We start from the raw sequence: 72089 nt of genomic DNA on the forward strand, positions 1-72089 counted from the left end.
CGGACAATTGGGTCAACTCCTTTACTTGTCAGCCGGTACACCAAAAGGTCGTCCGACTAAGTAAAGGGGGGGCAGCTGTAGACCCCTAAAATTGTCCGGGTCAGAAATAAAGCTTGAAGACTCTCGAAGACCAAAGGAAAGTCAGCCGGAAGGACTCCTGGAAGACCCTGGAAGACCCTAAGATGACAATCTGCAGGTTTAGAGGTCTTAGAGTAGCAAAAAAATAAGAAAGTGGAGGGAATGAAGCCCAATACGGCCTCCCAAAAGTTCAGTACGGCCGTATTGAACATTTTAAACTACAATACGGCCGCACTGAACTCAATACGGCCGTATTGAAGTTCCTGAACATCAATACGGCTGCACTGAACTCAATACGGCTGCACTGAACTTCAATACGGCTGCACTGAACTCAATACGGCCGTATTGAGGTTTTTTGAACTTCAATACGGCCGTACTGAATTCAATACGGCCGTATTGTAGTTCAAAACTTCAATACGGACCGTATTGACCCCCAGAGGCCGTATTGCGCCTCATCCCTATAAATATGACGTCAATTGGACGTCATTCTACACTTTTTTACTGAGTTTTAACCCTCTTCTTGAGTATTCTGGGTTTTTTTGAGCAGTGCTCTGCCTAGAAATCACTCGGAGAGTTGATCCGACGAAGTTCTTGAGTCACGAGCCATTTGCTTGAGTCTCGAACCTAGTCGAAGGGAAATCCTCCGGATTTCCATAGTTAAAATTTTATAGGAGCGAGCGAGCGGTCTTGTAGAGGGAGGGAACGCCAAAACGCTTCCCAATTTCTGTCAAGATATATAAGAAAGCACGCTTCAAAGGTTTATCTCTTTAAAGTCCCTTCTTTTACCGCTTTCTGTGTGTACATATTTAAACTGTCATCATGTAGATAGTTAATTTATAATTGCTTAGAATAAATAGGGGTAATTTAATAATTTCGCACTATTATTTTTAAATAATCTGTCATAGGGAACCCGAAAGGGGCGCTGTGGGGTGCTAACACCTTCCCCACGCGTAACCGACTCCCTTACCCGACTCTGGTTGTAATGGCCGAAGTCGATTTTTGAATCGATTGCCTTAAACCTATTTTTCCAATGTTTTGAGTAAAACATTGGTGGCGACTCCATGAACCCTTCCTTTTTATGAAAACCGCTAATCCATGGAGGGTCCCGCTTGGGATTAACATGGATTGGTGAGCCTTTTAATAAAATTGCTCGTTTGACAAGGTCTCAGTTTGAGAATAAGTCATTCTAGCAATCCATATTTTTAAACAAATAAAAGAGTCCAACCATCCTTCGCGAATGCCGAAAGCCCGTTTCGGGCCGGTGGCGACAAGGGAATCCAAATGCGCCCGAGCAACATGATCGTCCGAGCTTTCGACGGCTCTAAAAGAGAAGTGGTGGGAGAAATTAATCTTCCAATCCAAATTGGACCCACCATCTTTAATGTCGAATTTCAAGTGATGGACATTACTCCCGCGTACAGCTGTCTCCTCGGCCGACCTTGGATTCATGATGCGAAAGCTGTTCCCTCTACGCTCCACCAGAAAGTCAAATTCATAGTGGGTGACAAGCTGGTGACCGTACAAGCTGAAGATGACATACTCATCCGCAAGCCATCTGCCATACCTTACGTGGATGCAGCGGAGGAAGCTCTAGAGACCGCCTTCCAAGCATTGGAGATCGCCAATGTCGAAATGTTTCCCCGAGAAATGAAGAAGGTAGCCTACATGCTCACCAAGAACGGATACTTGCCTGGACAAGGACTTGGCAGGATTCCCAAGGAACTCCCGAGCTACCCATTATTAAGGATAATCCGGGGAAACAAGGGTTAGGATACAACCCTAATAAAGATCAAAGGACGAAGAGGAACCAAGATCCTTCTCGACGTTCTTTAAGCCAGATCTTTAGGAAGGTCGGTTCACAAGCGTCAAGGTCGGTCGTGGTCATCAAGTGCTCTTCTCCTTCCGATAGGGATGTATAGACCTGATGACTGTTAGAGATTACTCCTCGGGGACAGCCCGACCCCCGAGCCTCAATAGGGCACATGTTTCCGCTATAATTATAATAAAATCGTTCTTTATTATTTCTTATTACTTCTTTTCTTGCTTGTAATAAATTTCTAGACCACATTATTTTTAACCCTGTTTGAATAAGCATGAATGAGGTTAAAATCGTCTTAATAACAATAAACCCGCATCATTTTTATGTGGAAGTGTGTGTGACAACTTGGAGCACCTTTCCTTGGCCTCGACAAGTGCCATCATGGATAAAAAAGAAATCCTTTAAGGAAAAAATCCTAAAAACAAAAAAAAGCTCGACAGGAAACCCAAAAAGGGGGGATGCGCAAAAATAAGAGCAAAGAACCCGCTAGGAATCCCACAAAAGGGTGACCTAGGCAAAAGTTAGGGTTGCAAAAACGAACAAAAACAAAGGTCCGCTAAGACGCCACAAAGGGGTGTTTTAGGCAAAAATAAGGACAATCAAAAAAGCAAAAGAAATCCATGATGGTACCATGAGCTGAATTCAAAAAGAAAGGTTCAAGGGAAGCTATCTAAGTTGTCGAATCACAACGTCAATAACAAGACTTTCTTAACTTCATAAGTGTTTAATCAAACAAGCCTAAACACATGAGCCTACCTTGGCCAGCCATTCTTACAAAAACCGTTTTCAAAACAATAATAATTCCCTCTAAAACACAAACTTTTGAACAAAAATATCTTTCCTTTCTTTTCTCTTGTCCCAAACGATTTTAGAATAATCTAGTGGAAACATGGAGATATAGTGGTCAATAGGAAGGTTGATACATCTTCTAAAGGAAGGGAACGATCATTGGGTTGATGACACCAATCTCGATATAACACGCATCGTTCCTCGGTTACAGAAATCGGCAGCGCATAGCCCGTCTAGAGGAACGGCAAAAATCCAAGCAAAGAAACGCATCGGTTAATTCTTTTGAAAAATAAATCAAATAGAATTAGGTGCATCATACCGCATACATGCATACAGATGATAGGTGTACTGGAAGATCACTTATTCTCTGTTTATTCAAAAAAAAAAAAAAAAAAAAAAGAACTTCAGAAAAAACAATGCGCCCGTTCCATGTTCAGTACGCTCGTACTAAAATTCGGGTTATGAACAAATTTTCAACTCAATACGGGCGTACTGAAATGAATACGGCCGTATTGGCCATAACGTCCACCACATTAGTTGCACATTCAAAGACCTTATCATGAGGCAGTCGCATAAAATAGAAAATAGGAAAAATTTCTTGTGTATGACAGCAGCCAACAGAAAAAGCCGAAATCGACAAAAAGGCAAAAATTCAAAAAATCCAACAATCATACAGAATAACTGAGCCTGGAGAGGCTTGCCGAAATAATACTCCCCAGAGACATCTCAGCTTGCACTCTTGGGCCGAATTCCCAGTGAAAGCTATCAGAGCAAGATCAGCAAGATTCCCCAATGGAAGCGTGATCATCCAAACAAAATATCCGAGTCAAAGGACTTAGACTTCCTCAGTGGAAGATAGCTTTCCAACTCGAGCGACGAGTGAAGCTAAGCCTGAAGAGGCTTTCTAAATAATACTCTGGGATACATAAGATCCTCAATCCCCATTCGCCTACTCAGAGGCATTCCTTCAAAAAGAGAAAATCCGAAATGATCAATAACCATTCCCCAAGCGGAATTCGGTATTCAGCCAAACACCGAACGTCAAAATAATCTGCCTAACAGAAGAGGCCAACCAAGATCATCACAACAGCATCCCCCAGCGGATAACAGCCTACGCAGAGGCAACAAAACCAGAAAATCAAAAGAGTCACTCGAATAAGGATAACCGGGATACTCCACCAACGTCGAAAGGACGTCAGCCAATCATAAGGCATCGCTCACCTCAGAAAGAGCATCTTTGTGTCTGCATCCCCAAGGAATCAGAATTTCCCCAGTGGGCACCAACTACGCAATGGAAAGTTGGGACACAAGAACCTATGAGTAACTGCACATCCCCTAGACGGATCCCTGCGTTATCCAGCACTCAGCGGCACCAAAATCAAAAACAACTGTCGAAGCAGCATCGTGGACTGTGGAGACAAAATCATCACAACAGAATCCCCCGGCGGATAACAGCCTACGCAGAGGCAACAAAACCAGAAATTCAAAAGAGTCACCCGAATAAGGATAACCGGGATACTCCACCAACGTCGAAATTATGTCAGCCAATCATAAGGCATCGCTCACCTCAGAAAGAGCATCTTTGTGTCTGCATCCCCAAGGAATCAGAATTTCCCCAGTGGGCACCAACTACGCAATGGAAAGTTGGGACACAAGAACCTATGAGTAACTGCACATCCCCTAGACGGATCCCTGCGTTATCCAGCCCTCAGCGGCACCAAAATCAAAAACAACCGTCGAAGCAGCATCGTGGACTGTGGAGACAAAATCATCACAACAGAATCCCCCAGCGGATAACAGCCTACGCAGAGGCAACAAAACCAGAAAATCAAAAGAGTCACCCGAATAAGGATAACCGGGATACTCCACCAACGTCGAAAGGACGTCAGCCAATCATAAGGCATCGCTCACCTCCGAAAGAGCATCTTTGTGTCTGCATCCCCAAGGAATCAGAATTTCCCCAGTGGGCACCAACTACACAATGGAAAGTTGGGACACAAGAACCTATGAGTAACTGCACATCCCCTAGACGGATCCCTGCGCTATCCAGCCCTCAGCGGCACCAAAATCAAAAACAACCGTCGAAGCAGCATCGTGGACTGTGGAGACAAAATCATCACAAATCCCTGGAGAGGGCAAACTCACGCTACCAAAGTGACCAGAAGCACGGAGGTATGCAACCCTGGGGAGGGCAAACCGCAGACCCTGGAGAGGGCAAACTCACGCTACCGAGGTCGTCAGAAACACCGAGGTATGCACGAGCCTGGAGAGGCGACGAGTAATACTCAGCTACCCCGTCGTCAGAAACACGGAGGTATGCAGCTACCGAGGTTGTCAGAAACACCGAGGTATGCACGAGCCTGGAAAGGTGACGACTAATACTCAGCTACCCCGTCGTCAGAAACACGGAGGTATGCAGCTACCAAGGTTGTCAGAAACACCGAGGTATGCACGAGCCTGGAGAGGCGACGACTAATACTCAGCTACCGACGTCGTCAGAAACACGGAGGTATGCAGCTGCCAACGTCGTCAGAAACACGGAGGCATGCAGACCCTGGAGAGGGCAAACTCACGCTACCAAGGTTGTCAGAAACACCGAGGTATGCACGAGCCTGGAGAGGCGACGACTAATACTCAGCTACCCCGTCGTCAGAAACATGGAGGTATGCAGCTACCGATGTTGTCAGAAACGCTGAGGTATGCACGAGCCTGGAGAGGCGACGACTAATACTCAGCTACCCCGTCGTCAGAAACACGGAGGTATGCAGCTACCGAGGTTGTCAGAAACACCAAGGTATGCACGAGCCTGGAGAGGCGACGACCAATACTCAGCTACCGACATCGTCAGAAACACGGAGGTATGTAACTGCCAACGTCGTCAGAAACACGGAGGCATGCAGACCCTGGAGAGGGCAAACTCACGCTACCGAGGTTGTCAGAAACACCGAGGTATGCACGAGCCTGGAGAGGCGACGACTAATACTCAACCTGGAGAGGCCACTCAACAATTTTCCCACCGGAAGACACTACAAGTCGGAAGGATGGCTTACTCCCCGGACAATTGGGTCAACTCCTTTACTTGTCAACCGGTACACCAAAAAGTCGTTCGACTAAGTAAAGGGGGGGCAGCTGTAGACCCCTAAAATTGTCCGGGTCGGATATAAGACTCAAAGACTCTCGAAGACCGAAGGAAAGTCAGCCGGAAGGACTGCTGGAAGACCCTAGGATGATTCTTTGTAGGTCTAGAAGTCTTAGAGTAGCTTAGAATAAGGGTGTGCGAGGATTGGAGCTCAATACACCCTCCCAGAGGTTCAGTACGGCCGTACTGAGCCATTTGAACTGCAATACGGCCGTAGTGAACTCAATACGGCCGTACTGAAGTTTTTGAACTTCAGTACGGCCGTACCAAATTCAATACGGCCGTACTGTAGTTCAAAAACCCAGTACGGGCCGTATTGACCTCCCAGGCCGTATTGCGCCTCAATCCTATAAATAGGACGTCATTTACACGTCATTACACACTTTTTACACACTTCTGGACCGTCGTGTTGAGTATTCTTGGGTTTTTGAGCTATTCTCTGCCCTAGAAGTCTCTCCGAGAGCCAATCCGACGAAGTTCTTGAGTCATGAGCCATTAGCTTGAGACTCGAACAAGTCGAAGGGAAATCTCTTTGATTTCCATAGTAAAAATTATCTTTAGGGAAAGGAGCGAGTGGACGTGTAGTGGGAAGGAGCGCCAAAAAGCCTCCTAAACTTTGTTTTGAATATATAAAAGCCCGCTTCGAAGGTTTCTTTCCAAATCCCTTCTTTTACCGCTTTTATTTATTGCTTTTTGATTGTTGCATTGCATGTTTAGAGTTTTCATCAAGTAAATATTTTACTCATAATCGTTTCTAATAAATAGGGGTAATTTAGTAACTTTACACTATTATTTATGAAATAATCCGTCATAGGGAACCCGAAAGGGGCGTTGTGGGGTGCTAACACCTTCCTCGCACGTAACCGACTCCCTTACCCGACTCTGGTTGTAATGGCCAAAGTTGATTTGTGAAAATCAATTGCCTTATATCTTTTTCCAATGTTTTGAGTAAAACATTGGTGGCGACTCCAAGAACCCCTTCTTTTTGCGAAAACCACTAATCCATGGAGGGTCCCGCTTGGGATTAACATGGATTGGTGAGAGCCATTTAAACAAAATTGTTAGCTCGATGAGGTCTCAGTTTGAGAATAAGTCGTTCTAACAATCCATCATCTTTCAAAACTTAAAAAGAGTCCGACCATCGTCGCGAATGCCAACGTCCGTTTCGGCGGGTGGCGACACTAAGGAGAAGAACATTCATCACTTCTCCCTACTTCTTCCATCAAGGGCGGAGCTTGCGGAGATGGCAGCGGGGAAGGCGGCCGTGGAGGGGAGGCTCGCGGAGGTCGAATGCTCCGTCGTGGCAGAGCATAAGAGGGGTTTTCATAAGGCTGCCCGTCAGGCACGGCTCCTTGCTCCCGGGTTTGACTTCTCCTCCATGCATGTGGAGAAGGTGGTCCGCTTTGGGAGGCTGGTTTAGGAGGACGATGTCAATGACAACTCTAGTGAGAATGCCTCCGCCTAGGCTGCCTTTGTAATAACTTAGTTGTTTTTGTTTCTTTTTCTCGGATTTATGTATTGCACCTTGAGAACCACTACTAGAAAAATTAATATTTGTGACGAATTTTGTGACGGAAAAAATAGCATCGCTAATAGTGACGCATTTTGTGAGGGAATTTTAAGTTTTGTGATTTATTGACTTTTGTGACGGATTTTGTGATGGAATATATTCCGTCTCTAAAAATCCGTCACAAATTTCGTCACTAAATATAAAAAAATATATTTGTGACGGATTTTGTGACGGAAAAATTTTCGTCTTTAAAAATCCGTCACAAATTTCATCACAAAATAAAAAAAATTGCTTGTGACGGATTTTGTGACGGAAAAAACTTCATCTCTAAAAAATCCGTCACAAATTTTGTCACTAAATAAAAAAAATTTAGTGACGGATTATTCCCTCTCAGAATTCCATCACAAATAGGTTAAAATATTTTGTGAAAAAATTTGTGACGAATTGTTCCCTCTCAAAATATTAAATTTTATTTATGAAACTTTTATATATAAGAATTATGCATTATTAACGAAAATATGTTAAATTTTTAAAAAAAAATATTTTATTTCATTAAAAGTCTGAAAAAATTATGAAATTCATTTAATTAAATAAAAAAAATTATCAATTTTGAGCATAAGAAATTAAGATATTTATTAAAAATATTTAAAAAAAAACTTGTGAAATTAAGAAAAAAAGAGTATTAATTTAATTTTGGCTTAATTACATTTTGATCCCTCATGTATTGTAATTGTGCAATTTTGATCCCTAAAGTTTTAATTGGATAATTTTAGTCCCTAAAGAATTGTAATTGTGCAATTTTAGTCCTTTAATTTTTAATTGAACAATTTTAGTCCCTCAAATATCATAATTGTGCAATTTGAATCTCTCCCATTAAAAATTTAATAATTTTAAAGTTTTAATATATATATAGATAATAATTTAAAATTATACAATTATTTGCTTATTTAAGTTAACATATACTATAATTTTTATTAATGTAACAAATGATATATATTTATTATTACTAAATAAATAAAATTTATATATTATTAATAATTTAATATTGCTAATAAATTAATATCAATAATATTTTTAGTATATTTATAGATAAATTGATAATTTGATAAATATAACTTAGTATATATTAATATATTTTTAAAAAAATATAAATATAGTAGATAAGATATGTATATTTATAATTAATATATTTATATTTTTGTAAAAGTATATTAATATATAATAAGTTATATTTATCAAATTATTAGTTTATCTATAAATATACTAATAATATTATTGATACTAATTTATCAATAATATTTTAAAAATAATAATATATATATATTTTATTTATTTATTAATAATAAATATATATCATTTGTGTAACAGCCTCTACCCCACATACCATAACACAAATAACAAAAATTGAATAACATAATTTTTTCATAATTGAAATACCAAACATGTTTAATTCAAATCAAAACTCATGTATTTGTGGAATTAAATAGATATTCATACATCTCATGCAACAAGGAATACAACAGAAGCAAAATATAAACTTGCATTGTTTGTTTGTTTCTCTCAGGATTCTCTTAAGAACTCACAGAGCACTTTAATCCATACAATAAATATCTTACTCATATAATTGTCTCTTACAATTACAAATGCATTCCCTTAGGTTTCTCATAGGAACCCATAGAGATATTAAAATTATACATTTATATTTAAATATAAGAAAAACAACAAAAGAAGCATGTATATCCAGAACGGCTCGTTCTGGTATCACATTTTAAGGTACAAAAGCCATGGCTGGAACGGCCTGTTCCCAAAGTGGAACGGGCCGTTCTGCATTGGCGTAGTGATCATAAATTTATGTGTTAGAACAGCCCGTTCCGCTTTAGTTTTAATAGGCTATTTTAGTAGTTTAGAACGACCCGTTCCACTTTGGGAACGGGCCGTTCTGTATTTGCGTATTGATCATAAATTTATGTGTTAGAATGCTCGTTCCGCTTTAGTTTTAATAGGTTATTTTAGTAGTTTAGAACGGCCCGTTCCACTTTGGGAACGGGCCATTCTGTATTTGCGTATTGATCATAAATTTATGTGTTAGAACACCCGTTCCGCTTTAGTTTTAATAGGCTATTTTAGTAGTCCAGAACGGCCCGTTCCAATTTGAGAACAGCCCGTTCTGGGCTACTTAAAAATCAAAAAATTACAAAAATCAATTTTCATAAATATTCATTATTAAAATACTAATAATTATTAAAAACCTTTAAAACATTCTATAAAACTCATTAAAATAACTATAAGAAGATAATGTCCACAAATATAAAATAAATAATAATTAACTAATTTAGTTGTTTATTGAAAAATGTCTTTCTAATTTCATAATTTTTAATTTTAAAATTTAAATTTTTAGTTAAAAATTAAAAATTTCTTATTTTTCGTTAATAAAATGATATCCTTTAATTTCTTAATTTTTATGCTTAAAAGCAAACTTATAAATTAATTTAATTTAGATTTATGAAAGAAATAAGCTCAACCTAAAAAATGGAGATATTTTATTTTGCATGAAAGTTGTTAATATGACAGGTATTACTCGATCTTGTGTTTTCAAGTATCCTAATATTGTGAAAAATATGAGTTAGAATTGATTTCAATGAATAAATATTAGAACTATATATTCATATGTATCACAAAGAAAAAGGAAGGGAAATAGCATATGAATTAATTGACATTGTAATAACTACCCACTGTCAACGATAGAATAAAACACCATCAAATTAGCCTCAATAATTATCAATAATATTATAAAAATAATAATATATAAATTTTATTTATTTAGTAATATATATGTATGTATGTATATATAGTAAAATTATTATATTTTTGATGAGAGAGACTAAAATCACACAATTATGATATTTGATAGACTAAAATTGTTCAATTAAAAATTGAAGGACTAAAATTGCACAATTGCAATCTAAAATTACCCAATTAAAATCTTAGGGATCAAAATTGCACAATTGCAATACTTGAAAGATCAAAAATACAATTAAGCCTATAATTTTTTAGCTAAAAAAGTTAAAAATGAATGTGTAATTAAATAACTTTAAAATATTTATTTTTTAATTTAATAATTTAATTATAATATAATAAATTTAAAAAATTCTTATAAATTAAAGTAAAGAAATTAGAAGTGTCAATTTATTTTTGTAAGTTATTGATTTCTTATTTTTTAGTTTAGTTGTTTATTGAAAAATGTCTTTCTAATTTCATAATTTCATAATTTTAAAGTGTAAATTTTTAGTTAAAAAATTAAAAGTTTCTTATTTTATGTTAATAAAATAATATCTTTTAATTTCTTTATTTTTATGTTTAAAAACAAACTTATAAATTAATGTAATTTAGATTTAAAAGTGACAAGGATAATTTACAAGTTTTTAATTATTTTTTTAACTTTAATTGCTCTAAATGAAGGAAAAGAAGTAAGAAAACAATAAATCTTAAAACCCTTCATTGAGTCATATCTAACAAATTATGAGAAACAATCATACACTCTAGTGAATCAATTTTTATCAATACCATAGTACTTGGCTCAACCATGGCTTTGACAGTAACACATGGTCGTTATGAATTCATTAACAAGAACATGGAGAGGTTGAGAACCTTATATCGAAGATTTAATTCGAATGAAAATGGAAAGTACTACTACTATGATGAATTGGAATGCATATTTGATAAACCCTAAACACTTTGATTTTGAAATGCAAGAATTGCTTTGCTCCATCCTCTTTCAACCGTCAATAGTTTATCTGTTTTAAATTATGTCATATTTTTATTATAAAAACTAATAATACTGTAAAATTGGATAACTAGCAAAACTACTACATGGTGGTTATTTTTTAATAAAGTGGAGATCAAAACCCTTGTATTTCTTTTATCTTTAGTTAAGTTATAAATAAATTTAAATTTATTTTTTTAAAAAATTAGTAAACATGATTTAGATTAAAAAAATGACTAAACGTAATAATTTATTGTAGATTTTTTTTATAATTTTTTGTGTGGAAAAAACTCAAATGAAAATAATTTTCCAAATAAAATATTAAAAATAACATAAATTTAGTTATTTATATTTTTGTAATGAAAAAACCCATAAAAATTATATAAATTTCAAAATTCAAAATTAGGCTAATTTTAAAATTGAATTTATAATAAAATATGATTATATATTAAAATTTTTAAAAATTAATTTAGAAATTATTGAAACGACAATTTATATTTATGTTATTTTATATAAAAAAATGAATTTGATAAATAGAAATATCTTAAATAATATTTGAATTAAACTTAAATAATATTTGAATTCATATTATATATATATATATATATATATATATATATATATATTCTTCTCAACCTAACCTATGATTTTCTATATTTTTTTATTCTAAAGTGAATGGAAAATATAAAATAAATATCATTAATCATTAATAAAAAGTTAATTATGAATAATTTTTTTATCAGTAGTTAATTTGAATATTATTATTACATATGGGTATTACGTATGTTAGTAATTAAGGACTATGATTACTTAATTTTCCATTTAAAGAAATGACCGTTGTTATTCATAGGTTTCTTTCGATGTTTTAATTTATTGGTATTTTTGGAAAATTCAAATAATAATAAGAATACAAAATAAAAATGAAACAACCGCCAAAGTTGTGAATCTGAGTAGGTTAAAGGAGTGAAAAGCAAAATAAAATAAAAAGTGGTGTGGTCTCATCCTTTACAAAACCTAAATTCTGCACACCACCCTTCTATTCTCTGCGTATCCAAACGCCTGCATTTTCTTTTCTCTCGGAGCCTTCGAGAATCATTGTAAGTGCTGAAACCGCTACTCTCAACTCTCTCTTTTACTCGCGTTAGGGTTTCCGCATTTTCTTTTCTTTCCGCTTTTCAATTTAATTCTTCTTTCGAAAAGAAATTCCAAATGTGAGTAGCGGCGTTTTCGCTGCTCCTTAGAGTTGCATTCTCTTTCTTCACTTCTTTATGTTCTGCGTTTTGTTCTGCGTTTTGTTCTGTTGCGTTGTCTTTAGAATTTAATTCTCTTTTCTTTGTGCTCTGCGTTTTGTTCTGTTGCGTTGTTTTTCTTCACTTCTTTATGTGATGGATGGGTGGATTTGATTGTTTTCGTTTCGATTGGAGTATTTGTTTTGTACAGCTGCTGCATGGTTCAATATTTTTAAGGCATTGGAAGTTACGGAGCTTAATTTTAGGGCTTGTATAAATAATGATTGGATTTTTATTAAAATGTGAGCTTAATTTTTATACTTTTGATTTTTATTCTTTAAAAGTGATTTTTATTAAATTCTCCACGTCTGTACTGGTGAGTAAGAACATTAATTTGGATTACTGCTCATTGCAGCTTCTTAATGCTTTGTTGTTTTCCATGACATGGTGCATATGCTTCTAATTGGAAAAGCCTCCCATTTCTTGTCTGAGATAAATTTTAAACAAAAAGTAGGCTCTTATGGAGTTTTATTTACTAACTTACTACGACTATTACAACTAGACCTGTACATGTTCAACCTGTATGCTTGGCTCTGTTTTGGGATTAGGCATCTCATTGAGCCTGTTGCTTCAGACTTTGCCAAAAATGCTCAGCTGCAGCAAGAAGCCAAGAATAAGTAATATAATTTATTAGTATATAACTAATTCATACCTGTTTACTTCATCTTCTAACATAGTTCTTCAGTGTTATGTTTTCTAATAATTTATTGAGTGTGTGGGATGCTCAATAATGTGTTTATAACAATCTTCATAAAAGAAGAAAACGACCTCCGTAGAACACCTTTTTTTAATTTTTAGTTTAGTTCATTTTACCTTCTTACTTTGTTATGTGTTCATGGAGAAGATTATCGGAAAAGACCAAAGTTTGACTTAATAACCTTGCTTAACTTGGTGAATTATTCCTTTTACTTTTACTGCTACAGGATTATAAGCAGCAGAGGCCCTCACAAGAGCTTGTTGCCAAAGACCTGCATGGTGTGGAGTGGAAATTTCGTCACATTTACAGAGGTAATGCAATTAGAAAAACAAGGTGTGAAGTGTGACTTCAATCTTCATATATTGACTAAGGCCCCCATTTGGTTTACATTGAGAATCAATTTATCACACTGTACCATGTTCCAAGATAAAATCTGTGGCTAAAATTAATTTAGATAGACATCTAAATCATGTTCAACTGTTCAAAGTCAATTCTACCAAAAACTAAAGCAAACAGACACTAATTGGTACACAAAATCGATGTGGTAATATGTCAGGTCAGCCAAGAAGCCATCTACTCACTACTGGTTGGAGTATTTTTGTGAGCCAAAAGAATCTTGTTTCTGGTGATGCAGTGCTCTTTCTAAGGTATATATCTATAAACTGTTAGTTTATGTATGGAAAAAGTTTTAGCTACTCTCGAAGCTTGTTTTTCTTTTTTGAAATACATCTTTGTCACCTCAGCTGTGATTCATGATTGTCTCCTATTTTAACCAAGTTTTTAATATATATATATATATATATATATATATATATATATATATATATATAAAGAGAGAGAGAGAGAGATTAAAATCTCTTGCTGCACCCAAGAATCCTTGGCGTGTGTGTGTGTTGAACTGGACGTTTTAATTGACATTAATTCTTATATTGTTGACTAGGAGGAGCAACCTCTAAAGCTCCTAAACGTGGATCAGTCTCACGTACAATTATTAATTATTAATAATGGTCTTCCAATAATTTAGTTATTAATTATTAATTATTAATAATTATTAATTATTAGTTATAATAATTTAGTTATTATATATATATATATATATATATATATATATATATATATATATATATATATATATATATATATATATACTATGCCTCTATGTAAACGACTAATATATTTTTTATTTTGTCTAATGCTTGTTGGTTAGATTGGATGGTGGGTTGCTATGTTGTTACTTGTTAGTGCATGAGTTTTTAATTTTTTTAATTTTGTTTATTGTGTTGGTCAGTTGCTCTAATTTTGATTTGATAAATGTTTGAAAATTTTAATGTCTATGTTTATGAAAATTTTATATATAATATATTTTTACCTATTTATAATATCTTTTTTTGAAGCATAACTTTTATATGTTGTCAATTAATTTTAATCTTTTAATGCAAAGCCATGCAGATTTGATTCGTGCTTCACAGGAAGAGTCTTGGTTGGTTCGTGAGCAACTGAAGCAATTTATGGAGATGTTTTCTCAATCTTCTCGTCCTCCCCAACCTCCTCCTACACGTGATGCTGACATTGTACAATCTGATGATAATGAGTTAGATGATGATCATGATATAGATGTTTAGGGATGCATTATCTTTTACTATTATGTTATAATTTGTTATGTTTAAGTTTTACTATAGTACTTATCATACATTAGGGATCAGCTACAGTCATAAACTGTTATATTTGATGTTATTTGTATATATGGTATGTTTGACTTTCTTATATTCGTGTTTAGTTACATGTTTTTATAGAATTGAGAAAATTTTCTTAATTATTTATTTTGTTAATTTTTCAAACAAATAGTCAATAAATTCAACTTTTTTTATTAATTAATAAATTATTTATTATATTCATAATTAAAAAATATAACTGACAGATTTCATTTATTATACTAGTGTATAACAGATTTCGCAGTTTGTGAGGGATTTGTGACGGATTTTGTTCTTCTAATAGATCCATCACAGTTTGTGACGGATTCTTGTCATCACAGTTTGTGACGGATTCTAGTCATTACAGTTTGTGAGGGATTCTAGTCATCACAGTTTGTGAGGGATTCTGTTCATCACAATTTGTGAGGGATTCAAGTCATCACCGTTTGTGACGGATTTTGTTCATCACAATTTGTGAGGGATTCTATTCATCACAATTTGTGACGGAGATAGCCCCTCACAAATTGCGATAGATTTATCCCTCACAAATTGCGACGGATTATAGATCGTCACAAATTGTGACGGATTTCTATTAATTTATAAACAATTATTGTTAGTAATTAGTGACGGAAAACATATTTTTTGTGACGCCTTCATTCCGTCACTAATGATTTTGTGACGCCAATTTTTGTGACAGAATCAGTTCCGTCACAAATTTCGTCACTAATTCATTTTGTGACGAATTTTATAAAATTTAGTGACGGATTTGTTCCCTCCCTAATTTTAATTTTTCTAGTAGTGAACTTGTCTTGAATGTATATGTATATGTGTTTTTTCTTCGTCTGTGACTGCGTCTGATTTTTCGACACTTGCGTGTTCCAAGGCATTTGTCTAATGCCTCTGGTGTGCTTTGGACTTGGCCTATGTTTTTTGTTGAGTGATTCGTGGTGAGAGTTCGGACTCGTTGTTAGGTTGATATGTAAGGTTTTGCATCCGATCTTAGGTGAGGCTGTCGGAGTTCGAATCCGACCTCAACTTTGAGGGAAGCGATTGAACTGCGCTTGTGCTTGATTTCCCTTGCGCACGTATTTTGATGTCTGTTGTATGCGTTCTCTGAAATTTTCATGAGGGTTCAGGTTTGACCTTAATGACACGAGGTTCGGACTCGACCTTAGGTTTTCGTGGAGGCTCGAGTTTGATCTCCAATTTGGGTGAAGCAATTGAACTGAGGTTCGAATTTGATCTCGACGCGGATGGAATGATTTAGCTAGGGCTCGTACTTGGCTTTAACTTGCACGCCTGGGGTTCGTACTCGACCTCCAATTTGAGTGAAATGATTGAGCTAAGGTTGGAAGTCGTCCTCAGCTTTGAGTAAAGTGATTTAGTTGAGGTTCAGACTCGTCCTGTAACGAAGGCGTCGAGGTTGGATGATCAGATTTAGATGAAAACGGCTTTATCAAGGCTCGGACCCGGCCGTAAGTGAGGGTGTGTTGAGGTCTATTTTTGACCTTAGAATGAGGTTGGGTAAATCTTTATCAGGTTCGTTCTCGACTGCAGACGAGAATTTTTAGGACTCGTATTTGAACCTCGAGTAAGCGCGTGTAGTGTCTGAAACCGTCCCTAGGCGGGGATGCTGAGGTCCGTACCCCACCTCAGTTTTGGTTCGTTTAAGGTCCACTTCTGGCCTCGATTTTGAGTGAAATGATTTGATTAGGGTCGAACTCGACCTGGGGCGAGGGCATCGAGGTCCGTACCCGACTTCGGATTTCAATGTTTGGGGTTCGTACTCGACCTCGGGTTATGGGTTAAACGATTTGGCGGAGTGATAAGCGAAGGGGTTTGATTAAGGTTCGAACTCGACCTTGTGGGGATATCGCAGTTCACATTCGGCTTCGAATTTGCGTGTTCGAGGTTCGTACTCGACCTCATTTTGTGATAGACTGGCTAATGAAGGTTCGAATTCGACCTTTAAGTGAGAATATTGAGGTTCGTACTCGTCCTCGGATAAATGTGTTCCAGGTTCGTATTCTCCCTCAAGTTGAAGGTTCGTATTCGACCTTTTTGCGGGAGTGTCGAGGTTCGTCCTCGACCTCGGATTTACGTGAAGGATTTCATTAAGGTTTGTATTCGACCTTTAACGAGAGTACCGGGTTCGTACTCGACCTCGGGTTTACGTGGAGGATTTGACTAAGGTTCGTATTCGACCTTTAACGAGAGCACCGAGGTTCGTACTCGACCTCAGGCTTACGTGAAGGATTTGACTAAGGTTCGTATTCGACCTTTAACGAGAGTACCGGGTTCGTACTCGACCTCGGGTTTACGTGGAGGATTTGATTAAGGTTCGTATTTGACCTTTAACGAGAGTACCGGGTTCGTACTCGACCTCGGGTTTACTTGAAGGATTTGATTAAGGTTCGTATTCGACCTTTAACGAGAGTACCGGGTTCGTACTCGACCTCGGGTTTACGAGAAGGATTTGATTAAGGTTCATATTCGACCTTTAACGAGAGTACCGCGGTTCGTACTCGACCTCGGGTTTAAGTGAAGGATTTGATTAAGGTTCGTATTCGACCTTTAACGAGAGTACCGGGGTTCGTACTCGACCTCGGGTTTACGTGAAGGATTTGACTAAGGTTCGTATTCGACCTTTAACGAGAGCACCGGGGTTCGTACTCAACCTCGAGCTTACGTGAAGGATTTGACTAAGGTTCGTATTCGACCTTTAACGATAGTACCGGGGTTCATACTCGACCTCGGGTTTACGTGAAGGATTTGACTAAGGTTCGTATTCGACCTTTACCGATAGTACCGGGGTTCGTACTCGACCTCGGGTTTACGTGAAGGATTTGACTAAGGTTCGTTTTTGACCTTTAGCGATAGTACCGGGGTTCGTACTCGACCTCGTGTTTACGTGAAGGATTTGACTAAGGTTCGTATTCGACCTTTAACGATAGTACCGGGGTTCGTACTCGACCTCGGGTTTACGTGAAAGAGGCTAGTTCAATTTCGATTTTTACAAAAGTAATAGGTAAGAAAATGGATTGAGGAAAACGAATAATTTTATTGATTGTTTTTATGTGCCTCGTTAAAAACCCTCTCAGTCGGGGATTGAGGCGGGAAAAGAGTGCACAACTTTATTCGTACATTAAAGGAGAACGAGATCTAGTGGGTTACGGTGGGGGGACTCCCCTTGCTTTCCTTGCCGAACGAGGAGATCCTCAGACTTTCGGTGTAGCATTGCCGAGTTGTCTTCTGGTTTGCTTTGACGGAGATGATCTTACCGTCATTCCCTGGGAACTTCATGGTGAGGTGCGAAGTGGATACCACCGCACCGAGATGATTCAGGGTCGGCCTCCCGATGATGATGTTGTAAGAGGTGTTGGCCTCCACGAGGAGGTATCGAACCATGATTCTCCTTGCATCTGGGGGTACTCTGAAGGTTGTCAGTAGGTCTACGTACCCGCGGGTGTGAACCCGCTCGCCTACGAAGCCGACTAGGGGCTTTGTGTGCGGTTGGATGAGAGAATGGGGGACGTCTAGCCTGAGGAACGTTGGCCAGTACAAGACGTCGGCCGAACTTCCTTGGTCGATGAGTGTCTTTTGAACCTCCCAGTTGGCGACTTCCACCACGATGACCATAGGATCATCTTGGTTAGGGCTAACGCTTGCGTAGTCCTCGTCAGAAAAAGATATCGGCGGCGAGCTCTGATGTGAGACTGAAACGGTAGAGTGGGCACATTTGATACTTCGCAGGTGTCTTTTTCGGGCCGAGCTGCTGGCGCCTCCTCCAGCAAAGCCGCCTGCTATTGTGTTGATTACTCCCTGCAAGGGAGCTGATTCTGTCTCCTGACTTATTTCGGCGTATACTACGCCGCTAGCATGTTGCTGGGACCCTGTGGGTAGGTCTGTGCGAGCTCCTGACCCGCGACCTCTCCCTCGTCCCCAGCCGCCATAGCCACCTCGGTGACTTTGCTGTCGTTGGACGTACTGGCCGAGGTGGCCTGCCTGCATGAGTTCTTCGATACGATCCCGGAGCGTGCGACACTCCTTTGTGGTGTGGCCATGGTTCCTGTGGTACCGACAGTGCTTGGACTTGTCGGTGCTGTTGGGAGTGTGGCCGGGTGGCGGAAGGGCTAGTAGGTTGCTGTTGCTGGCTTTCTCCAGGATGTGGACTCTTGGGGCGTTCAGGGGAGTGTAGAAGTCGTACCTCCCGCCTCTGTTTGCTCTGGCCGGCTTCTTGAATTGGTTGTCATTATTGACTTTTATTTTATCTTTGTGGCCCTGTTCCGGTTTCATGGGGCCTTTTCCGCGAACCTGGTCACGGAAGGCCGAGTGCTCTTCCATCTGAATATAGCCGGCGGCGCGGGCGCGCAGTTCGTCCATGTCGCGGGGGGCATCGCGACATAGGTTGTCAACGAATGACCCGGGTTTGAGTCCCATGAGCATGGCGTGCAGGGCGACCTCGGGGTTCAAGTTCCGGATTCTCACCAAGATGCTGGAGAAGCGTTCCATGAAAGCTCGCAGAGGTTCGTCGTCATTCTGCCTTAAGTTGGCCAAGGCGGCCGAGGTTGTATGGTGAGGTCGGCTGGTGGCGTACTGTGCCATGAATCACTGTATCAAGGTACTAAAGCTGTCGATGGATTTGGCCGGTAGTTGGGTGTACCAATGAAGTGCGGGTCCCTTGAGTGAGGTCGGAAAAACCCTACACAATATAGCGTCACTGTTAGTGTAGAGGTTTACCTGGGTTGTATACGAGTCGATGTGTTCGTCGGGGTCTGTTGTGCCATCGTAGCGGTCGAGGTGGAGGGGTTTCCACCCGCGGGGCAGTGGGGTCTCCATGATGCCGTCCACAAAAGGATGGCGGCGGAATGGTTGTTGGCCCTTAGAAACATGAGTGGGGGCTCTGCTGGTACCCTGCCCTGATATGTATGTCGATGCGTGAGATCAGTGCGTGGTAGGCCGTGAAGTTGGTGCCTTGGTCGTCGCTTGGGATTGGGAGGCTGAATGTGCCTCTTCCTCATGAGTGTCGCTCTCGTGTAGAGGTTGATTGGAGTGGTGTCGAGGGAGCTGGGCGCGAATGCGCTCATTCTCGGCACGTAATGCCGCGAGGTCTGCCTCATTGGCGGTCCGCATCGTTGCAAGGTCATTTTCGTGTTGGGCACGCATATTTCGAAGGTCGGCGTCGTGCTGTTGTCACATCTGCTCGACTTGGTCGATTAGCCGCCTCAGGGTTGCAGCGTCGCTGTCCATGGTAGTTGAGTGGCTCGCGTTGTCTATTGCTCGTCTGGTATGGCTTCTAGTAGAAACCATACAGGTGGCCGATAAGAGCTATCTTGATCGGCCCCACGGTGGGCGCCAAATGTTCTTACCGGAATTTGGTCGTAGAGGTGATCCGTCCAGTAAGATCGGTGAGCCTCCTTCGCTGGTACGTAGATGCTCCAAGATGGGGGTGGTACCTGCAAAAGAGACTCCGATGCCAAAGTTAGGGTTTGTATGAATAATAGTCTCGTATATATAATGCACGTACCTTGGAGTGGTTTAGGTTTGCCTTGGGCTTTGGGCCTGAGATAAGATATGTTATGATATAATATAATTAAATGAGGGAGCCCGTCTAGGGCGGGATCCCAAGGTTTCAGTTGTGATTTACTTAAATACCGGGCTGACGTCGTCTAACTTGTGTCCGAGGTCGTCTCGCATTGCTAATCCGAGCTCGGAGCCCGGATTCGAAGTACGGATAGTACAGAAAGCATGTCACATTTGCTTTAAATTTGAACTTGAGTTGCTAGTCATTTGGCATTTCTCTTTGGTTACGGTTTTTGTGTTCCTAAGGTGACCGAGAATTACATGATACATATATTTTGGACAGCAAAAGGCAACTCCTAATTGATTAAAAAAAAATTAGAAGAAAGATCAAAAGAGATTCAAAAAAAAAATTGGTTAAAAAAAAATGCTAAACCTAAATTGAAAAGCAAAAGCCAATCAAGGAGTTTGAAATTCCATTTGTTTTCTTCTCGGTTTGAATTTGTGTTTGCATCATAAAATTTTCAGCTATTAAATCTTTGAGTGTTTTGGTTTTGTTCATCCATTCTAGAACCTATCCAGGTCTCTTCATTCTTGTTCTAGCTACTTCTTTGTTCATTGTTCATCTATATTGTCTTCTCCTAAACTCTATTCTTGTCTTCCTTAAATCTCAATTCTCTTGGCTGTTTGTGCTTATTTTTGTACTCAAGTGTGACCTAAGTTTTGATCTAGTCTATCTCCATAGAAGCTAGTTCTACAAGGGTCATCAAAAGAGGACTAAGGAAAGAAGGAGGAAGGGAAACAAGAGAGCTTTCAGATTGGCTACCAAACACTCAAACACTAAACATTTTTCTGGCTAGAATTCGGTGGCTGCTGGACTTATACACATCCGAGGAGACACATTGGAGTTTCATTTGCTTTGTAATTGAATTTAAAAAAAAAAAAAAGAGGAGCATTAGTGACGAATTTAGAGACTAAATTTTTCCTTACTAATTTGAATTTTTCATTACAAAATTGGTCTCTAATTCTTCACTAATTTTTGGTGGCTGTTTTTGTAAAATTCTTTTAAGCCACTTGTTCTTTGCTGTTTAGCCTTGTTTATACCTTGTATTTGGCCATTTAAAGGAGTGTCTTCGGAGTGTCTTTGGTACACAACCATCTCTCCTTAGGTTTAGAATTTTCGTTAGCACTTGGTGGGAGTGGTCCTTGATTGATCTTTGGTATCTCTCAAGCTCTCACCCTAGGACACGTTTAGGTAGTTTATTTTCTTGTTTAATTCTTGTGTTAAATTGCTTTCCTACGACTAGTATATCATAGTTCATAAAACATCAAAAATAATTTTTTTTTTCATTGAAAAGAATTTGGTAGAGATTAACAACAAAGGGGATTAGTAATTTTTATTTGAAGAGGCTTGGTTTTTAAGTGGCTCTTAGTAGCTCACCTCCCTCCAAAGTTCAATTTGTATACATAATCCTCTAAGTACTTAGTCTTAACCTTGCACAAAAAAATTGCTTTTCAAACTTCTTTCTTCAAAAAGAATCTTTCACCTATAATGGAAGAATTTTCTACTCCTCATAGTGATACTAATTCAAGTGATAACAAAGATTTTGCTAAGTTGTCACGTGAATTAAGATCACTAAAGCTATGGAAAGAGCAAGAATCACAACAAAGACTTAGAAAAATTTGAAAGAGAAGCTCAAATTGCTCTTATGGATGAGGAATTTCGTCTATTAAAGGAAAAAGACAAAAAGAAACATCATGGTAAACAAAGCTCATACGCCAATAGTTCCACCCTAGGAGAGTCAATGCATGATAACCTAGCTTTAGGAGATCATTATCAACAACCTCCTAGAATAGTCCATAGGACCCCCAAGACAAGGGAATCTAGGGTAGATCTCCCTTATTTTCATGGAAAAGATGATGTGGAGGGGTACCTAGATTGGGAGATAAAGGTGGAACAAATCTTCACTTGCCACCAAGTGAGTGAAGAAAGAAAAGTCTCCTTAGCCACCCTAAGTTTCCAAGCTCATGCCATGTATTGGTGGACTTCACTTGTGAGAGATAGGCGTCTCCATAATGAACCTCCAATTCAATATTGGAATGAATAAAGGAGTGCCTTGAGGAGGAGGCATACTCCCTCTTACTACACTAGGGAGCTTATCAACAAGCTCCAAAGACTCCATCAAAAAGCTATGACTGTGGAAGAATATAGACAAACGATGGAGTTATACATAATGAGGGTTGGCATTAGGAAGGAGGAAAATATTACCATTGCTAGGTTTTTGAGTGGTTTATCTTTTGAGATAAGAGATAAGGTTGAGCTTCTCCCTGATAGGGATTTGGATGATTTGGTTCAACTTTGCATTAAGGTTGAACAACAAAATTTGAGAAAAAGTTTTAAAACAAGCTCATACTCATCTTCTTTCTCTAAGGATGACTACAAGAGGGAGGGCAAGAAAAATGATTTTGAAAAGAAAAATAATTTTCCCTCCAAAAATCTAGACAAGGGTAATGAAAAAGATAAAAAAGAAAACACCTCACACACTAGCACCAAGTCTAGTGACATAAAGTGCTTTAAGTGTCTTGGGAAAGGCCACATTGCTTCTCAATGCCCTAACAAGAAAGTGATGATTTTAAGGGGCCAAGACATTTATAGTAGCCATGATGAAGCTACTACTTCTTTATCTTCAAGTGAGGATGAAGAAGAAGCAAGTGAGGGAGATTCATGTGAGGTCACTTACCCTTACAATGGGAAACTTCTTATGATGAGAAGGGTCCTCAACAACCAACCTAGTGATACACAATCCCAAAGAGAGAACATCTTTCATACAAGATGTAACATTGCAAACAAGGCTTGTTCTCTCATAGTGGATAGTGGATCTTGGTGCAATTGTTGTAGCACTAGGATGGTTGAGAAGTTGGGCTTGACTACCACACCCCATCCAAAACCTTATCAACTTCATTGGCTTAATGATGATGGGGATATGGTGGTCAACCAACAAGTGGAAGTAGAGTTTTCTATTGGGAACTATGTAGATAAAGTTAAATGTGATGTAGTTCCCATGGAAGCTTGTCATATTTTATTAGGTAGGCCATGGCAATTTGATAAACAAACTCATCATGATGGCCTAACTAATAAAATAACTTTCACTCACAAGGGTAAGAAATTTGTGCTTCATCCTCTATCACCTTCACAAGTGATGGAAGATCAAGTACAAATGAAGACCAAACGTGAGCAAGAAAAAGACAAACAAAAAAAAATGAAAAAAAAAACATTCTAAAAATTAGGAAAAAAGAGGATTCTAGAGAGACTAGTGTTCCCTCTCTAGAGATAGTTCAAGAAGAGGCCTTTTCAAAACCTTTGCACAAAATCTCTCTCTTTCTTGAACCATCATCTCATATCCTCATGTGTAGAGGAACACTTACATGCACTGCCACATCTTCTTTGGAAACTTCTCTACCTTTTGAGGTCAAAAACCTTTTAAAAGAGTTTGATGATATATTTCCTAGTGAAGGCCCAATGGGACTTCCACCTTTTAGGGGAATAGAGAATCAAATCGATCTTGTGCCTGGGGCTAGTCTTCCAAATAGACCAGCCTATAGGACCAACCCACAAGAGACCAAAGAGATAGAGAAGCAAGTACAAGAGTTGTTAGAGAAGGGTTGGATTCAAAAGAGTCTAAGCCCTTGTGCTATACTAGTCATTTTGGTGCCAAAAAAAGATGGAAAATGGAGGATGTGTTGTGACTGTAGAGCCATCAACAACATCACCATAAAATATAGGCACCCAATTCCTAGGCTTGATGACATGTTTGATGAATTGCATGGGTCATCCATTTCGTGATCAAGGTAGATCTTAAAAGTGGATATCACCAAATTCGAATCAAGGAAGGTGATGAGTGGAAAACCGCTTTTAAGACTAAGTTTGGATTATATGAATGGTTAGTAATGCCTTTCGGGCTTACTAATGCACCTAGCACATTCATGAGGTTGATGAATCATGCCCTTAGGGATTGTATTGGTAGGTTTGTAGTTTTTTATTTTGATGATATTTTAATCTATAGCAAAAGTCTAAGTGATCTTGTGGATCACCTAAGGCAAGTCTTTCTTGTCCTTAGAGACAATCACTTGTTTGCCAATGTGGACAAGTGCACTTTTTGTGTGGATAATGTTTTTTTTTAGGGTTTGTAGTAAGCAAAAATGGGGTTCATGTGGACCCTGCCAAAATCAAAGCCATCCAAGAATGGCCTATTCCTACTAATGTTAGTGAAGTTAGGAGCTTCCATGGTTTGGCAAGCTTTTATAGAAGATTTGTTCCTAACTTCTCTACATTAGCTTCACCTCTCAATGAGTTGGTGAAAAAGGATGTGGCCTTTGAATGGAAGGAAAAACATAACTTAGCTTTTCAAGAGCTTAAGCATAAACTTACTCAAGCACCTGTTCTAGCTTTACCTGATTTTTCTAAAACTTTTGAGCTAGAATGTGATGCTTCAGGTCTTGGCATAGGAGCAGTGTTGTTACAAGGTGGTCACCCCATAGCTTATTTCAGTAAAAAACTTCATGGGGCTACCTTGAACTACCCTACCTATGACAAGGAGTTATATGCTTTAGTTCGTGCCCTTCAAACTTGGGAACATTATCTTGTGACCAAGGAATTTGTCATCCATAGTGATCATGAATCACTTAAATATTTGAAGGGTCAACATAAATTAAATAAGAGGCATGCAAAATGGGTTGAGTACCTTGAGCAATTTCCTTATGTCATCAAATATAAAAAGGGCTCTACAAATGTAGTAGCTGATGCTTTGTCAAGAAGATCTGTTTTATTAAACACCCTAGGTTCTCAAATACTAGGGTCTGATGACATCAAGTAGTTGTATGAGAAAGACCTTGATTTTGCTAACTTTTATTCTTTATGTATTCAAAAGCCTTATCAAGGGTACTATATTTCTGAGGGGTATCTTTTTAATGAAAACAAACTTTGTATACCCCAAGGATCTATTAGGAAACTCTTGCTCAAGGAGAGTCATGAGGGTGGGCTCATGGGGCATTTTGGAATTGAGAAAAATCTTTCACTTTTGAGAGAGAAATTCTTTTGGCCTCATAAGAAAAGAGATGTTCAAAGGTTTTGTAGTAGTTGCATTGCTTGTTTACAAGCAAAATCTACTACTAAACCTCATGGACTATACACCCCCTGGCCCATATCCTCTTCTCCTTGGGTAGACATTTCCATGGATTTTATCCTTGGATTGCCTAGAACCCAAAGAGGAAAGGATTCCATCTTTGTGGTTGTGGTCATTTTAGCAAAATGACACACTTTATTCCATGCCACAAGGTGGATGATGCAAGTTACATTGCTAAGTTATTCTTTCAAGAAATTGTGAGACTACATGGGTTACCCAAAATATAGTCTCCGATAGAGATGTTAAGTTCCTTAGCCATTTTTGGAAAACTCTTTGGGCAAGGCTATAGGAACTAAACTTCTATTTTCTACCACATGTCATCGCCAAACTGATGGGCAAACTGAGGTAGTGAATAGGTCTCTAGGGACTATGTTGAGGGCAATCCTCAAAGGCAATAAAAAGTCATGGGATGACTATCTCCCTCATGTGGAGTTTGCCTATAATAGAGTGGTTCACAAGACCACTAACATGTCTCCTTTTGAGATTGTTTAGGGCTTTAATCCTCTTACTCCATTGGATTTATTACCCTTACCAGATGTTGCTTCCTTTATTCATAAAGAAGGCACATCTAGGGCTGATTTTGTCAAGAAATTATATGAGAGGGTTAGAGATCATATTCAATCCCAAACAGAAAAATACCAAAAATATAATAATAAGGGTAGGAAAGAAGTTATCTCCCAGGAAGGTGACTGGGTTTGGCTACACCTTAGGAAGGATAGGTTTCCTTCCAAAAGAAAGTCAAAACTTAGTCCTAGAGGAGATGGCCCTTTCCAAATCCTTAAGAAAATCAATAATAATGCTTATGTCCTAGATCTCCCTTCTGAGTATGGTGTTAGTTCTAGTTTCAATGTTTCTGATCTATCTCTTTTTACAGGACTAGCTACCCAAGGGGAGGATGCTTTGGATTTGAGGACAAATCCTCTTCAAGAGGGAGGGGATGATGGAGGAGGCCCATGGGCTAAGGGCCCAACTACTAGGGCTATGGTAAGAAGGATGCATGAAGAGTGCGCCCAAGCCCAAGGAAGGCCCACCACTTTATTTTGTTGGGCTTTGTCTCAAGCCCATTAGATTAGGGATAGTGTAGGTTTGGGCCTTAGTGCCTTGTATTTTCTTTTGGGCCTTGTATTTCCGGCCTTGTAGCTTAGGATTTACATTTAGAGGTCATTGGAATTTAGGGTTAATTAAGGTTGCATGTGAATTATCATTAGCATGTAATTAGCTTTGCATTTGATAAGCATTTCGGCCATGTGCACACATGCACATGGTGTGACCTAAATGCAACTCAAATGAGAAGCTAATCACATGCCAAATGATGAGCACATGGGAGGTTCCGGGTTTGGCTCCCAAAATTTGAATTTTGGATTCACATTTTGGGCGCCTGAGGTTAAGTAACCATACCATGGTTTCACTTAACCTTAGGCTAACCCATGGAACACTTTAACCTAATTTTTCCCTATATATTCTATATGGCCAAGACTTGTAGTCACTTTTGGAATAATTGAACGAGTTTTCTTCATTTGAAACCTCTCTCTCCGAAAGTCTCTCTCAACCTATCTCTACCCTCCTTGAGCTCCTCTCTATGTAGAGCTAGGTTGCTACTCTTCTATCCGAACTTAGCTAGAGTCAAGCTTGGTCACATTGGTTCTTCTTGAAGTTTCATTCCTTGCAATTCTTCCAAGGAATCGAGAAGGAATAGAAGGCATTCCTTGAGGATTCTTGAAGTAGAACCTCATCACGTAGCCTCTGCAGGCCGTAGTATTTTCATAGCCTCTACAGGCCGTAGTATTTTCGTTGCCTCTTCAGGCGGTAGTATTTTTGTATCCTCTTCAGGCCGTAGTATTTTCGTAGCCTCTTCAGGCCGTAGTATTTTCGTAGCCTCTTCAGGTCGGAGTACTTTCGTAGCCTCTTCAGGCCGCCTGCTGATATTGTGAGTATTATTATGCCGGCCTCTCCAGGCAGCCTGCTGATATTGTGAGTATTTTTATGCTGGCATCTCTAGGCCGCCTGTTGATGTTATGAGTATTGTTGTGCCGGCCTCTCCAGGCCGCCTGCTGATGTTATGAGTATTGTTGTGCTGGCCTTTCCAGGCCGCCTGCTGATATTTTGAGTATTGTTGTGTCGGCCTCTCCAGGACGCCTGCTGATGGTGAGTATTATTATGCCAACCTCTCCAGGCCGCCTGCTGATGGTGAGTATTATTGTGCCGGCCTCTCCAAGCTGCCTGCTGATGGTGAGTATTATTATGCCGGCCTCTCCAGGCCTCCTGCTGATGTTGTGAGTGTTGTTGTGCCGGCCTCTCCAGGCCGCCTACTGATATTGTGAGTATTATTGTGCCGGCCTCTCCAGGCCGCCTACTATGGTGAGTATTATTATGCCGGCCTCTCCAGGCCGCTTGCTGATGCTGATGATGTGATTGCCCCTTTTCTGTGGGAGGACGTCTGATGAGACGAGGATTGTTGATAGGTGGTGCCCTTGTGATGGTGGGAAAAGGAGTAAATGCTTAGTATTATTATGTTTGGCCTCTCCGGGCTGCCTGCTTATGATGATGATGTGATTACCCCTTTTTCTTTGGGAGGACGTCTAATAAAGACGAGGATTGCTGGTAGGTGGTGCCCTTGTGATGGTGGGCAAAGGAGTTGATGGGTGGCAGGGATTCTAGTGTTGCCCCTGCCATGTGAGTATTGTGATGCCTCTCCAGGCGCCCGCTTTTGGTAGATTTTTTCTGAATTTCATTTTTGTTTAGCTTCAGCTCTTTCATGTTTGAAGCTTGCCTTTTTTTGCTATTTTTTTATTATTTTTTAAATGCTTCGGCTTTTTCAACATTTACGAAGCTTGCCTTTTTCTCATGTTGTTTTTTTTTATTTTTTATTGTCATCATTTATGGAGGGATCTATTTCCATGATGTTATTTGTTGAATCTTTATTGTTGAGTATTATGTTGGAAGCCACTCCTGGCTTTGGTTAGGAAGTCATTCCTGGTCTTGACATTTTTTGATCATCCTTCATTTAGTTGAGGAGTAAGGTGCGATGGTCTCTTCATGCTTACAGACTTGCTTGTTTGGTCGATTCTATTCTATTCCACTGTTGATATGTCTTTGCTTAGTCGGCATATAGAATCACTTGGGGTTGCCGTTTGCCACTGCTTGGCTCATGGTTGGCTGTTTAGCTTGTGTTTCGTCTTGATGACTCTTTTTGACCCATAGCAAGTAGAATGCATGGATGCATGGATGCATGGATGCATGGATGCAATGAAAATTCAAGACAAGAATGATTTTATCATTTATTATTATTTTTTTTGTAACGCCCTTCCATATGCCCCTACCTCATATGCATGCAATGTAGTTTATGCTCATGTGTTTGTTCCTAAATATGCAATTCAAATTTTTTGGTCAGGAAATTAACCTGTACGTGTTAAGGTTAATGTTGACGATTTCTTTCCATCCATGCCAATCTTGATTACTGTCGGGATATGTTCTTTTGAGCCCAAGCTTCAGTGGCTCCTTGACTATCCAGTCGATGTGTGATCAAGCGTCTCTAACCTCTGTTTGAGGACATCTCGGCCTTCCCTCTGTGAGTATTCATTGTGCATTTTTCGTGTATCTTTCGAATTTATCTTAATGTCATATAGGTCAAGAGGAAAGAGAGGAAGAGGATATATACATATATTTTTTTGCAGAAGTTTTGTTAGAAAGGATTTGTTTTCAAAAATGATTTTAGAAGAATGGATGGTCGAGGTAAGCTAGTGGTTTAGGCTGATGAACAAGCACGTTCAAAGTGAGGAAATCATTTTCCACGTTGGCTTATTATTTCCTTCAAAGTTAAGCGATGACTTGGGATTGCATGTTGATTAAATGATCTTCCTAAGCCGCCTTTCAGTTTTTAGCTCGTGATGTTGCTTTGTCCTCCCTTTTGCCTAGGCTACTCTTTTTTGTTTGTGAGTCTCCTAGCGGACCTTGCCCTAATTTTTGCGCAGCCCCCTTAGTGGGTTTCCTGCCAGGAATTTGTCTTTGCAGCATTTGTGATCATCTTTCATTCCTTCATTAAAGGGGGATGCCCCTTGCGCTGATTTCATTTGGAATTTTATCCACAAGTCATGCCCAATTTGATTGATCTGTATGTGTTTTTTTTATTGCGTATTAAGCCATTGTTTCTGATGACGTCCTTATTTCAAATGTACTTGTTCATTTAAGGTTTGCTGACGAGGCTTAGAGTAGATAAAAGGGAGAAGAGAAATGAAGTAGAAAAGTGTATGGCATTAAAATAGAATTTTCAATTTACACGTGCCCCTTTAACAAAGCTCGAAGGCCCTGGCATGCCCCGAGTTCGCGATTCGTACACAGAGAGATTAACCGAGGTTAACCCCTAGAGAGGCATGGTTGACAATTGGTTGAACTATGTTAGGGACGCATTCCCACTTGCTTGAATGTGAGTGTTTCGACTTCGGAGTGAAACCTTTATGAATTCTTGGTTTCTAAAGGGAATACTCAAAAGCCGCCTTTTGGTTTTCAACTCAAGCAGGCATTGTTTTTTTTTTTTTATTTTTATGTGTCCCTAACTTTTGCATAGGACGTATCGGGATTTTGATTCTTTTTTCTTTACCCTAATTTTTTCCTAGGACGCCCTTTACGGGTTTTCATCCTAGCAGGTTTTTGTATGCAATGCCTTTATTCTTCAACTGGGTTTTATCTTGTAATTCCCTAAAAAGAAAGGATTCGTCCATTCTTGGTCATTCCTCTTATCCCGACAATTGTCGTTTTCGCATGGAAAAGTCTCGGTGTTTGAATCGTCAATTTGGGCATGTGATGCCCCCAATTACTGATAAGTGTTTGCCGATTTGATGTGTCGGGTTCACACTTGATTACAGTGATTTCCATTATACGGTTAACACGCACAGATTAAGTTTCCCTTTTTATTCTTATTTATTATTTACCAGGAAGGCATGTTACCTATATGAGGTGCAAAATATGATGCAAAGATGATTGAGAAATTCAACAAATATCATTCTCATTGATTTGTTTGTTTAGAGAACATTCTTTGTACAAATCTTTCGGTGCACTTTGACGATGTTGTAACAGGCTACAGAAGCTAATGCTTGAGTGATGTCCCTATAGACATGCTTGCTCGTTCATTGGTTTGCAATTAGTTCTTGTTTCTTCTCAATTTCTCTTCTTGTTATTCCCATCAGAAGTAACCGTCAATAGGATCTTGGGGTTCACCACCATTTTGGTGATTGCCAAAATTTTCATCTTTATTGACGAGTTTGATGAGTCAAAGAAGAAAGATGCAGTTTGGAGTGATTTGATAACGATTTGGAGGTGTAAAGGAGCTTATCATCAATTTTTTTTAACTCCCTAGGTTCATGGTTTCTCGTTCATCAGCGGAGTTTTCTTTAGCTTCCCAAACTATGTTCTTTTGAAGCAAATTCTTTTTCTTTTTTTTTCTTCAATTTCCTTTTTTGCGTGCCTCCTTTTCAAAATTTCAAATAATCTCCAGAGTTGAGGAATGACATCTTTCTAAATTGGAAAAAGTCTGAGAAGATGTAGACTTTGCTTTCTGTTGAAAGGATGACGAGAGTCCAAAGTCTAGTAGGTCTCCTTAGTATAAGGGCACATGATTATTGTACTTTAGAATGTTCTCCTTTCTCAAAAATCTTTGCATGCTATGTGCCTTCGATTTTCTAATGAATGTATATGCTAAACTAAAAGATGCATGATATTTGTTTTCTGCCTAAATTTTATCATTTTTTTTTCTAAAGGGAAATGATGCCTGATTTTTGCTATATATTTATCTTTTTTATTTATATTTTTGGAAATAAACTATCATATATGATGCTTTGAAGTTTGGGTATATAGAAGGGAGTTCAAATTTTATCATATTTTTTATTAATATTTATTTGTTTGTAATTCTTATCCATTTGAAATAAATAAACACAAACAAATGCAACACATATATGTTCAAACAAATGTACACCCGCGAACAGTCACGTTTAAATCCTTGGTATGTGGTCCCTATAAGAAAATTGCATTCTATAGGACAATTCTAATCTCACTGGTCTTAAGGCCCCCAAGGTGCCCCCATTATAGGGACCCAATATCTCTATCGCCGTCACCTGGAAAACTCTAAGGTCTGTTGCAGTATTTCGGGCTAGAGTAACCGGTTATCACCTTGAGTGTGATTTTCGACAAGGCTCGCAGGCTCCAAGGCCAAACTTGGGCCGGTCGTACGTCAACCACTCCCTATGTTTATTACCCTCATGCCCCCGGGTGTAGGGGGAACTGTTGTGGGCAAAGGATTGTGTATAGTTTTATTCAAACAGGTGCATAATTTAAATAAACAAACAAACATATATTAAAGCCAAACAAATAAAATAAATAAAGTAAAGGGGAAAAAATATTTAAATTATTATTTTTATTTTATTAATTTCATCAATTAAATGGGTCTGACCCTCTTTAAACGTCCCAAGTGGAGTCGCCATCTGTCGCAACCCAAAAATTTCTGATCTCGCGACCTATGGTTTAGACATCCTTTTAAAAGTCTCATCAATTAAGGAATGCCCGGACACCAGACTAATCCTTAATTAATAGTTTTGAAAAATGGTTCATGGAGTCGCCACCAATGTTTTACCCAAAACATTAGAAAAAGAACAGATTTTTCTTTTAAGAAAATCCAATAATGGCCTTGATAACCAGAATTGGGTTCGGGGGTCGGTTACGTGTAAAGAAGGTATTAAGCACCCCTACAACGCCCTTAATCGGTACCTATGATGAAGTTAGAATTATAAATAATAATAATAGAAATATTAAATCCCCTTTTATTAATAATTATTTACATGCTTGAAATTTAAATTATACAATTAACCCTAAAATGTCTACATGATTATTTTTATTATAACAATATTAATTATAGAGAAGAAATAAATAAGAAAAAGAGAAAGAGATTAACTGAAATACCTCTTGAATGAGCTCTATTGAATCTTCAAAATAGGAAGATTTTAGGTGCTTTGTGGCAACCCTTCACACTACAATGCCTCACAAAAAATCTAAAGAAATACAAAAGAGAGAAGGAGAGGGAAAAAGAGAGAAATTTCGTGCTCTAAGGAGTCTGGACGAAATTTAGGAGTCTTGAGAAATGAGCCCAAGCAGTCTATTTAGAGACTTCAGACAGGGTCTAGAATGGCCCGTTCCAAAATTAGAACGACCCGTTCTGGATATGGCCGTTGTGTGTAAATTTTATAATTGGAACGGCATGTTCCAAAATTGGAATGGCCCATTCCAGAGATAAAATCAACACATCCTTTGGTAAACTGGAACGGGCGTTCCAGACAAGGATGTTTAGGCTCTTTTGATAACTTGGAACGGCCCGTTCCAGTTTGGGAACGGCCCGTTCCAGTTACAGTTTTATCCCTCTTTTGAAGACTTTGGAACGGCCTGTTCCAATCTTGGAACGACCCGTTCAAATTTAGGATCAGCCCATTCCAAATTAGTGTTATTGGCCCTGTTAGAAACTTGGAACGACCCGTTCCAAATTGGGAACGGCCCATTCCAATTTTTGGAACAGCCCGTTCCAATCTTTCTAAAATTAGCTTATTTGGGCTTTTGGGCCTTCTAAAGTCCTATCTTGTCGTTTGCATGCTTGGGAGCTCCAATTCTTTGATGATAGACGTCCATTTCTTTGTTTGTATGCCCCCGGACGAAATTGGGTGTCTACAAGGTCCTATTTATAGAAGTCCAGGAGTGGCCAGAACGGCCCGTTTCAAATTTGGAACGGCCCGTTCTGAACTCAAACGTCATGTGTAAATTTACATCCAGAATGACCCATTCTCAAACCAGAACAGCCCATTCTGGGGTTGCATTTTTACCCATAACAGCCATGTTTGGAACGATCCATTCCCAACTATGGTTTTAAGTCAATTTAGTAGTTTGGAACGACCCGTTTCAGTTTGGGAACGACCCGTTCTAAGCTACTAATTTTCCCTTATTTTAGTAGTTTGGAACGACCTGTTCCAATTTAGGAACACCCCGTTCCAATCTACTAACTACGTTACAATACCTCCCAACAAATAGGAACTTTCATCCCTAAAAATAGGCTTACATGCAAAGAGCAATGGATACCGTTCCTTAAATTGACTTTCCACCTCCCAAGTCGCCTCACCAGTAGCTGTATCCCAAAGAACCTTTACCAAGCTGATGGATTTGCCCCTAAGCTCCTTCATCTTATAATCAACCATAGCTACCAGTCTCTTCTCATAGGTCAAGTTCTCTCTAACTTGCACCTCATCCATCTCTACCACATGACTTGGATCATAACCTATTTTCCCAACTAGAAAACATAAACACGTGTTCCATCCCAGAAAATCCCAAAGGCCTCTTTGCCTTCTATCAACTTATGATTTCTACCTACTATAGGCAAACCTCATCCTTTCATGAATCAATTTCACCTCCTCAATGGTTTGTAAAAATAATTCTACCTCCGCAACTACCAACTCATATCTTTGATACCAACACAAAGGAGTCCCACATTTCCTACCATGCAATGCTTCAAATCTCAATACTAGCATGAAAGCTATTATTATACATAAACTCTACCAGTAGTAAGGCTTCCTCCCAACTCCCCAAGTAGTCTAACATACAAGCCCTCAACAAATCCTCCAAGGACTGAATTGTCCTCTCTGACTGACCATCCGTTTGTGGATGATAAGCAGAACTCAATCTCAACCTCGTGCCTAAGGCTTGGTGTAGACTCTGCCAAAAATTTAGAAGTGAACCTCGGATCCCTATCTAGAATAATACTGGAAGGCACCCCGTGCAATCACACTATTTCCTTCACCTACAGCTGTGTCAACTTCTTCAAGGATCACTTGATATTGACAGGCAAGAAATGTGCATACTTGGTCAACCTGTCAACCACAACTCAAATAGCATCACTATTCCTAGTCGACTTAGGTAACCCATCAATGAAATCTATAGTGATACTATCCAACTTTCACTATAGGATTTCCATCATCTACAATTAAACCACCAGACTTCTTGATGGAAGACTTGCTTGGAAACCGGATTGATGTTGATTTCCCTTCAAGCTCCTCCCTAGATCTTGGACTCCTTGATTCTTCCTAAGCTTTGCTAAGGTCTCCAATGGAGGAGGAGACCTTAGAACCACCACGGTTTGGTGGAGAACACTCCCAAGAGGCGCCACTCCTTGATGAAGAGATAAGCCACTTCAATCCTCACCACACTCTTCTAGTGAAGGGATAAGAGAATTGGATGAATATCAAAGAGGTTTAGGGACTTTTAGAAGAGAGAACTCTGAACAATTTTCAGAAATCAAATCTCAATACATCCAAAAGTGTCTTACAATGTAAGAATTACAAGTATATAGGAGTAGGAAGCTTAGAGAGCAATCTAGCCTTAACCATGGTTCATTAGGAACCATGGTTGGGTCTAGCTAATCCATCCAAGGTCAAGAGGCTTGAAGAGCAAGCTTCTCTCTTAGCTTGCTTGGTAAGCTTGCTAAGGAGAAGCTTGTGCTTCAAGCTTCCAAGCTTGAGAAGCATCAAGCTATTCGGCCAAGTGTGAACACAAGTGTGAACACATCTAGGTGGGCGGCTCCTTGGAATTATTTTACTCCATTCTGTTTGAAAATTGTTAATTTGGTTTAGTTAGGTTCATCCAATGTGAATGGAACCTAGCTAAATCAAATCTATGAAAAATTAGGAGTAAAATGAGTCCAATATGAAAATTTTAGCCTAGGACCACCTTTGGCTAAATTGCTAGAAACACTCTCTAGCTTACTAGTCACACTCTGATGGAATCATGCTTTGGAGTGCAAGAGGTGACATACTCAAAGAACCAAGAGGAGTTGGATAGACATGAAGGTTTGGGCCTGTCAGGGCCCATCGGGCCATTGGGCCTAGGAAGGCCCAAGTTGAACTTTTCATGGGCCATATTTTGTTATATCTATTTTCATATGTTTTGTATACATCATGTTAGTATAGGTATCATATATTTTGGTCTTGTATTTTGGACCACATAGAGTAGCATTTTAGGTTATAGGCTAGTTGGGCCTAGTTTTGGGCTACATGGGCCTTTGGGCTTTTGGTACCCAATATTGGGCTCATTATTTTCCTTGTAATATTTCCTATTGATTGTATTCATTAGACCATTGTATTTTGGTCATTAGTTTAGGGTTTAAGGAGGTTTAATAGTTCATTTGAATTAGGACAAATTAGGTCAAATTTAGGATGAATTTAAGTTGCATTTAGGTCACACTTTTGGCACCACCTTGGTTGCACAAGTGTGACACCGAAATGCAACCCTAAATTCACTCTAAATTCAACCTAATCTATCATTTAGCATTACATGACCGGTCATGAGCATGTGACACAAGGTTTGAATTCAAATTTGAATTTGAATTCAAATCTTGGCGCCAACATGTGACCAATCATGTGGCGCCAAGTGTGCTCCTCAATTTCGGATGCTATATGGTTCCCTCCTCTCATATTTTGTACTCACTTTGAATATTGAATGAAATTTGAGAGCCTTTGGCCGAGTTTCCCCTTTCAAAGTCACCTTAGAGTTCATCTTCAAAACCTTAGGATTTCACCTTAGAATCCTCCTCTTTGAAGTGTGCTCTCCATTGATGCTTGAGCTTGGATGCTTCCCTCCTAGTTCTAGGTTGAGTGCATCCGTGAGTTCTTAAGCTTCTAAGTGTCTTGAGTTGAAGAATCAAGCCTCCATTGAAGAAGATCCGGCCTAAGCAAATCCGTGGAGAAGATCATCCATCACTTTTCCTAGGTTTTCCATCATTTTTGGTATCAAGAGCAAGGTCTTCAAGGAGATAAGTTCTTCATCTTGTTTTGGTCCGAATATTTTGTGTTCTTTGTGTTCTTATGTTTGTCTTAATTGAGTTTCAATTCGGATCTATATTGTGATGTTATTGAGTTCATAGATCCATTGTTGATTGTCTTGAATTTTCTTCCATAATCAACTTGTAGGAACTATTTGCTTTGTGCTAATTTTGAGTTTATTTTGAGTCTCTCCATTCCTTGTATGTGTCCGTGATTGGACCTCATGCATTGCATTTAGATTTTGTTTTTAAATCTTTGTTTTGTCTTAGAAGTTTGTGTTTAGTCCTTACTTGTTGCAAATTCCTTGAATAGCATGTTTAACCTAGTTTTATTTTGAGTTTTGTGTCCTATATGTGCTTTTTCTTTTGCCTTTTTGTGTTCATAACTTGCTATTAGTTCTAGTAAGTTTCCTTAGAGTTAGGTTTCCTTTGTGTTCTTAAGTTTTCAAATCACCTTCCATTAAAAATCTTCTAAAAAAAATTTTCAAGTGTAATCCTATTTCTAGTGCACTTTCTTGTGGATTCAAATTTAATAAAAAAAAATTTTAGAGGCTGAAAAACAGAGATAAAACAGAGCCTAAACAAAAGAAAAGACCTAAAGTTCAAAAGAAAAATAGTTCAAAGAGAATCCAAACCAAAACCTAAAACTAGTGCACTAGTTTATCATTCTCACTTGAAATTTGACCTAATTTTTGGCTGATTTGTATTCTCGGTTTCTATAGCTTGGAATCTCTAAAAATTTTGAAACAAAAGGCAAATATACTCTCTGGACTCTTAATTTGATACTGGAAAAAGAAAGAATTAAAAAAAAAAAATAGAGAAAGAAAATTAAAAGGAAAAAGCCGAGAGGTATACAAGTTGAAAAACCTACTTGATTCCTTGTTATTATTTTGGCTACTACTTTTGCTATACTTGTCCAATTGTCTTCAAATTTTTTTTGTTTTGTTCATCTATTCTAGTACCTATCTAGGAACTCTTCTCTCTGAGTGCTAGCTTTTATTTGGAGTCTTAATTTTCAGTTTTACTTGTTGAACTTCTTTGAGTCTTGTCATATACACATATTACTCTTAATTTTGGTATAAGCTTTCCAAATTGTGCTTTGTTGCTTGTCTAGTTTTCTTTCAATAATTTCCTGTGCTGGAAGTGGCCTTAAATCCTTGCTCAAGGATCAAGCATTGCTCAACAAAGAGTAGGAAAAATATTGGACACTATAATCACCAAATTTGACCTAATTTAGTGACCAAAATCATCCTAAATCTCCTTCACTTGAGTGACCAATTCCTTCACCTTGTGAGGCAGCCACCTTAACCTCTTTGTTGTGTTTCTTTTGCAGGTCCAGGAGCAGCATATTGAAGGATTAGTGGTGGATTAAACACTTGGTTAAGTGTTAGAAAAGTTGAACACAAAACCGCCACTAATTGGTCACCAAAGCCGCCACTTTATTGCTTTTTAGGCTAGTTTAATTTTTGTCAATTCTCTTGTATTTTTAAACCAATTTGTAAAGCTTGGAGGGAGTATTAAGAAGCTGGTCAGGTATATCTACATCCTTGATAGACTCTCACGTGTAGTACTAGTGGAAGTGTCTTGGAAATTTCATATGTTTCAAGCTTCCACTTAGGATATCCGACTAGTTGCTTAACTTGCTTCTTTCAAGTTTTCTTGTACTTAATTGCTTTACTTTGTTGCCTATAAACGTCTAGAATTGTGTAGTTTTATTTGTTCACGTTTAGTTAAGTGTTAAAAACAAACCAATTGTGAAAAAGCATACAAAAATTTTTGTGAAAAGTTTTGAGGAATTGGAAATACCACAAAGGAGTTTAGTGATTTCCACTTGAAAAGGCTTGGTTATTAAGTGGCTCTTTGTAGCTCACCTCCCTTGATAGTGCAATTTGTACACTTAGACTTCCAAGTGCTATTTTTGTTCCTAGAAAATACCAAAAACATTTTATAACTTTTTGCATAGCATACAAATTCTTTTGCTTAACCATGAGTCATCATTCTCAAGGTAGTAGTGACTTTGATACTCCTAAAAGTTTTGAAAGAATTGTCAAGGAGGTTGAAACACTAAAACTTTGGAAAAATGATGAGATGCTTCAAAAACAAAAAGAGAAACTTGAAAAAGAAGTACAAATCATGGCTTTGGAACAAGAAATCCAAAAGATTAAGCAAAGAGAAGAAAAACTTTTAAAAAGTTTAAATAAAAATAAAAGTCCAAAAGGTTCTTCTAGGAGCTCAACCAAGAGCTCCAATGATTCTCAAAGCCAAGCTAATGATGGTAGTATGCATATGGATGCTTACTATCAACCAACACCTAGGAGAGTCATTAAAGAACACAAAGTGAGGGAATCAAGGGTTGATCTCCCTTACTTTCATGGAAAAGATAATGTGGACACCTACTTAGATTGGGAGATGAAAGTGGAACAAATTTTCACTTGTCATAAAGTAGGTGAGGAAAGAAAAGTTCCTTTAGCCACCCTAGCTTTTCAAGGACAAGCCATGTATTGGTGGACATCCTTGGAAAGAGAGAGAAGACTTCATAATGATCCTCCCATCACTTATTGGAATGAGTTAAGGAGTGCTATGAGAAGAAGGCATATACCTTCCTATTATAGTAGGGAGCTTATGGATAAGCTCCAAAGACTCCAACAAAAGGGTATGAGTGTTGAGGAGTATAGGCAAAAGATGGAGTTATATCTCATGAGGGCTGGGATAAGGGAAGAGGAAAGATTGACCATTGCTAGGTTTTTAAGTGGTCTAAATTTTGATATAAGAGATAGAGTTGAGTTACTCCCTGTCGCCACCGGCCCGAAACGGGCTTTCGGCATTCGCGATGGATGGTTGGACTCTTTTATTTGTTTAAAAATATGGATTGCTAGAATGACTTATTCTCAAACTGAGACCTTGCCAAATGAGCAATTTTATTAAAAGGCTCACCAATCCATGTTAATCCCAAGCGGGACCCTCCATGGATTAGCGGTTTTCATAAAAAGGAAGGGTTCATGGAGTCGCCACCAATGTTTTACTCAAAACATTGGAAAAAGAAGTTTAAGGCAATCGATTCAAAAATCGACTTCGGCCATTACAACCAGAGTCGGGTAAGGGAGTCGGTTACGCGTGGGGAAGGTGTTAGCACCCCACAGCGCCCCTTTCGGGTTCCCTATGACAGATTATTTAAAAAATAATAGTGCGAAATTACTAAATTATCCCTATTTATTCTAAGCAATTATAAATTAACTATCTACATGATGACAGTTTAAATATGTACAAACAGAAAGCGGTAAAAGAAGGGACTTTAAAGAGATAAACCTTTGAAGCGTGCTTTCTTATATATCTTGACAGAAATTGGGAAGCGTTTTGGCGTTCCCTCCCTCTACAAGACCGCTCGCTCCCTCCTATAAAATTTTAACTATGGAAATCCAGAGGATTTCCCTTCGACTAGGTTCGAGACTCAAGCAAATGGCTCGTGACTCAAGAACTTCGTCGGATCAACTCTCCGAGTGATTTCTAGGCAGAGCACTGCTCAAAAAAACCCAGAATACTCAAGAAGAGGGTTAAAACTCAGTGTGAAAGTGTAGAATGACGTCCCATTGACGTCATATTTATAGGGATGAGGCTCAATACGGTCTCTGGGGGTCAATACGGTCCGTATTGAAGTTTTGAACTACAATACGGCCGTATTGAATTCAATACGACCGTATTGAAGTTCAAAAACCTCAATACGGCCGTATTGAAGTTCAGTGCAGCCGTATTGAAGTTCAGTGCAGCCGTATTGAATTCAATGCAGCCGTATTGAAGTTCAGTGCAGCCGTATTAAATTCAATGCAGCCGTATTGAAGTTCAAAAACTTCAATACGGCCGTATTGAGTTCAGTGCGGCCGTATTGTAGTTCAAAATGTGCAGTACGGCCGTACTGAACTCCAAGGAGGCCGTATTGAGCTCCAAACCTCCCACTTTCTTATTTTTGGCTACTCTAATACCTCTAAACCTAAAGATAGTCATCCTATGGTCTTCTGGGAGTCCTTCTGGCTGACTTTCCTTCGATCTTTGAGAGTCTTCGAGTCTTATTTCCGACCCGGACAATTTTAGGGGTCTACAGCTGCCCCCCCTTTACTTAGTCAAACGGCCTTTTAGTGTACCGGTTGATAAGTAAAGGAGTTGACCCAATTGTCCGGGGAATAAGGCCATCCTTCTGACTTGTAGTGTCTTCCGGTGGAAAATTTGCTGAGTAGCCTCTCCAGGTTTTGCTTCGCTCGTCGCCCGAGCCGGAAGCTGCATACCTCCGTGCTTCTGAACACTCTGGTAGCGTGAGTACCGCCTCTCCAGGCTCAACTTCACTCGACGCCCGAGCTGGAAGTTGTGAGTACCGCCTCTCCAGGCTTAGCTTCGCTTGCCGCCCAAGCTGGAAGCTGTGAATACCGCCTCTCCAGGCTCTGCTTCGGTGCTTCTGACATCCTAGGAAGTTGAGTTTGCCCTCTCCAGGGTGAGTATTAGTCGTCGCCTCTCCAGGCTCATGCATACCTCGGTGCTCTCGACAACTGGGTAGCTGAGTACCGCCTCTCCAGGCTTGTGCATACCTCGGTGCTCTCGACAACTGGGTAGCTGAGTACCGCCTCTCCAGGCTTGTGCATACCTCGGTGCTCTCGACAACTGGGTAGCTGAGTACCGCCTCTCCAGGCTTGTGCATACCTCGGTGCTCTCGACAACTGGGTAGCTAAGTATTGCCTCTCAGGCTTGTGCATACCTCGGTGCTCTCGACAACTGGGTAGCTGAGTATTGCCTCTTAGGCTTGTGCATACCTCGGTGCTCTCGACAACTGGGTAGCTGAGTACCGCCTCTCCAGGCTTGTGCATACCTCGGTGCTCTCGACAACTGGGTAGCTGAGTACCGCCTCTCCAGGCTTGTGCATACCTCGGTGCTCTCGACAACTGGGTAGCTGAGTAGCGCCTCTTAGGCTTTGAGATGATTTTGTCTCCACAGTCCACGATGCTGCTTCGACAGTTGTTTTTGATTTTGATGCCACTGAGGGCTGGATAACGCAGGGATCCGTCTATGGGATGTGCAGTCATTCATAGGTTTTTGTGCCCCAACTTGCATTGCTTAGTTGGTACCCATGGAGAATTTCTGACTCCTTGAGGTATAGACACAGATGCTCTCTCTCTAAGTTGAGCGATGCCTTATGTTTGGCTGTCGTCCTTTCGACGTTGTGGAGTATCCCGATTATCCTTATTCGGGTATCTCTTTTGGGGTTTTTTTTGATTTTGTCGCCTCTGTGTAGGCTATTATCCGCTGGGGGATTTTGTCATTGATTGTGATTAGCCTCTTCTGTTAGGCAGATCATCTTGACGCTTGATGTTTGGCTAAGAGCCGGATTCCACTTGGGGAATGATTATTGATCTTTTGATTTTTCTCTTTTTGTAGGAATGCCTCTGTGTAGGCGACTGGGGATTTGAAGTTCTTATGTATCCCAGAGTATTATTTAGAAAGCCTCTTCAGGCTTAGCTTCACTCTTCGTTTGAGTTGGAAAGCTATCTTCCACTGAGGAAGTCTAAGTCCTTTGACTTGGATATTTTGTTTGGATCATGCTTCCGTTGGGGAATTTTGCTGATCTCGCTTTGATAGCTTTCACTGGGGAATTTGGCCCGTGAGTGGAAGCTGAGATATCTCTGGGGAGTATTATTTCGGCGAGCCTCTCCAGGCTCAATTATTCTGAGAGAGTATTATTTCGGCAAGCCTCTCCAGGCTCAGTTATTCTGTGGGAGTATTGTTTTTTGTTCAGCCCGAGAATGCGAGCTGAGACGTCTTTTGGAGAGTATTATTTCGGCAAGCCTCTCCAGGCTTAATTATTTTGTGGGAGTATTTTTTCAGCAATCCTCTCCAGGCTCAATTATTCTGTGGGAGTATTATTTCGGCAAGCCTCTCCAGGCTCAGTTATTCTGTACGAGGCGATTGATTTTCTAAATCTTTTGCCTTTTTTGTCGTTTTTGGCTTTTTCTGTATTTTTTTGCCTTTTTTGTCATTTTTTGGCTTTTTCTGTATTTTTGCCTTTTCTGTTGATTTGCGGCTTTTTCTGTTGACCGCTGCCATACACAAGCAATTTTTCCTATTTTCTATTTTATGCAATTGCCTCATGATAAGGTCTTTGAATGTGCAACTAATGTGTGTAATGCACAAATGCAAGTTTTATTATTTAATGTTTTTAGAAAAATGAATGGCTCTCCCTATCCTCCTTTTCTTGGAGGAATTTCTGTCGTCAACGTGAGGGAATATTTTTGTGAGCCTTTTATGCAGGAGATTATGGATTTTATAGGAACCCCTCCAATTTTCTTTATTGACCGATTATTAAGGAACTTCATACAATTTTTTAGAAATACCAATTTAGAGGCATAATCACATGGTCAAGAGAGAAAAGAAATGAATAGATATTTTATTAATATTCACAAGTGTTTTTACAGAAAGATATACAGAAGGAATTTCTGAAGAATGGCTGGCCAGGGTAGGCTATATACATTGGGCTTAACAATTATATCTGTAATTGTTGCTCTTTACATTCCCCTAGTTGCTTCGGGTGAGATGCCTGAGCCAGGAGTGTAGATGCTGCAAGGCGCTTGCTTCTAGAAGATAATCACTTGAACCGCCTTTCGGTTTTCGATTCAAGTGACCGTTGCTTGCTTTGCTTTTACATCTTATTCTTTTGCCCCTAACTTTTGCCTAGGACGTATCCTAGCGGGGATAATTTCGCCTTTGTTTTGCCTAGTACCCTTGTACTGGCGGGCTTTTTATTTTGCCCTAACTTTTGCCTAGGACGCCCTTTTTGGGTTTTCATCCTAGCAGGCCTATGCAAGCAACGTCTTCAAGCATAGTACTTCTTTACCACGTCAGCGTTGACTGGGTATCGAAGTTCTTTTCCATCCATGTCTGTGAGGATCAATGCTCCTCCTGAGAAGGCTCGTTTTACCACGTATGGTCCTCCGTGATTCGGGGCCCACTTTCCGGTTTTGTCCTTTCGAGTTGGTAGCAATTTCTTCATTACCAACTCTCCCTCATGGTAGACTCGAGGGTGGACTTTCTTGTCAAAAGCCTTTTTGATCTTCCTTTGATAGGCTTGACCATGGCATATGGCGTTCAGCCGTTTTTCTTCAATGAGGTTCAACTGGTCATACCAGCTTTGAACCCATTCTGCTTCGGAAAGTTTTGCTTCCATGATTACCCTTAGGGAAGGTATTTCGACTTCGATGGGTAGAACTGCCTCCATCCCATAAACGAGGGAGAATGGAGTAGCTCCTGTAGATGTATGTACTGAAGTCCTATAGCCATGAGGAGCGAAGGGTAACATCTCGTGCCAGTCTTTAAATGAGACAACCATCTTTTGCACTATTTTCTTGATGTTCTTATTGGTTGCCTCGACTGTCCCATTCATCTTCGGCCGATATAGGGAAGAGTTATGGTGTTGGATCTTGAATTCTTGGCACAGTTCTTCCCCCATTTTATTATTCAGATTAGATCCATTTTCAGTGATGATTTATTCCTCCATGCTTCCACTAGATTATTCTAAAATCTTTCGGGACAAGAGAGAAAAGAAAGGAAAGATATTTTTGTTCTGAAGTTTGTGTTTTAGAGGGGATTTATTTTTCAAAAATGGTTTTTGTAAGAATGGATGGCCAATGGTAGGCTTAAGTGTTTAGGCTTGTTTGATTAAACACTTATGAAGTTAAAAAGTCGTGTTGTGATTCGACAACTTGGATAGCTTCCCTTGAACCTTTCTTTTTGAATTCGGTTCATGTTACCATCATGGATTTATTTTTGTTTTTTGATTGTCCTTATTTTTGCCTAAAACACCCTTTTGTGGCGTTTTAGCGGACCTTTGTTTTTGTTTATTTTTGTAACCCTAACTTTTGCCTAGGTCACCCTTTTGTGGGATTCCTAGCGGGTCTTTTGCTCTTATTTTTGCGCAGTCCCCTTTTTGAGTTTCCTGCCGAGCTTCTTTTATTTTGAAAGATTTCTTTTTACCCATGATGGCACTTGTCAAGGCCAAGGGAAGGTGCTCCAAGTTGTCACACACACCTCCACATAAAAATGATGTGGGTTTATTATTATTAAGATGATTTTAACCTCATTCATGTTTATTCAAACAGGGTTAAAAATAACGTGGTTTAGAATTTTATTATAAGCAAGAAAAGAAGCAATGAAGAATGATTTTATTATAATCATAGCGGAAACATGTGTCCTTATTTCATCACTGATATGGGTCCCAATGTTGACCTCTTATATCTCTCGGCCATGCCCCAAATTCACAGTCTCCAATTTCTCTTGACGAGTTGGAGTAGGCGAGCTTCTCGTTCTAGCAGTCTTTGCAGATCCGGAGAGATGGTCTCCTCATCACTCTCCAACTCAACCCATTCACTTTTGGATCCCGGTCAGAGCGAACAATTACAGACATAATTATTTTATTGGTTCTGTTTAGGCTTAGAATTTTTAATGAGGAAAGAGAGAAAAGAACAAAAGAGAGAATGATATGTGAAAAATGCCTCTTTATTGATATGTATTAAAATTTGTACAAAGACCCTTATTTACATGAAAAGGTTCTCATGATCTCGGGTACTGATCATGAGTCCCTAAAAGAAAAGAAAAGAAAAATATGAAGGGGCCCTATCGTGGCTTGCCATTCTCTACTCCTGCTTTGGTAGAGGATTCTTGCTCACGTCGGGCGCTGTCGAATCGAAGGTGACCCACCCAGCATCAATAAGGTCTTGGACCTTATATTTGAGAACTTTACAGTTCTCCGTTGAATGCCCCGATGCCCCTGAATGGTATAGACATTTGTCTTGTGGTTTGTACCAATCGGGGTATGGTGGATCAAATTTCCTCGGTGGAACATAAGCTAGAAGACGCGCTTCTACTAGCTTCGGCAGGAGGTCGCTATATGTGGTCGGAAGTTTATCAAACTTCCTCATAGGGTTGTATTGCGACTTTCCCGACTTCGAAGTGGAAGAAGATGAAGAAATATTTATGGCGTTGACTCCTCCCTCCTTCTTCTTCCCGAAGGCCTTCTTAGCTTCATATGATTGGGAAGGCTTAGCCAGCTTCCCACTTTTAAGTCCTTGTTCCACTCTCTCCCCAATGGTGATGATGTCCGAGAAGAGTGTCGTTGTGTTCCCTATCATTTTATCGTAATAGGGACCAGTCAACGAGTTGATGAATAAGGACACCGTCTCCTTATCCGACAGCGGGGGCTCTATCTGTGCCGCCAACTCTCTCCATCGTTGGGCGTACGCCTTGAAAGATTCATCATTTTTCTTACTCAAGGCTTGAAGATCTGACCTATCGGGTGTTAGGTCGATGTTGTATTTATAGCGCTTGAGAAAGGCGTCGGCCAACTGCCTCCATGTGTGTACTAGATTTCCATCTAGCTGCATATACCAGTTGAGCGCGGTATCAGCCTGTAGACCCCTAAAATTGTCCGGGTCGGAAATAAAGCTTGAAGACTCTCGAAGACTGAAGGATAATCAGCCAGAAGGATTCCTCGAAGGCCCTAGGAGGGTTCTCTGTAGGTCTAGAGGTCTTAGAATAGCTCAAAATAAGGAAGTGGAGGGAAAAAGCCCAATACGGCCGTACTGAACTTAATACGGCCGTATTGAAGCTTCAATACGGCCGCAGCGAAACTCAATACGGCGTATTGAAGTTTCTGAAACTTCAATACGGCCGTACTGAAGTCAATACGACCGTATTGACACTTCAATACAACCGCAGCGAACTCAATACGGGCGTATTGAAATTTCTGAATTTCAATACGACCGTATTGAACTTCAATACGACCGTATTGAAGTTCAAAAATTTCAATACGGCCGTATTGCCCCTGTAGGCCGTATTGCGCCTATTCCCTATAAATATGACGTCAATTGGACGTCATTCCACACTTTTTCAGATAGTTTCAACCCTCTCCTTGAGTATTCTGGGGTTTTTGAGCAGTGTTCTGCCCTAGAAATCACTCGGAGAGTTGATCCGACGAAGTTCTTGAGCCCCGAGCCATTTTGCTTGAGGATCGAACCAAGTCGAGGGGAAATCTTTTTGATTCCCTTAGTTAAAATTTTGTTCTAGGAGAGCGAGGAGCGGGCTTGTAGAGCGAGGGAACGCCAAAACGCTTCCCAGTTCTTTGCAATATATAAAAGCACGCTTCAAGAGGTTTCCCTTCAATCCTTCCTTTTACTGCTTTCTGTGTGCATATTTAAACTGTCATCATGTAGATAGTCAATTTATAATTGCTTAGAATAAATAGGGGTAATTTAGTAATTTTATACTGTTCTTTTAAAAATAATCTGTCATAGGGAACCCGAAAGGGGCGCCGTGGGGTGCTAACACCTTCCCCACGCGTAACCGACTCCCTTACCCAACTCTGGTTGTAGTGGCCAAAGTTGATTTTTAAATCAATTGCCTTATCCCTTTTTCCAATGTTTTGAGTAAAACATTGGTGGCGACTCCACGAACCCTCCTTTTATGAAAACCACTAATCCATGGAGGGTCCCGCTTGGGATTAATATGGATTAGTGAGCCTTTTAATAAAATTGCTCGTTTGACGAGGTCTCAGTTTGAGAATAAGTCATTCTAGCAATCCACTATTTTTTTTTAAACAAATAAACGAGTCCAACCATCCTTCGCGAATGCCGAAAGCCCCGTTTCGGGCCGGTGGCGACAGATGGCGACTCCACTGGGGAAGCCTCGAGAGTCAGTCCCATTTAGTGACAGATTATTTTTAACAAATAATAGTTAAAATTACTTTATTACCCCTCACTTGTATGATAACATGTTTATCTATTTGGCTTTAATAACTGTTGTATGTTTAATTTTCCGCAATTGTTTGAAATAAAATTGCACACAAACCTTTGCACACAACAGTTCCCTCTATACCCGGGGGCATGAGTGGTAATCCATAGGGAGTGGATGTTAGTACGGCCGGTTGATGGGTTTATAGGAGCCTATGAGACCGTTGTCGGAAAACATCACTCAAGGTGATAACCATGAACTTGAGTCCGACGGTGCGTTGGAGCTTTCCATCGACCTACGACAAGAGGAATTGGGTCCCTATAATGGGGGCACCTTGGGGGCCTTTGACCAAGTGAGAACAGTTAGATCCTCCTTGAATATGCACTTTTCTGCAGGAGACCCCTACCTCGTGATTCGCTCGTGATTGTTCGTGGATGAGTGAATTGTTTGTGTAAATGCTTATGTGCAATTGTTTGTGCATTAATAAATAACCTCGTGATAAGGTCTAAGAATAATCCCCATGCATGAAAATACCATGACATGAGAGGAAAAACCATGTGTGAAAATATAATAAAAGTGAGGAGCATGTACATCATTATCAATAAGACATCATGCATCCTCATAAAAACATACATTTTTAGGGTCACCAATACCTCTTAACATGAGTAAAAGAGACCCATGACTATAGAGATTCTCCGTTGGGGAGTAATCATAGATGAAGAAGGGTGGTAAACTTCCGTCTTAAAAAGGCAGCGCCTTAAAGATGGAGGTTTATCAAGCTCATGTTAAAGAGTGTATTCATTCCATAAAATAAACTAACTAAACATTCATTTTAGAAAGTGGCTGGTCATCTCTCTGTCCTTACGCGCGCACAGAGAATCAAGAAAATGGAAGCATTGGAGGAGCAAAACAAGAAGCTCACAACCGAGCTTTCACAGCTTAAAGAGCAAATGGCGCAGATGATGGAACTCATGCGTCATCACAACATCCATGAATCTCATCATAGTGATCATGGGTCCCATCATGAGGGAGAGGAGGAAGAGCATGAAAAAGATCCTCCAAACGCCGTACCCCTTGGGGCAGGAATTATAATAAAAGAGCCCGAGGTCTCAAAGGAACAATTCCATGCCCTCGAGGATCGGCTAAGGGCTATGGAGGGGCATGATTTTGATGTCAAAGATGCCGCTGATATGTGCTTAGTGAGGGATATTCAATTCCCTCCTAAATTTAAAGTGCCAGATTTCCCGAAGTACGTGGGATCGACTTGCCCCAAAAGTCATCTCACCATGTACTGTCGCAAAATGGCTGCATACGCCACAAATGAAAAGCTCTTGATCCACTGTTTCCAAGAGAGCTTAGCTGAAACCGCGCTCAACTGGTATATGCAGCTAGACGGAAATCTAGTACATACATGGAGGCAGTTGGCCGACGCCTTTCTCAAGCGCTACAAATACAACATCGACCTAACACCCGATAGGTCAGATCTTCAAGCCTTGAGTAAGAATAATGATGAATCTTTCAAGGCGTACGCCCAACGTTGGAGGGAGTTGGCGGCGCAGATAGAGCCCCCGCTGTCGGATAAGGAGACGGTGTCCTTATTCATCAACTCGTTGACTGGTCCCTATTACGATAAAATGATAGGGAACACAACGACACTCTTCTCGGACATCATCACCATTGGAGAAAGGGTGGAACAAGGACTTAAAAGTGGGAAGCTGGCTAAGCCTTCCCAATCATATGAAGCTAAGAAGGCCTTCGGGAAGAAGAAAGAAGGAGGAGTCAACGCTGTAACCATTGCTCCGTCTTCTTCCGCTTCGAAGTCAGGCAAATCGCAAAACAACTCTGTGAAGAAGTTTGATAGACTTCCGACCAGGAGGCGCGTCTTATAGCTTACATTCCACCAAAGAAGGTGAATCCACCCTACCCCGATTGGTACAATCCACAAGACAAATGTCTATACCATTCGGGGGCACAGGGGCATTCAACGGAGAACTGCCGAGCTCTCAAGTATAAGGTCCAAGACCTTATCGACGCTGGGTGGGTCACTTTCGATTCGACGGCGCCCGACGTGAGCAAGAATCCTCTACCGCAGCAGGAGTAGAGAGAAGGGCAAGCCATGATAGGGCCCCTCCACATTTTTTCTTTTAGGGACTCATGATCAGTACCCGAGATCATGAGGACCTTTTCATGTAAATAAAGGGTTTTGTACAGTTTTACACTCATCTATCAATAAAAAGGCATTTTTCACACATTATTCTCTCATTTTGTTCTATTCTCTCTCTCTCATTTAATAAACTCTAAACCTAAACAGAACCAATAAATAATTATGTCTGTGATTGCTCGCTCTGACCGGGATCCGAAAGCCGAGGGTGAATGGGTTGAGTTGGACAGTGATGAGGAGACCATCTCTCCGGATCTGCAAAGACTGCTAGATCAAGAAGCTCGTCTACTCCAACCGAATCAAGAAGAATTGGAGACCGTGAATTTGGGGCAGGGTCAAGAATTGAAAGAGGTCAACATTGGGACCCGTATCAGTGATGGAATAAGAACGCAATTAATTCAATTATTGAGGGAATACAAGGACGTATTTGCATGGTCGTACCATGATATGCCCGGGTTGGACTCCAACATTGTCGAACACAAGTTGCCCTTAAAAGAGGGGTTTCGACCTATTAAGCAAAAGCTTCGACGAATCAAGCCCGAATGGTCCTTAAAGATTAAGGAGGAGGTGGAAAAACAATTGGACGCGGGATTCTTGGTTGTATCCCAGTATCCCGAATGGCTGGCTAACATTGTGCCAGTCGTCAAAAAGAATGGGAAGGTTAGAGTGTGTGTTGATTATAGGGATTTGAATCGTGCCAGTCCAAAGGACGATTTTCCCTTGCCACATATTGATACACTCGTGGATCACACCGCCACAAACACACTCTATTCCTTTATGGATGGATACTCGGGGTATAATCAAATCAAGATGAATATAGAAGACCGCGAGAAAACTTCTTTCATTACACCCTGGGGGACTTTCTGCTACAGGGTGATGCCTTTTGGACTTAAAAATGCGGGTGCCACCTACCAACGAGCGATGGTGACACTATTCCACGATATGATCCACAAAGAAATTGAAGTATACGTGGATGACATGATCGCAAAGTCAAAAGACGAAATGGACCACATCCAATATTTGAGAAAATTATTCAATCGGCTTCGTAAGTATCAGCTTAAGCTAAACCCGGCTAAGTGTACTTTCGGAGTTCGGTCGGGTAAGCTTCTTGGGTTCATCGTCAGTGAAAAAGGCATAGAGGTTGACCCCGATAAAGTAAAGGCAATAATGGAAATGCCTCCTCCTAAAACTGAGAAAGAAATTAGAGGATTCCTCGGCAGGGTGAACTACGTCGCAAGGTTCATCGCACAGTTGACTGACACGTGCAAACCAATATTCAAGCTGTTGCGCAAGAATCATTCCGAAACTTGGGATGAGAATTGTCAACGAGCTTTTGACAAAGTCAAACAGTGCTTGGCCAATCCACCAATATTGGTGCCACCTGTCGAGGGAAGGCCATTAATCCTCTATCTGACAGTGCTTGATGAGTCCATGGGAGCCGTGCTAGGGCAACAGGACGAAACTGGAAAGAAAGAACAAGCCATCTACTACCTGAGCAAAAAGTTCCTTGATTATGAAATCCGCTACACGCCATTAGAAAAGACTTGCTGTGCGTTGGCGTGGGCAACACAAAGGCTCAGGCAGTACATGATAAGGCATACTACTTGGTTGGTTTCCAAAATGGACCCAATTAAGTACGTGTTCGACAAACCAATAATCACTGGGAAGATTGCCCGATGGCAAGTGCAATTATCAGAATTTGACATCATACATGTCACACAAAAGGCCATCAAGGGTAGTACCTTAGCTGATTACCTAGCACATGGGCCGACCAATGACTATCAATCCCTTCAGGATGATTTCCCCGATGAGCATATAATGAGTATACAACATGAAGATCCTAAGGATGATACGTGGACCATGTACTTTGATGGAGCCTCCAACATGCTTGGACAGGGGATTGGAACAGTACTAATCTCCCCACAAGGAAAGTATATCCCCCTAACGGCGAGACTCAACTTCGACTGTACAAATAACATGGCCGAATACGAAGCTTGCGCGTTAGGAATCCAAGCAGCAATCAACAATGGTATCCTAAAGCTCAAAGTATTTGGAGATTCGGCTTTAGTCATTCACCAACTGCGAGGTGACTGGGAAGTCCGAAATCCTAAACTGATACCATATGTTGAGCATATCAAAGATTTGACACAATTCTTCCAAAGTGTCATCTTTGAATACATTCCAAGGGAGGAGAATCAGTTTGCTGACGCCCTTGCTACACTATCATCGATGTTCGCCTTGGATAAGGAGCATGAAATGCCCATCATCAATATCCGGCGGCACGATAAGCAAGCGTTCTGCCTACTGATAGATGAAGCTGTTGACGATCATCCATGGTTCCATGACATCAAACAATATCTGTCAAAAGGGGAATATCCTGATATGGCTAGTGATAATGATAAAAAGTATATCCGAAGAAGGGCCATGGGATTTCTGTTGATTGGAGAAACCCTCTACAAAAAGAATTATGACTCGGTCTTGTTGAGATGTATAGACCAAGTCGAAGCTCAAAATGTAATCAAAGAAATACATGAGGGGGTTTTCGGTACCCATATTCCCGGGCCTGCAATGGCTAAGAAAATCCTCAGAGCAGGATATTATTGGTCGACCATTGAAAGGGATTGTTACCAATACGTCCGGAAATGCCACAAATGTCAAGCATATGCCGACAACATTCATGTCCCACCAACGCCACTCAATGTTTTGGCTTCACCATGGCCATTCGCAATGTGGGGCATGGATGTTATTGGACCCATCGAGCCAAAAGCATCCAACGGACATAGGTTCATCCTTGTGGCCATTGACTATTTCACTAAATGGGTAGAAGCGGCATCGTATGCTCATGTGACCCGAAAGGTGGTAACATCTTTCATAAGGAAGAACATCATATGCAGATACGGTATTCCCGATAAGATCATCACTGATAATGGATCCAATTTGAACAATAAGATGGTGGAAGAATTGTGCAAAGAGTTCAAAATTCAGCACCATAACTCTTCCCCATATCGACCAAAGATGAATGGGGCAGTCGAGGCAGCCAATAAGAATATCAAGAAGATAGTACAAAAGATGGTTGTCTCATTCAAAGACTGGCATGAGATGCTACCCTTCGCTCTCCATGGTTATAGGACTTCAGTACGTACATCCACAGGAGCTACTCCATTCTCCCTTGTTTATGGAATGGAGGCAGTTCTGCCGGTTGAAGCCGAGATACCTTCTCTGAGAGTAATCATGGAAGCAAAACTTTCCGAGGCAGAATGGGTTCAAAGTCGATATAACCAATTGAACCTTATCGAAGAAAAACGACTGAATGCTATATGCCATGGTCAAGCCTACCAAAGGAAGATCAAAAAGGCTTTTGACAAGAAAGTCCATCCTCGAATCTACCATGAGGGAGAGCTGGTGATGAAGAAATTGCTACCAGCTCAAAAGGACAAAATCGGAAAGTGGGCCCCAAATTACGAAGGACCATATGTGGTGAAGCGAGCCTTCTCCGGAGGAGCATTGATTCTCACAGACATGGACGGAGAAGAACTTCGATACCCAGTCAATGCTGACGTGGTAAAGAAGTATTATGCTTGAAGACGTTGCTTGCATCAGCCCGCTAGGATGAAAACCCAAAAAGGGCATCCTAGGCAAAAGTTAGGGCAAAACAAAAGCCCGCCAGTACAAGGGTACTAGGCAAAACAAAGGCAAAATTATCCCCGCTAGGACACGTCCTAGGCAAAAATTAGGGGCAAAAGAATAAGATGCAAAAAGTAAAGCAAGCAACGATCACTTGAACCGAAAACCGAAAGGCGGTTCAAGTGATAATCTTCTAGAAGCAAGCGTCTTGCAGTATCTACACTCCTGGCTCAGGCATCTCACCCAAGACGATTAGGGGAACGAGAAGAGCGACAATTACAGATATAATTGTTTAAGCCAAAAATGTATAGCCTACCTTGGCCAGCCTTTCTTCAGAAATTCCTTTTGTAAATCTTTCTGTATAAACATTTGTGAATATCAATAAAATATCCATTTGTTTCTTTTCTCTCTTGACCATGTGATTATGCCTTTGAGTTGGTTTTTCATAAAATTGTACGAAATTCCATTAATAATCGGTCAATAAAAGAAAATTGGAGGGGTTCCTGTAAAATCCATAATCCCCTGCATAAAGGCTCACAAAAATACTCCCTCGCGTCAATGACAGAAAGTCCTCCAAGAAGAAGAGGATAGGGAGAGCCACTCACTTTTCTAAAATAAATGAACAAAAATAAAAATTGTATTGCATTTGTGCATCACATACACTTTAGTTGCACATTCAAAGACCTTATCATGAGGCAACTGCATAAAATAGAAAAATAGAAAAATTGCTTGTGTATGACAGCAGCAAGCAAAATACAAAGATTCAGAAAATCCAACAATCAGTTTGCACAGAATAACTGAGCCTGGAGAGGCTTGCCGAAACAATACTCCTCATCCCCCACATCAAAGAATAATTGAGCCTGGAGAGGCTCGCAGAAATAATACTCCCCAGAGAAACCTCAACTCACGCTCTTGGACTCAAAATCCCCAGCAAGAGCTATCAAAGCAAGATCGACGACATTCCCAATGGACGCACGATCACCCAAGCAGAATATCCAAGTCAAAGGACTTAAACTTCCTCAGTGAAGATAGCTCTCCAACTCAAGTGTCGAGTGAGGCTAAGCCTGTAGAGGCTTCCAAAATAATACTCTGGGATACATAAGATCCCCAAATCCCCAGTCGCCTACTCAAGAGGCATCCCTGCAGAAGAAAAAAATAAAAAAAAATCAATAATCATTCCCCAAGTGGAATCTGGCTCTCAACCAATCATTGAACGTCAAGCTGATACGCCTAACAGAAGAGGCTAATCAAAATCAACGACAAAATCCCCCAGTGGATAACAGCCTACACAGAGGCAGCAAAATCAGAAAACCAAAAGAGACACCCGAACAAGGATAACCGGGATACTCCACCAACGTCGAAAGGACGTCAGCCAATCATAAGGCACCGCTCACATCAGAGAGAGCATCTTTGTGTCTGCACCCAAAGGAATCAGAAATTCCCCAGTGGGAACCAACTACGCAATGGAAAGTTGGGACACAAGAACCTATGAGTAACTGCACATCCCCTAGACGGATCCCTGCGTTATCCAGCCCTTAGTGGCACAAAATCAAAAAACAACCGTCGAAGCAGCATCATGGACTGTGGAGACAAAATCATCACCAAATCCCTGGAAAGGAGATATTCACGCTACCCCCGTCGTCACAAACACGGAGGTATGCAGCTTCCGGCTCGGGCAATGAGCGAAGCTATCTCTGGAAAAGGGGTACTCACCGCTCACCGTTGTCACAAAGGTACTTAGCTTCCGGCTCAAACAAAGAGTGAAGCTAAGCCTGGAGAGACGGTACTTACAGCTTCCAGCTTGGGCAACAAGCAAAGCAAAGCCTGGAGAGGCGAAACTCACACCGCTTACCGTTGTCACAAAGGTACTTAGCTTCCGGCTCAAACAAAGAGTGAAGCTAAGCCTGGAGAGACGGTACTTACAGCTTCCAGCTTGGGCAACAAGCAAAGCAAGGCCTGGAGAGGCAAAACTCACACTGCTCACCGTCGTCACAAAGGTACTTAGCTTCCGGCTCAAACAAAGAGTGAAGCTAAGCCTGGAGAGGCGGTACTCAACCATCAGCGTCATCAGAGGCGCGTTGATGTCCAACTTCCGGCTCGGGCGTCGAGTGAAGTTGACCTTGGAAAAGGTAAACTCAGCTACCGAGGATGTCAGAAGCGCCGAGGTATGCACCCACCTGGAGAGGCTACTCAACATTTTTCCACCGGAAGACGCTACAAGTCAGAAGGTCGGCGCAATACCCGGACAATTGGGTCAACTCCTTTACTTGTCAGCCGATACACCAAAAGGCCGTCCGACTAAGTAAAGGGGGGGCAGCTGTAGACCCCTAAAATTGTCCGGGTCGGAAATAAAGCTTGAAGACTCTCGAAGACTGAAGGATAATCAGCCAGAAGGATTCCTCGAAGGCCCTAGGAGGGTTCTCTGTAGGTCTAGAGGTCTTAGAATAGCTCAAAATAAGGAAGTGGAGGGAAAAAGCCCAATACGGCCGTACTGAACTTAATACGGCCGTATTGAAGCTTCAATACGGCCGCAGCGAAACTCAATACGGCGTATTGAAGTTTCTGAAACTTCAATACGGCCGTACTGAAGTCAATACGACCGTATTGACACTTCAATACAACCGCAGCGAACTCAATACGGGCGTATTGAAATTTCTGAATTTCAATACGACCGTATTGAACTTCAATACGACCGTATTGAAGTTCAAAAATTTCAATACGGCCGTATTGCCCCTGTAGGCCGTATTGCGCCTATTCCCTATAAATATGACGTCAATTGGACGTCATTCCACACTTTTTCAGATAGTTTCAACCCTCTCCTTGAGTATTCTGGGGTTTTTGAGCAGTGTTCTGCCCTAGAAATCACTCGGAGAGTTGATCTGACGAAGTTCTTGAGCCCCGAGCCATTTTGCTTGAGGATCGAACCAAGTCGAGGGGAAATCTTTTTGATTCCCTTAGTTAAAATTTTGTTCTAGGAGAGCGAGGAGCGGGCTTGTAGAGCGAGGGAACGCCAAAACGCTTCCCAGTTCTTTGCAATATATAAAAGCACGCTTCAAGAGGTTTCCCTTCAATCCTTCCTTTTACTGCTTTCTGTGTGCATATTTAAACTGTCATCATGTAGATAGTCAATTTATAATTGCTTAGAATAAATAGGGGTAATTTAGTAATTTTATACTGTTCTTTTAAAAATAATCTGTCATAGGGAACCCGAAAGGGGCGCCGTGGGGTGCTAACACCTTCCCCACGCGTAACCGACTCCCTTACCCAACTCTGGTTGTAGCGGCCAAAGTTGATTTTTAAATCAATTGCCTTATCCCTTTTTCCAATGTTTTGAGTAAAACATTGGTGGCGACTCCACGAACCCTCCTTTTATGAAAACCACTAATCCATGGAGGGTCCCGCTTGGGATTAATATGGATTAGTGAGCCTTTTAATAAAATTGCTCGTTTGACGAGGTCTCAGTTTGAGAATAAGTCATTCTAGCAATCCACTATTTTTTTTTAAACAAATAAACGAGTCCAACCATCCTTCGCGAATGCCGAAAGCCCCGTTTCGGGCCGGTGGCGACACAGCCAAGCTCTCTTGGAAGCAGTGGATCAAGAGCTTTTCGTTTGTGGCATATGCAGCCATCTTTCGGCAGTACATGGTGAGATGACTCTTGGGGCAAGTCGATCCCACGTATCTCGGGAAATCTGGCACTTTAAATTTAGGAGGAAATTGAATATCCCTCACTAAGCACATGTCAGCGGCATCTTTAATATCGAAATCATGCCCCTCCATAGCCCTTAGCCGATCCTCTAGGGCGTGGAATTGTTCCTTTGAAACTTCGGGCTCTTTAATCATAATTCCAGCCCCAATAGGTCTGGCGTGCGGAGGCTCTTCTTCATGCACCTCCTCTTCCTCATGATGGGACCCATGGTCACTGTGGCTTGATCCATGGAAGTTATGTTGACGCATGAGTTCCATCATTTGCGCCATCTGCTCTTTAAGCTGTGAAAGCTCGGTTGTGAGCTTCTTATTTTGCTCCTCCAATGCTTCCATTTTCTTGATTTTCTGCGCGCGTGTGAGGAGAGAGAGATGACCAGCCACTTTCTAAAATGAATGTTTTATTCTTAATTAGTTTATTCATGGTATGAATACACTCTCGATGTGAGCTTGATAAGACTCCATCTTTAAGGCGCTGCCTTTTTAAGATGAAGGTTTATCACCCTCCCTAGCCTATGATCTCTCCCCAACGGAGAATCTCAATAGTCATGGGTCCCTTTTACTCATGTCAAGAGGTATTGGTGAACCTAAAATGCATGGTTTATGAGGATGCATGATGTCTTATTGGTAATGATGCACATGCTGCTTACTTTTATTATATTTTCGCACATGGTCTTTCCTCTCATGTCATGGTTTTTTTTTTTTTTTTCATGCATGGGGATTTATTCTTAGACTTTATCACGACGTTATTTATTAATGCACAAACAATTGCACATAAGCATTTACACAAACAATTCACTCATCCACGAACAGTCACGAGCGAATCACGAGGTAGGGGTATCCTGCAGAAAAGTGCATATTCAAGGTGGTTCTAACTGTTCTCACCGATCTGAGGCCCCCAAGGTGCCCCCATTATAGGGACCCAATTCCTCTCGTCGTAAGCCGATGGAAAGCTCCAACGCACTGTCGGACTCGAGTTCATGGTTATCACCTTGAGTGATGCTTTCCGACAACGGTCTACGGGCACCTATAGACCCATTCGACAACCGGCCGTACTAACATCCACTCCCTATGGCTTACCACTCATGCCCCCGGGTATAGAGGGAACTGTTGTGTGCAAAGGTTTGTGTGCAATTTATATTTCAAAACAATTGCAGAAAATTAAACAAACAACAGTTATTAAAAGCCAAATAGGTAAAACGTGTTATCATACAAGCAAGGGGTAATAAAGTAATTTTAACTATTATTTGTTAAAAATAATCTGTCACTAAATGGGACTGACTCTCGAAGCTTCCCCAGCGGAGTTGCCATCTGTCGCCACCGGCCCGAAACGGGCTTTCGGCATTTGCGATGGATGGTTGGACTCTTTTATTTGTTTAAAAATATGGATTGCTAGAATGACTTATTCTCAAACTGAGACCTTGTCAAACGAGCAATTTTATTAAAAGGCTCACCAATCCATGTTAATCCCAAGCGGGACCCTCCATGGATTAGCGGTTTTCATAAAAAGGAAGGGTTCATGGAGTCGTCACCAATGTTTTACTCAAAACATTGGAAAAAGAAGTTTAAGGCAATCGATTCAAAAATCGACTTCAGCCATGACAACCAGAGTCGGGTAAGGGAGTCGGTTACGCGTGGGGAAGGTGTTAGCACCCCACAGCGCCCCTTTCGGGTTCCCTATGACAGATTATTTAAAAAATAATAGTGCGAAATTACTAAATTACCCCTATTTATTCTAAGCAATTATAAATTAACTATCTACATGATGACAGTTTAAATATGTACAAACAGAAAGCGGTAAAAGAAGGGACTTTAAAGAGATAAACCTTTGAAGCGTGCTTTCTTATATATCTTGACAGAAATTGGGAAGCGTTTTGGCGTTCCCTCCCTCTACAAGACCGCTCGCTCCCTCCTATAAAATTTTAACTATGGAAATCCAGAGGATTTCCCTTCGACTAGGTTCGAGACTCAAGCAAATGGCTCGTGACTCAAGAACTTTGTCGGATCAACTCTCCGAGTGATTTCTAGGCAGAGCACTGCTCAAAAAAACCCAGAATACTCAAGAAGAGGGTTAAAACTCAGTGTGAAAGTGTAGAATGACGTCCCATTGACGTCATATTTATAGGGATGAGGCTCAATACGGTCTCTGGGGGTCAATACGGTCCGTATTGAAGTTTTGAACTACAATATGGCCGTATTGAATTCAATACGGCCGTATTGAAGTTCAAAAACCTCAATACGGCCGTATTGAAGTTCAGTGCAGCCGTATTGAAGTTCAGTGCAGCCGTATTGAATTCAATGCAGCCGTATTGAAGTTCAGTGCAGCCGTATTAAATTCAATGCAGCCGTATTGAAGTTCAGAAACTTCAATACGGCCGTATTGAGTTCAGTACGGCCGTATTGTAGTTCAAAATGTGCAGTACGGCCGTACTGAACTCCAAGGAGGCCGTATTGAGCTCCAAACCTCCCACTTTCTTATTTTTGGCTACTCTAAGACCTCTAAACCTAAAGATAGTCGTCCTATGGTCTTCTGGGAGTCCTTCTGGCTGACTTTCCTTCGATCTTTGAGAGTCTTCGAGTCTTATTTCCGACCCGGACAATTTTAGGGGTCTACACTCCCTTATAGGGACCTTGATGATTTGGTCCAACTTTGTATAAGGGTGGAACAACAAAATTTAAGGAAAAATTCTTTAAAAGGAAAAACTCAAGCTAACTCTTATATCAAGAATGACTACAAGAGGGAGGGTCAATATGACTCTTCTAAAAGCTCTAGTAAGGGTCATGAAAAAGAAAAAGAAAATAATAAAAATGTTGTCACTTCTAGTAGTAAAACTAGTGACATCAAATGCTTTAAATGTCTTGGGAGAGGCCATATAGCTTCTCAATGTCCAACTAAAAAGGTCATGATTTTAAGAGGACAAGTGATGGAATAACACTAAGGCCGAGAAGACCAAGAGGTGATATATTAAAGGAGGCAAGAGGAATGGGTTAGTGAGACCACTTTTGGACCTTAGCTCCTAAGTTCTTTTTAATCATAGAATTTATTTTACTTGTATTTCCAATTTTACCCTTGTATTTTGGGGTGTTTAGGACTTAGAATTTATTTTCCCTTGTATTTCCCTTTTTACCCTTGTATTATGGGGTGCTCTAGATGATTAGGGTTTTTAATTTTGGGCTAGAGTGTTAACTAGAAGGGTGACACATTTTTTTGGTGTTCATTGGATCTATTTTTGGTGTTAGAAAGGCTTAGGCTCAAGTGGAGGGCAAAGGTTGCATGGTCTTATCATGCACCTAGATATAGCCAATCTAAACCCAAAGATTCCATCCTTGGCCACCAAGTTGCATCTAGGGTTCATTTGCATTTCATTTGGAATGCATTTGCCTACTCCAAATGCAACCCTAGATGCCTCCCCTCCTATAAATACCCAACACCCCACACCTTGTAAATACTTTGGATATTGAATATAAAGAGAGCCTTTAGTGCCTTTATATCTTTCCTTAGTCACCCTTGGCTATTTTCGGCCAAACCCTACCATCTCCACCTTGAGAGAAACAACCCTAGAAGTGGCCTTCATCATCATGAAGTGAGCCAACCCTAGAGTACCATTCTCAAGCATTTCCTCAAACACCTTCTACCCAACCTTCATTTTCGTCCATTCCATCATCATCCACCCTAAAACCTTGGTCCACCTTTGAAGAACTTGATCCTTGGAGAAGGCGTCCTCCTCCTTGCTCATCATCTCAAGTTCATGCAAGTAAGGATGCCATCATGTGGTATCTAGAGCCTTGGTTCTTCAAGGGTAACTTTTCCATCTTTGGTATTTTCGGTCATGTCATTTGTGTCTCCTTGAATGTCTAAATTGTTGTGCATGATTGAGTCATCATCTTGTCATATGTCATGATTCTTATTCCTCCTTTTCATGTATTGATTCATGCCTCATCATTCTTGTGAATCATCTTGGTGCTTTAGGCTTCCTTGCTAGGGTTCCTACCATTTTTTCTTTAAAATTGAGTTGCTGGAAATTTTTGGGTTGCATGATATAATGATGTTTTTCATTTTATAATCCATATGGTTTTGTCATAAGCTTGTTTCCTTTGAACTACCTTGAAAGAAATTCCAAGTTTTTATGTTTAGCCTTTGAAATGAACAAAAAATGACATGCACGCCACTTGTTTGATAAAATGGCCGTGAGTCCTTGATGTGCTTTAGAGAGTCAATCATGCATGCTAATTAGTTCTAGCATGTTCTACATTCCTAAAATATCATGTGTGATTAATTTCTTTGCACATACTTGCTTTAAAATTTTCGGCCACTTTGTGTATTCCTTGGTGCACTTAACATGCCTATGTATTGTTTGATGTTTTGAGTATGAAAATTCCTTTTATGTGCAAGTTCTTGTTGCTGGACATTGCACATTAAAAACCTTAAGAAGACACTCAAAACTTGTCTCTTTAAGCCATTGTAAGTTGCTGAAAGGATACTCCAAGGACTCACTCATCAAACTAACAAACACAAGTGTAAAACCCAAGCAAAGGAGAACTATAAAATTAAAAAAAAAAAAAAAAAAGAGTATTGGCTGGACTTTTGGACCTCAAAACCGTGACCTAGTCAAGTGTCAAAAGAAACAAAAGAAACAAAATCAAAAGAATCAAAGACAAAAGAAAAAGGGAACCTTTGCTAGACTTGTGGAGTTTTGGACCAAATTTTTATACCTTGGCACTTGGAGTTATTCTTGGACTTTTGGACAATGCTTATTGACTTTATGAGACATTTAATCAAACACATTAAGTGCATTACTTTCTTTTAAGCCTATTTGATAAATTTTATTCTAGTGCCATTCTAGGACTTACTCTTTTGTGTGCTTGCCTTTTGTTAATGTGCCTTAATTTTAGTTTTTGAGTCTTTCTCTCTACTCTTAAGTTTGTCTCAACAAATCCACTTGAGTTTAGCCTTTTTAATTGTGCCTTTTTAGTTTTCTTCCTTGGCCTCTTGTACTCTTGGGTTGTGTTTTCATCTTGACCTAGGTGAGGAAAGCTTTTAAACACCACACACTTTCTTGGTGGATTGAGTGGAGGGGCTGTCCGATTTAAGTTCAAGGAACTTTGGAGGATCACACCAAATCAAAGAGTGCAAACACCATTGAAAGGCTAAACTTGGGTGTTCATTGTGAAGGGGTGGAGATTTGAAGACTTGGAGATTCAACAATTTCTTTTTCTTACTTGTTTCGTTCTTGTTTTATTTTTGGCCTTCTTGTATTTGGCCTTTGCTTTCTTCCATTTTGGGTTGTAATTGGCCATTTTAAACCTCTTCATTTTTTTTGGTAGTAATTTCGTGTAGTTTGAAGGTGATTTGAAAACCTTCACCTAGGAAACCGACTAGCATATGCTTTAAGTGCTTTCCTTTGCATGCTTTAAAGCTTTGGTAGTATATTTGCCTAGGACTTTACATTGTTTATTTGTTTCGTTTAGAAGGCTTCATTTGCCTACTAGGGGGGCGTGCACATCACACACCTTAGTATTGTGAAAATTGTTTTTGTGAGAAAAGTGTGAAAAGGCTTAGTGATTTTTACTTGAAAAGACTTGGTTTTTAAGTGATTCTTAGTAGTCCACCTCCCTTGATAGTTCACTTTGTACACTTAGGCCTTTTCATATCTATCTTGCACCTTGAAAATCCTTTTTTGTGAAAACCCTTTTATCACTCACTCTTTGTGAAAACTTTTTCAAACCTTTTTGAAAACACTTTGTGAAAACCTTTTTGGATCAAAGATGAGTGATCATTCTAGTGTCCATGGTCATAACTCTTGTAGTACTAGGTCTAGTGTTAGGGAAGAAATTAGGCAACTCAAAGAGTACCTAAGAAAAAAAGAAGCGGAAAATATAAAAAGAGAGGAAGAATTGAGAAGAAAAGAAAAAGAGTTTGAAAAAAATAATGAGGAAATAAAACAACTACTTGCAAAATTAGTTGAGAGGAGAGAAACTAGTGGATCCCAACCTAGGATTGTTCCAACTAGATCTCAAAAAGGCAAAGAAGTTAGAGTTCCTAGGAGTATGCATGAGCAAGAAAATACAACAAGAGAGGAGGAACTTAGAAGGAAAGAAAAAGAAAAGAAAATAGAAAAGAAAGAAAAAATAAAGAAAAGTATAGAGAAGGTTAAAGAGTGGCTAGAAAATGAAAAACAACAACCAACACTCTTAGAGAAGAGTAAGGAGGATAATGTTTCTTCCAAAGGGCTTATGCTTCAAGAGAGTCACTTTCCCATTGAAAATGATTTTAAAAAGACTTTCTTCATTCATCAAGACCTTAACTCTTTCTCTCACGTTGCCACTAGTCATGAAGTGGAGATTCAAAAACAAATCCTTTTTAAAGAAAAAGAATCTCAACTTCAAGATTTAGTGAAGAAGAAGTGGACTTCACTTAGTCCCACTTCTTGTGCTACTTCCTTGGTGGTGCCCAAGGAAGATAAGCCTTCTTTCTTTAAGACTCTTTCTACTTTAGTTTTCTTCATAAAGCACCCAACTTTTGGTTTGTATGGTTTGTTGGATACATCTCATGGTGTTGTATCTTCTATTTTTGATCTTGAAGGAAGTTCAAACTTATTTGAACTTAACTTGAATACTTTCCTACAAGACAAACTTAGATTATATGAGTTTCCTAGACTCCTCTTAACACCTTTTTCTCATATGTATCTAACAAATTATGCAATACAAAGTTGTTTAGGTAATTTTTTAGTTAAGTTTTCTTTATTTTCCAATACATACCTAGGTCATTACATTGGGCACTTCCAACAAGATATTTTAGTTTTTAGGACTAATACATTAGTGTGCTATAGTTTTAGTCTTTTTACCTTTTTAGGTTTTAGTTATACACCTAGACTTCACCGTGGGGAGGATCCTATCCTTAACATTAGAAAGTCTAGTCCTTTTAATTTAGACAATCTTTTTAGCATTTTTAGTAGAACTCCTCTTAGGATACACTTTCCATTTCTATCATATACTATTACCTCTAATGCTTATTTTTATGTATTTGTTGGTCATGATGCCCACCATGAGGAACCTCTTGATTTGAGGTCAAATCCTTTTCAAGAGGGAGGGAATGATGGAATAACACTAAGGCCGAGAAGACCAAGAGGTGATATATTAAAGGAGGCAAGAGGAATGGGTTAGTGAGACCACTTTTGGACCTTAGCTCCTAAGTTCTTTTTAATCATAGAATTTATTTTACTTGTATTTCCAATTTTACCCTTGTATTTTGGGGTGTTTAGGACTTAGAATTTATTTTCCCTTGTATTTCCCTTTTTACCCTTGTATTATGGGGTGCTCTAGATGATTAGGGTTTTTAATTTTGGGCTAGAGTGTTAACTAGAAGGGTGACACATTTTTTTGGTGTTCATTGGATCTATTTTTGGTGTTAGAAAGGCTTAGGCCCAAGTGGAGGGCAAAGGTTGCATGGTCTTATCATGCACCTAGATATAGCCAATCTAAACCCAAAGATTCCATCCTTGGCCACCAAGTTGCATCTAGGGTTCATTTGCATTTCATTTGGAATGCATTTGCCTACTCCAAATGCAACCCTAGATGCCTCCCCTCCTATAAATACCCAACACCCCACACCTTGTAAATACTTTGGATATTGAATATAAAGAGAGCCTTTAGTGCCTTTATATCTTTCCTTAGTCACCCTTGGCTATTTTCGGCCAAACCCTACCATCTCCACCTTGAGAGAAACAACCCTAGAAGTGGCCTTCATCATCATGAAGTGAGCCAACCCTAGAGTACCATTCTCAAGCATTTCCTCAAACACCTTCTACCCAACCTTCATTTTCGTCCATTCCATCATCATCCACCCTAAAACCTTGGTCCACCTTTGAAGAACTTGATCCTTGGAGAAGGCGTCCTCCTCCTTGCTCATCATCTCAAGTTCATGCAAGTAAGGATGCCATCATGTGGTATCTAGAGCCTTGGTTCTTCAAGGGTAACTTTTCCATCTTTGGTATTTTCGGTCATGTCATTTGTGTCTCCTTGAATGTCTAAATTGTTGTGCATGATTGAGTCATCATCTTGTCATATGTCATGATTCTTATTCCTCCTTTTCATGTATTGATTCATGCCTCATCATTCTTGTGAATCATCTTGGTGCTTTAGGCTTCCTTGCTAGGGTTCCTACCATTTTTTCTTTAAAATTGAGTTGCTGGAAATTTTTGGGTTGCATGATATAATGATGTTTTTCATTTTATAATCCATATGGTTTTGTCATAAGCTTGTTTCCTTTGAACTACCTTGAAAGAAATTCCAAGTTTTTATGTTTAGCCTTTGAAATGAACAAAAAATGACATGCACGCCACTTGTTTGATAAAATGGCCGTGAGTCCTTGATGTGCTTTAGAGAGTCAATCATGCATGCTAATTAGTTCTAGCATGTTCTACATTCCTAAAATATCATGTGTGATTAAAATATCATGTGCTTTAGAGAGTCAATCATGCATGCTAATTAGTCTTGATGAATCTAGTTCTACCATTTCAAGTGGTAGTGAGACTAGTGAGGAAGATCCTAAAATTGAAAAGTTATATCCTGTGGATGGTGATCTTCTTATGATCAAAAGGCTTCTTGGAAGCCAACCTTGTCCCACTTCACTATCTCAAAGAGAGAACATCTTTCATACAAGATGTTTGGTTTCTAAAAGAACTTGTTCTCTCATTGTTGATAGTGGATCATGTTCTAATTGTTGTAGTACAAGGTTGGTTAACAAGTTAGCCCTTACCACCATTCCTCACCCTCACCCTTATAAACTTCATTGGCTCAATGAAGGTGAGGAATTGGAGGTGAATCAACAAGTAAAGGTCAAGTTTTCTATAGGGGATTATAAAGACAAAGTTTTATGTGATGTGATCCCTATGGAAGCTTGTCATATTTTGCTTGGTAGGCCATGGCAATTTGATAAACACACTATACATGATGGCCTTACTAACAAAATAACCTTCACTCATAAAAATAAGAAAGTTGTTTTTAATCCTTTAACACCACCCCAAGTGTTTGAGGATCAAAAGCAAATGAAAAAAAAAAGAAATAAAGAAAGAAAAGAAGGAAAGAGTGTGGAAGAAGGGGATTCCACTAAAACCTTTGTGACCAAGGAGAGTTATTTTATGACCAAGCAAGATTTGAAAAGAACTCTCTTTATTCATAAAAGTCTTGGCTCTTATCCTAATGCTGCCACTTATCTTAAAGTTGAGAATGAGGAACAAAATGAATTTCAAGTAAAGAATTCTTCTCAACTTCAAGATATAGTGAAGAAGGAGTGGACTATACCTAGTGTTACTCCTTATACTACTTCCTTGAAGGTGCACAAGGAAGGAAGTATTTCTTTGGATTTCATAAAGCACCCACTTTTTGGTTTACATTGTTTAGTAGATATAAATTGTAATAATCTATATTCTATGCTTGATCTGATGGGAAGTTCTTATTTTTTTGAACTTAATATGTTTCCTTCCCTACAAGACAAAAATAGAATATATAACTATGAGTATCTAATAAACAATCAAATCCAAAATTGTTTAGGACGTTTTTTAGTAGTATTATCTTTATATTTTAGGAAAAGCCTAGGATACCATTTAGGGTACTTTAGGCAAGATATTGTAGTGTTTAAAAATCAGTCTTTTCATTGTCTTAGTCATAGTGTTCTTACATTTTTAGGTTTTACTTCTAGGTTATGCTTAGAAGAGGAGCCTATTTTTAGAGAGTCTAATATTTTATCTTTCTTTGTTAGGTTAGATACTAGGACTCCTCTTAGGATCCATGATCTTTTATCTTATCATGTTACTTCTTATTCCTTGCATGTTTTATATGTAGGTGTTAATTTTTCTTCTTCCATTCATCCTCGAGTTTTGAGGACAAATCCTTTTCAAGAGGGAGGGGATGATGGAATCATGCTTTGGAGTGCAAGAGGTGACATACTCAAAGAACCAAGAGGAGTTGGATAGACATGAAGGTTTGGGCCTGTCAGGGCCCATCGGGCCATTGGGCCTAGGAAGGCCCAAGTTGAACTTTTCATGGGCCATATTTTGTTATATCTATTTTCATATGTTTTGTATACATCATGTTAGTATAGGTATCATATATTTTGGTCTTGTATTTTGGACCACATAGAGTAGCATTTTAGGTTATAGGCTAGTTGGGCCTAGTTTTGGGCTACATGGGCCTTTGAGCTTTTGGTACCCAATATTGGGCTCATTATTTTCCTTGTAATATTTCCTATTGATTGTATTCATTAGACCATTGTATTTTGGTCATTAGTTTAGGGTTTAAGGAGGTTTAATAGTTCATTTGAATTAGGACAAATTAGGTCAAATTTAGGATGAATTTAAGTTGCATTTAGGTCACACTTTTGGCACCACCTTGGTTGCACAAGTGTGACACCGAAATGCAACCCTAAATTCACTCTAAATTCAACCTAATCTATCATTTAGCATTACATGACCGGTCATGAGCATGTGACACAAGGTTTGAATTCAAATTTGAATTTGAATTCAAATCTTGGCGCCAACATGTGACCAATCATGTGGCGCCAAGTGTGCTCCTCAATTTCGGATGCTATATGGTTCCCTCCTCTCATCTTTTGTACTCACTTTGAATATTGAATGAAATTTGAGAGCCTTTGGCCGAGTTTCCCCTTTCAAAGTCACCTTAGACTTCATCTTCAAAACCTTAGGATTTCACCTTAGAATCCTCCTCTTTGAAGTGTGCTCTCCATTGATGCTTGAGCTTGGATGCTTCCCTCCTAGTTCTAGGTTGAGTGCATCCGTGAGTTCTTAAGCTTCTAAGTGTCTTGAGTTGAAGAATCAAGCCTCCATTGAAGAAGATCCGGCCTAAGCAAATCCGTGGAGAAGATCATCCATCACTTTTCCTAGGTTTTCCATCACACTCTCTAGTTTGTTAGAAAATAATGGCACAATCCAAAAGGGGGGTGAATTGGATTCTATGACCCTTTTAAAAAATTATCAGAGTTTTTAGGATCTTTATTTCACTTAAAACTTTTCTATGACTGAATTTCCAAATGAAGCTTATCTAAAGACTTGTTATGACAATATGAATGCAATATGCTCACTTGATTACAACACAATGAAGTTCAACAATGATACTCTAATTCAGATTTAAACCATCAATATTCACATACACTTGTTAATCAAGTTTTATCTTCTTTAAAGTTCAACCAAGAAATTACACCAAGTAAAAGATAAGGTAGAAGAAGATTGCACAAGTCTTTTATACTGGTTCAGCCACTCAACATGTGACCTACATCCAGTCCTTAATCAACACCTGATTAAGATTTGTTCCACTATCTTTAAGCAAGAAGGTTTACAAGCACACACACATGCATATACTTCAACACTAAAAGATAACCACTTTCTTGACCCCAAGAAAGCACTCCTTGTAGAAACCCACTACAAGAAACCTTATCACTTGAGAAACCCTTCTCAAGATTTTTCACAAAGATTCACAAAGAATAAAAGGAATGAATTCACCTGGAATTCTTGAACAAATCTTTATCTTCCCCTTTCAAGAATATTATGATGATGATCTTCTAACTAAGCTTTTCACAAACGTTTTCACTCTTGGATTTCACAAAGAAAACATCTCCAAGATGTCACAAAGACTCCACAAAATGTTTTTCACAAATTGATTATCAGTTCTAACTCATGTCAGAAGTTTCTCAAAGTTCAAACTATTTATAAAAGTCTCAGACCCAGATAATCGATTATTTTAAAGAATAATCGATTATTTTGTTCTTCAGATTTTCTGGAAATCAACCAAGAACAATTTAATCGATTATTTTGCTGGATAATCGATTATTCCAAAGAGTCATTTCTGGGATAATCGATTATTTTGGCAAATAATCGATTATTGCAGCAAGGCATCCCATTTTGCCTGTTGCTGGAATAATCGATTATATTTAAAGATAATCGATTATTTTGAGTTAGTTTTAAAACTTCATTTTATTTCTCAAAATAAGTTTCTAATCTTTCTTAAATCATCATCACATACTCTCTACTTAGTTTAGATATGAATTTTCTTATGCACAAAGCATACTAAGCACACAAAATATAAAAACACATTCAAAACAATTTATTTCCTAAGTTCTATTACATAGCTCCATTTCATAGCATTTTCTTGACTTTGTTTTTGTGCTCCATGTTGTTGTTCTCATGTTGTGATCATCAAAACACTTTAGGCTTCAAGCTCTCCTAAGCTCAACAATCTCCCCCTTTTTGATGATGACAACCCATGATTCGCATTTGTCGCCACCGGCCCGAAACGGGCTTTCGGCATTCGCGAAGGATGGTTGGACTCTTTTATTTGTTTAAAAATATGGATTGCTAGAATGACTTATTCTCAAACTGAGACCTTGTCAAACGAGCAATTTTATTAAAAGGCTCACCAATCCATGTTAATCCCAAGCGGGACCCTCCATGGATTAGCGGTTTTCATAAAAAGGAAGGGTTCGTGGAGTCGCCACCAATGTTTTACTCAAAACATTGGAAAAAGAAGTTTAAGGCAATCGATTCAAAAATCGACTTCGGCCATGACAACCAGAGTCGGGTAAGGGAGTCGGTTACGCGTGGGGAAGGTGTTAGCACCCCACAGCGCCCCTTTCGGGTTCCCTATGACAGATTATTTAAAAATAATAGTGCAAAATTACTAAATTACCCCTATTTATTCTAAGCAATTATAAATTAACTATCTACATGATGACAGTTTAAATATGTACACACAGAAAGCGGTAAAAGAAGGGACTTTAAAGATATAAACCTTTGAAGCGTGCTTTCTTATATATCTTGACAGAAATTGGGAAGCGTTTTGGCGTTCCCTCCCTCTACAAGACCGCTCGCTCCCTCCTATAAAATTTTAACTATGGAAATCCGGAGGATTTCCCTTCGACTAGGTTCGAGACTCAAGCAAATGGCTCGTGACTCAAGAACTTCGTCGGATCAACTCTCCGAGTGATTTCTAGGCAGAGCACTGCTCAAAAAAACCCAGAATACTCAAGAAGAGGGTTAAAACTCAGTGTGTAAGTGTAGAATGACGTCCCATTGACGTCATATTTATAGGGATGAGGCTCAATACGGTCTCTGGGGGTCAATACGGTCCGTATTGAAGTTTTGAACTACAATACGGCCGTATTGAATTCAATACGGCCGTATTGAAGTTCAAAAACCTCAATACGGCCGTATTGAAGTTCAGTGCAGCCGTATTGAAGTTCAGTGCAGCCGTATTGAATTCAATGCAGCCGTATTGAAGTTCAGTGCAGCCGTATTGAATTCAATGCAGCGTATTGAAGTTCAGAAACTTCAATACGGCCGTATTGAGTTCAGTGCGGCCGTATTGAAGTTCAAAATGTTCAATACGGCCGTACTGAACCTCTGGGAGGCCGTATTGGGCTTCATTCCTCCCACTTTTCTTATTTTAGCTATCCTAAGACCTCTAGACCTATAGAGAACCCTCCTTGGGCCTTCTGGAAGTCCTTCTGGCTGATCTTCCTTCAGTCTTCGAGAGTCTTCAAGCTTTATTTCCGACCCGGACAATTTTAGGGGTCTACAGCTGCCCCCCCTTTACTTAGTCGGACGGCCTTTTGGTGTACCGGCTGACAAGTAAAGGAGTTGACCCAATTGTCCGGGTGATGTGCCAACCTTCTGACTTGTAGCGTCTTCCGGTGGAAAATTGTTGAGTAGCCTCTCCAGGTTGTTGCATACCTCGGCGCTTCTGACAACCTCGGTAGCTAAGTTTACCCTCTCCAGGGTCAACTTCACTCGACGTCCGAGCTGGAAGTTGAACACCAATGTGCCTCTGACGACGCTGATGGTTGAGTACTGTCTCTCCAGACCTTGAGTACCGTCTCTCCAGACTTTCTTTGAGTACCGTCTCTCCAGACTTTGTTTGAGTACCGTCTCTCCAGACTTTGTTTGAGTACCGTCTCTCCAGACCTTGTTTGAGTACCGTCTCTCCAGACTTTGTTTGAGTACCGTCTCTCCAGACTTTGTTTGAGTACCGTCTCTCCAGACCTTGTTTGAGTACCGTCTCTCCAGACTTTGTTTGAGTACCGTCTCTCCAGACTTTGTTTGAGTACCGTCTCTCCAGACCTTGTTTGAGTACCGTCTCTCCAGACCTTGTTTGAGTACCGTCTCTCCAGACCTTGTTTGAGTACCGTCTCTCCAGACTTTGTTTGAGTACCGTCTCTCCAGACTTTGTTTGGTCTCTGACGACCTAGGCAACTGAGTTTGCCCTCTCCAGGGTCTGCGTCCGTGTCTTCTGACCACTTCGGCAATGCGAGTTTACCCTCTCCAGGGATCTGAGATGATTTTTTTTTTGTCTCCACAGTCCACTATGCTGCTTCGACGTTTTTCTGATTTTGTGCCACTGAGGGCTGGATAACGCAGGGATCCGTCTAGGGGATGTGCATTCATTCATAGGTTCTTGTGCCCCAACTTGCATTTGCATAGTTGGTACCCCTAGGGAATTTCTAACTCCTTGGGGTGTAGACACAGATGCTCTTCTTGATTTGAGCGATGCCTTATGTTTGGCTGACGTCCTTTTGACGTAAGTGGAGTATCCCGGTTATCCTTATTCGGGTGTCTTTCTTTGATTTTTCTGATTTTTGTAGCCTCTGTGTAGGCTATTATCCACTGAGGGTTCTGGATGTTGATTTTGATTTTGTCTCCACAGTCCACGATGTTGCTTTGACGATTGTTTTTGATTTTTGTGCCACTGAGGGCTGGATAACGCAGGGATCCGTCTAGGGGATGTGCAGTTACTCATAGGTTCTTGTGTCCCAACTTTCCTTTGCATAGTTGGTGCCCATTGAGGAATTTCTGTTTCCCTGGGGTGTAGACACGAAGATGCTCTTTCTGAGATGAGCGGTGCCTTATGATTGGCTGACGTCCTTTCGACGATGGTGGAGTATCCCGGTTATCCTTATTCGGGTGACTCTTTTTGATTTTCTGATTTTTGCTGCCTCTGTGTAGGCTGTTATCCACTGGGGATTCTGGATGTTGATTTTTTTTTGATTGACCTCTTCTGTTAGGCAAATCATCTTGATGTTTGATGTTTGGCTAAGAGCCAGATTCCACTTGGGGAATGATTATTGATCTTTTGATTTTTTCTCTTTTTGTAGGAATGCCTCTGTGTAGGCGACTGGGGATTTGAAGTTCTTATGTATCCCAGAGTATTATTTAGAAAGCCTCTTCAGGCTTAGCTTCACTCTTCGTTTGAGTTGGAAAGCTATCTTCCACTGAGGAAGTCTAAGTCCTTTGACTTGGATATTTTGTTTGGATCATGCTTCCGTTGGGGAATTTTGCTGATCTCGCTTTGATAGCTTTCACTGGGGAATTTGGCCCGTGAGTGGAAGCTGAGATATCTCTGGGGAGTATTATTTCGGCGAGCCTCTCCAGGCTCAATTCTTATACGAGTATTATTTCGGCAAGCCTCTCCAGGCTCAATTATTCTGTATGATGAATTGGTTTTTTGTTCAGCCCAA

At 39.9% G+C, this 72089-nt stretch overlaps 2 protein-coding genes across 4 annotated transcripts; one reads left to right on the forward strand and one right to left on the reverse strand.

Moving 5' to 3' along the window:
- The first annotated feature begins 12037 nt into the window (after positions 1-12037).
- Positions 12038-14848, forward strand: LOC145949326 (auxin response factor 3). Of its 3 annotated transcripts, none has more exons than XR_014429791.1 (4): positions 12038-12195; positions 13311-13395; positions 13641-13731; positions 14526-14848. XR_014429791.1 is itself a non-coding variant. In XM_083063975.1 (4 exons), the coding sequence occupies exons 2-4, from the start codon at positions 13360-13362 to the stop codon at positions 14704-14706; spliced, it is 303 nt and encodes a 100-aa protein (XP_082920101.1). In that variant the 5' UTR covers positions 12038-12195; positions 13311-13359; the 3' UTR covers positions 14707-14848. The 3 variants fall into 3 exon arrangements, 1 of the variants encoding a protein (XP_082920101.1); XR_014429792.1 differs by having other exon boundaries at positions 14534-14848; XM_083063975.1 differs by having other exon boundaries at positions 13646-13731.
- Positions 14849-15806: 958 nt separating this feature from the next.
- LOC109793797 (uncharacterized) lies at positions 15807-19908 on the reverse strand. Its single transcript, XM_083064330.1, has 4 exons — positions 19786-19908; positions 19516-19689; positions 18338-19371; positions 15807-15888 (listed from the first exon to the last, which is right to left on the reverse strand). The coding sequence occupies exons 1-4, from the start codon at positions 19906-19908 to the stop codon at positions 15807-15809; spliced, it is 1413 nt and encodes a 470-aa protein (XP_082920456.1).
- Positions 19909-72089: the final 52181 nt, after the last annotated feature.

Source organism: Cajanus cajan, chromosome 9, assembly GCF_000230855.2.
Source record: "Cajanus cajan strain Asha chromosome 9, NIPB_CcT2T_4, whole genome shotgun sequence".
NCBI lineage: Eukaryota > Viridiplantae > Streptophyta > Magnoliopsida > Fabales > Fabaceae > Cajanus > Cajanus cajan.

Coding starts and splice junctions, on each gene's coding strand:
- LOC145949326 (XM_083063975.1), top strand. CDS start 13,360: ATGGTGTGGAGTGGAAATTTCGTCACATTTACAGAG. Junction 13,396..13,645: donor ATTTCGTCACATTTACAGAG/GTAATGCAATTA, acceptor ATGTCAGGTCAG/CCAAGAAGCCATCTACTCAC. Junction 13,732..14,525: donor GATGCAGTGCTCTTTCTAAG/GTATATATCTAT, acceptor TTTAATGCAAAG/CCATGCAGATTTGATTCGTG.
- LOC109793797 (XM_083064330.1), bottom strand. CDS start 19,908: ATGCGGACCGCCAATGAGGCAGACCTCGCGGCATTACGTGCCGAGAAT. Junction 19,372..19,515: donor TCGACTCGTATACAACCCAG/GTAAACCTCTAC, acceptor TTCATGGCACAG/TACGCCACCAGCCGACCTCA. Junction 15,889..18,337: donor GGAAGTTCGGCCGACGTCTT/GTACTGGCCAAC, acceptor TGAAAATTTCAG/AGAACGCATACAACAGACAT.